The 72,089-nt window shown below is 52.2% G+C and overlaps 1 pseudogene; it reads right to left on the minus strand.

Moving 5' to 3' along the window:
- Positions 1–24,566: 24,566 nt before the first annotated feature.
- On the minus strand, positions 24,567–28,302 carry LOC149357137 (uncharacterized; annotated as a pseudogene).
- Between the last annotated feature and the right edge of the window lie 43,787 nt (positions 28,303–72,089).

Consider the following 72,089-nt stretch of genomic DNA (forward strand, 5'->3'; position numbering starts at 1 on the left):
ACGGGGAAGTGTCACGCGCTACGCATGGACCCTCAGGAACAAAGGAGTGCGCGCGCAGAAAAAGAGGAAGTCCAGATCCTGCCGCTGGCGCACAAGGCTCGGGTTTACCTGCCTTATAAAAAGCATTTCTGAATAGAACCTGTAACAATATTAATGGCGACTTCAACTCCCGCTGTCTTGATATCATCGAGTGGGTCCTTAATAATAAATACGCAGTTAGTTGGCTGTTTACTGTGGAGTAAAGGGATTCAGTTTGCTTAACCATTTCTAGCACCTTGAGCGCCTAGCGTGCCCTTGAGAATTTGTGTATAAATATTGAGTTATTGTCAAAAATAAGCTGCCTTAGCTAAAACACTCGATGGAGCACAATAATCATGGCGGCGGTGGAGAGCGCCTTAGGACGGATTCATATGCCTTAGGAATTGCTATTAGATATATCTTTGTTAGGAGTTTCGTTCTAAGTAGGAACTTGGAGCTAGCAGTGGAGTTTATTTATTATTTATTTATTTAATACTACTGAGTCGCTTGACTCCAAGCGGGCATATGCAGATGAGGCATGAGCGCAACAGCGCTAAACATTTTGGCTGTTCGAACGCATGGATGAGAACTCGTAGCTAAACTGAAGCCCATCACACATATAAATATGGACGACCAATTCCTTTTGTTTCGTATCTGAAAAAAGGGACCAATACGAGCCCCAAAACTCATTCGGTTTGAACTCATTTTTCTTCCTTTTGGCGAGTTTTAGTCTTACAGCCAAGTTCCTTCGTCGCAAGGCGACTTTTCGTTGAACTTAGGGCTACCAAATATTTTCACGGCAGAGCTCTTAGTGGATACCGAGTACTGTGTTGGAATGCATTGCCGGTACTGTATTCTACGCAGCATGTTCCGAGTAGGTGAATCATTGTACTCACCCTGTCTAAGGTGAAAATTCTTGTCCCTGCTCTTCCGCTGTGCATAGTGTTTCAAGCCCAGAAACAGCAAACGACGTAATGTTCAGACTAACACTATGACTACACGCGTCCGCAATTCTCAAATAATAAGCAGTCCACTGGTCTTCAAAAAAACCTCGCTTAGCACGAAAGGGACTACTCTTGAAAAGAAATTGAATCCACCGTTTAATTTTTTACAGTAAGTTATGAAAACTCCTTTAAGAATGATTGCTTCGTATGCGACCTTATGAGCGGCTATGAGCGCTCCACGACCCTTCATCGCCTATTTTAGGCGTTCGCAAAGCAAAATTTCCGGCTCTGAGGGCCCGACAGACGTTGTTTTTCAACTAATACTTCATTATAGAACCGGCTATAACTGGCCAAGACTTCTTGATTATAATAGTGCTAATATTAAAACTACTCATTTTCTACAAACACAGATAACTTGTGCGAATTTTCGAATGTCAAATGCGGCGTTGTAGGGCTACAACAGGAAGCAGCAGCAGTTTGTGCACAACTAAATATAATAGAAAGACGCCACAATGCGCAGAAAGTCTATCGCACAATAGGACGTATCAAAATATTGACCCATAATCAATAGATCTCTAAAGACCTTACAGCAGCACGCAGCTCTATACGATTACGAGAGGCGCATAAGAGAGAGAGTTCAAAGATGACAACTAGGTACCTTAGCGAGATGGCATATAATTCATATTACGAAGTTCGTCATCGCAGCCGCGGTGAGTGTGGACAAGCGATTGCTCTAGATTATAAACCTACAAATCACTCAGTCATTGAAATTGGATTCCGAGTGGCCAAGGAGACTCAAGCCCACGTAGACATTTGTTACAGAAAAACAGCCTAGGATCTGCGTGACGTTAATTTACCAGAAACCCATTAACAGCTGCTCAAAGCTTTAACAAAACAGGATTAAAGTCGACACTAGTATGCCCACTTGCGCGGAAAATTATTTATAGAATAGGGTGCAGTAAGCTGATTTAAAGACTGAGCTCACCTCCCCGAAGAAAGCAAATCAAGCTGACGAACTCTGCCAAGGCAGGTGGAACGGAGGAGGAAACCTTCAGAAACTGAGATCGGGCTGTTCAAACCTGAAACTTTCACCAGAACTACGGAGACCGGTTCTGACTTTTCACCGAGTCGGACGTGTTTTTTGACGCTCCTTCGACTTCGGCCTGGCCTAGCTACGCCCTTCAGCACTCGGGTTGGGCCCGCATCGCGTGCACGTACGACCAGCAGGCAACGGACCTGGACCTGGGATAAGCACCTCCCGTGGCCCCCGGCCATGGAGCCCCACCAGGAGGCCCGCGGCCGCGGAATGCGCAAGCCTAGGACTGTGCCAGACGGACCTCGTTCGCAGAGCGCACGCCGCGACCGGTCTCTCGAATCATCTCCGCTGCTAGAGAGGTGGATAGAGTGCGTGCAACGCACAACACAGCGTGCTGCCCTGACTCCGGAGACGGCGAAGGCAACGCTACGCACCTTGGCCCTTCCGCCACGTGCTGCTGTGATGGCGGCGCGCGCGGACGAACACGTGGAAGCCGCCATTGCCAGCCCGGTCCAGCAGCCACCACACGGCGGCGGCCAAATTCCGGCAGCGGTGGGAGCAGCCATAGAAGAGCCAGAGGGGGACAACGCCATGGATCAAAGCACCCATCGCAAGCGGCGCCGTTCCACCCACTCTGAGGAGGGGAACAAAGGCAGCGGAGGCGAGGAATCTGCTGCCAAGCGCGAAGCGCTGCAGCTCACTGCACCTGTCTCACCTCCCCCTCCGCGTCCAGAGGGAGCGATCACAGGACAAAGAGCCAGGGAGGTGACAGCGGACAACAGCGTGTCTGCCAGTACTGGCTGCTTTCCCCCTGCTCTCGCCGGAACGCAAGCCCCCACCCTGAGGGACCAGCGGCTGGTGACGACATCGGCTGACGCGGCGCAGCAGAAGCCAGCAAACCCGGCACGTGATCAAGAGGCCGCAGCAGCGGCTCTCAGACGGAGCGCGGCGCACGCTGCCAGCGTGCCTGACAGCAACGAGTGCCACGCCCCCCCCCCCCCCCCCCCCCGGCATCCTCATGCTCCCTGGAGGCCGCCGGCCTGATCCCCTGGCGCCAGGCTTCAACCCGAGCACAGCGAAGGCGTAAGGCTGCCCTGCAGAGAGCTGCTGCTGCTGTGGCGGTCCATGAGGAGCTCCACTGGACAGTCCTGTTCCGGCCAGCGGAACGCGGCGTGGCCATAAGCAGGGAACAGGGCTGGGAGATTGCTGAGGAGCTGGGCCCGCGCCCAGGCGTGCTGGCGGTTCGCGTTAATATGCGGAGGAATGTGGTGGCGGTGGACACCAGCTGCGCAGCTACCTTCGGCTCGCTTCTGGCCACGACTGTCATCCATGGCCTGGCTGTGTGCGCCAGGGAGCCAGTTCCTCGCAACCAGTCCAGTGGGCTCGTGTTCGGCGTGGACGCGCGCCGCTCAGCGGACCAGCTGCTTGCCGCAGTGGAGTCGGCGGTGGCAGTGACGTCGGCGTCGCTGTCGGGAAGCACGCTGCTTCTCCGATTTGCGGCGCCGATCCCGCCGCCGCATGTGTTCATTTACAGGCGGCGCCTCGCTGTCCGGCCCTGCCGCCCGCGCCCACTGCAGTGTTCCCGCTGTTCCAGCCTGGGCCATGCCACCGAGGCCTGCAGAGCTGCTGCCCGCTGTGCCCGCTGCGGTGGACCACACGACACTGGAGCGTGCACCAGCGGAAAATCGCGCTGCTCAAACTGCGGCGGCCGACACCCTGCCACGGACCCTTCATGCCCCCACTGGCAACGAGAGAGGCATGTCGCCACGATTTTGGCTTCGTCAGAGGTGCCTCTCTCACGACGGGCCGTGCGCGCGGTTGTACGTGAAGAAACGGCGCCGCAGGCTGAGCAGCAGCAACCCAGCAAGCACAGCTATGCGCAGGTTGTGGGCCACAGCAAGCAGCAGCAGCAGCCTTCTCAGCAGCTCCGGCCTCAGAAGCAGCGGGGGCAGCATCCCAAGCAGCAGGCCGGTTCCCGCACCGCACCAGTGAGGCCCGCACCCACTACCTCCGGTGGTTCCCCTCTGGACGCACGCGATGCCTTAATCGAGCGCCTGCAGGCCGCGCTGCGAGCACTAAGCGTGCTCCTGCCAGAGGGCTCCGAGGGTCGCCGCATCTGTGAGGAAGCGACAGGCCCTCCTGCACTAAACAGCCAACGACATGGCTAGTCGCCGGGCAGAACCCCGCATTCCCACAGTCCTGCAATGGAACGTCCGCTCCCTTGCAGCGCGATACGCTGAGCTCCGCTCACGCATAACATCCGAACAACTAGAGGTGATCGCGCTGCAGGAAACTTACGTCCGGCTGCGGGATGGGGAGCCCCAAAGGCGGCTGCCCGGCTACATCGGCTACCATTCACCAACGAAGTGTGAGGAGGAGTCATGTGCATCAATCCCTTGCGGCGACCTAGCCCATCGACCCAGAAAATCGCGGGCCTCCATCTATGTGGGGCGCGACATCCAGCACGCGCTCGTCGGCATGGCGGCGGCGACGAGTGACGTTCAGGAGTGCGTGGCAGTGACAGTGCGCGTCGGGGGTGTTGACACATCAGTGGCCAGTGTTTATGTGCGCCCAGCTGTGGCGTGGAACGCGCAGTGTTTTCGTGCTGTGTCGTCGTGTTGTGCCCCGCGCCAGCTCATAGTTGGTCACTTCAATGCCCATCATTGTGCGTGGGGCAGTGCGCGCAACGACCGGCGCGGCGACGACCTGCATGACACAGCAACGCGGCTGGGACTCACTCCCCTCAACACTGGCCAGTCCACCTTCCGACGGCGTGGATCGCCAGTCTCCTGCATCGACTTTGCGTTCGCGTCCAGCGGCATCGAGGCGACCTGGCGTCGTGCACCATCCCTCTGGGGCTCTGATCACTTCTCCATCACCATAGAGCCCACTGCTATAGAGGCGCGCCCCATGCGTACGTACGCTATCGTGAATTGGGGCCGCTTCCGACAAGAGGTGGACGCCGCCGCTGCGTCCGGCGCCGATTACTTCACCAGTCTTGTCCGGAGCGCCCTCGCAGCCACGCGTCGCGCAGAGGTGCGGGCAGGTCAGCCAACACCCGACAATAAGCTGCTCGATCTGCGCGACAACAGGGACAAGGCGGAGCGCAGGGCGCGACGGACGGACAAGCCAGAAGACTGGACGGTCTACAATCGGATAGACGCAGCGGCAAGACGTCACTCCAACAAGCTCTATCGACGGCAGTGGGCTTCTCTCTGCAACACGATGGAGAAGGATCGCAGCTCGCGGCGGCTCTTCACCACCCTGCGGCGCATGACACCTCAGGCGAACCCTCAGCCCCTGGCCGCTCTCGCCATCTCGAGCGGCCAAACAAACCAACAGCTGGCTGAGCAGTTCGCTTACCGATTCGCGCCACAGTGCCCCGCGAGCAGTGCAGTGACGACATCGGGCCCCAGTTTCGACGCCCGTGCCTCTTCCCCCGCCCCGGATGACGGCCCGTGCAACGCGCTCTTCACTGCGGCGGAACTGAACGACGCGCTGCGCCACTGCACCCGCCGCTCAGCGCCCGGGCCAGACGGGGTTACCTACCAGATGCTACGCAACCTGGACGCGGAGCAACGTCAAGTCCTCCTGCGGCAGCTCAACCTGGTGTGGGAACTCGGGGTGCTACCTGAGGAGTGGCGCACAGCGGTCTTCTGCCCGATGCCGAAGCCAGGCCGCCCACCCACGGAGCTCAGCGGATACCGTCCAGTGGCGCTAACGTCGGCGGTGTGCAAGCTGATGGAGCATATGGCGCTCCAACGCCTGCATGCGCGGGCCGCGGAGGCGGACTTGTTCGACGAGCGTTACACAGGGTTTCGCGGTATGCGCTGCGCGGCAGATTCAATCGCGGACGTTGTCTCCGCACTCGAGCACGCCGTGGCGGCGCGGCAGGTAGCACTGCTCTTGCTGCTCGACGTCTCGAGTGCGTTTGACAACGTCCACAGTGCGGTAATTCTCGCGAGGCTGGAAGAGGCGGGCGTGGCCGGTCGTGTGTTGCGTTATGTGCAGGGGTTCCTCAACGCGCGCACTATTCGCGTGCGCGTGGGAGTGGCTCTCTGTCAGCCCCGCCCGGTGGATCTAGGCGTGCCGCAGGGGTCGGTGTTGTCCCCGTTCCTGTTCAATGTGGCGATGTCGGCGGTGCCGGGCTGTCTGCCCACAGGCAACCGGCACCGCGTGTACATCTCCATATACGCGGACGACATCGCTCTGTGGTGCATGGGACCTCCGGGCGAGGCTTCCCGCGTGAGAGACTGCCTCCAGGGTTCCCTTGACGCTATCGGCGACCGGTTGCGGGGCCTCGGTCTGGCGCTTTGCGCGCGGAAGTCTGCAGCCATGGCCTGCGGAGCTCGCAGATCCGCCCGCCTGGCGCCGCTGACGTTGGCTAGGACGCCGCTGCCGTGGAAGAGCTCCGTGGGTATACCTCGGTCTGGAAATCGACCCGCGCATCTCCTTCCGCCCCGCGGCGACCAGGGCCTGCCAGCAGATGAAGAGGACTACAGCCGCCGTGCACAAGCTCACCGCCCGGGGCCAGGGAATTTCTCAGCAGGCTGCGCTGCGCCTCTACAACGCCGCAGCCTTAGGGGCGATACTCTACGAGCTGCCCCTCGTCACGGTGCGCAAACCATCATGGAAGGCACTGGAGGTGCAGCATCGCAAAGCGCTGCGGACCTGCCTCGGCCTACCCGGCAACTCGCAATGCGAGGCCACACTGGCCGAGGCGGGCGCGTGGCCGCTGCAGCTACAGGCCACGCAGCGCTCGCTGCACCACATCGACCGCCTTCACCGCGCACCAGACGGCGAGAACTTCTACAGCACCTTCGTCAATACCCGCGCTCAAGAATGGGCGCGGCACTGCAGGAATATGACCAGCTGACGCGCGCCACGCCCCCCTACGGCCTCTGCTCCCTCTGGCCCCTCACGACGGAGGTACAGCGAGAGATCGTCGGCATCGCGGGAAAACGCAGCACACCACTATGGTGGCATAACACCACTATGTGCGGTGCTGCAGCTAGCCGGAGCCGTCATCTACGAGCAACTGCGCGACCATCTTCTTGTGTTCACTGACGGCTCCGTGGTGAGCGGAAACAGCTCGCTCGCTGCAGCGGCCACCATCCCCGCCCTGCAGCTGCACCGCCAGCAAAGAGGGGCTTACCTGGGCTCTTCGACCACGGCGGAGCTACTGGGTCTTCGGGTGGGCTTGGACCTGGTGCTCACCCTCACTCCGCCGCCACCCAGGTGTGCTCTGCTGTGTGATTCCCGTGCCGCCCTCAGCCGCCTGCAGACTCCCAGCCGTGGCACCCCGTTGCTGTGCGCGTTACGCGAGCGCATTGAGCGCCTCGCGGAGCGCAGATGCAGTATTCACGTGCAGTGGGTGCCCGGTCACTGCGGCATCCGCGGCAACAAGCAAGCCGACGAGCTCGCCACCGCCGCACATCAGCTTCCTCCCAGCGACGAACCGCTCGCCCTGGAAGACGTGCGTGCGGTGATCTACGACCAACTCCGTCAGCAACACCCGGACCCTCGCATCGCGCGAGGAGAGCGCATTTCTCTCGTCGGCGCGCGCTCACTGTCGCGCCTCCAGCGGGCGATGATCATCCGAGTGCGCGTCGGCTGCGTGTGGCCCGGGGTAAGACGGGTGCGCCATGGACTTTCGTCGAGCGACGCATGCGCTGACTGCGGCGCAGTGGAGACATTGGAGCACATGCTCCTTCGCTGTACCGCTTCTGCAGTGCCGCGTCGAGAGATGCTCGCGGCCTACAGGGCGCTGGGAATCATCCCGGACAGTCTCGAAGCGCTCGTGTGGCCGCGCGGCAGTGCGCGCACCCGCGACAGAACAATGGTGAGCCTCTGTGTGTTCATCGAGCAGGCAGGCTTGACTTCCCGCTTTCTCTTCGCCAGGTAGTGCACGCGTGACACGAACGCTCCGTTGGTGCTACCTCGGACGGTATACGCGGCCGGGCGCCCCACCCCGGCCGCTAGTGCAGTGTGTCGCGCGCGCGGCTATGTACATAGAGTTTACATCTTTTGTGATTGTGCGCAGTGGCAGCTCGCGCGCACTTATTTTCGGACAATGCTTGGACATTAGCGCGCGAGCGGCGCGAACTTGATAACTTTTGTATTTTGTAAATAGTGTACAAAGCTCTCCCCTGTCCTTTCTTGCTGTCGCTCCCGTCTATACTTCTCCTCACTATCCTCTCCCTTTCCCTTTCATTTCCGCCGGCTGCAGCTCGTGTGCTTAAGATATTAGATAGCAATTGCCGCGGCCGGCAACACTCCTTTGCTTCACTTTTTTATTTTTAAATAAACCACTACCACCACCAGAACTACGAAAGAATTAGCAACTTGTTCCACAAGCCTTGTAAACCACTACTGCGTAACGTGTGCAAGGCAAATGACAAGTAATGGCTCCAATTTCTCCTCAGAGTGCTCTGATAGCATTGGTCCCTACTTAACTGACGCTGCATGAGGTGATCAAAAATTAGTTACGGACTTTTACCATGAGCGCACCGTCTTCACATATCTTTTTTTTTATCAGACTACGACCTGGATAAGAGTGCCGCATAGGAGCACTTTAATAATTTCTCTGAAGCCCTAAATGGTTTATTGCTCATGGTTTATGGAGCTTTCGCGTCCCAAATTGACTCAGGCTACGAGGGACGCCATAGTGAAGGGCTCTGGAAATTTCGACCACCTGGAGTTTTTTTACGTGCACTGACATCGCACAGTACACGGGCCTCTATCATTTCGCCTCCATCGAAACTGGACCGCCACAGCCGGGATCGAACCCGCGTCTTTCGGGCCAGCAGCCGAGCGCCATAACTGAGCCACTGCAGCGGCGAAAAACTAAATGAATCAAGTAGACTAAAGCAATTCATTGTTTTACGGAGTCCTTTAAAAACAAAATAAAATGAAATGGGTGTTGCGGATCAGGTAGCATGGTCGAGCCGGAGAGGGAATGAGGGAGGTCCGAGACGAGGATGCGGGAACGACGAGAAAAACTTTATACAATCAAATCACATTTTGTACAAAACAAAGAGTTTCGACAAGGAGCTTGAAGACGAGAGGCTCGATGGTGAGACGCCCGATGGTGAGACGCTACTCGGCCGTACTCGCTTCCGAGTTTTTAGAGCATTTCCGTTCCCTAGGTTCCCTAGATGGGGCCGGGCCTTCCGAGGAAGGAGTATTCAGGAAAGTTCACTGTGGCACCAATCACACACTCTCTCCTTAGGGAACACACCCCCGTCGCGTGTTGGGGGAGAGGGAGAAAGATTCCATCTATGCCGCGCAGACGCTGGAATCTCCTCGAGCTGCGTTACCGCGCATTTCATGCGTTCGCACGTGCAGGGCGTAGGCTACGTGCAAGTCCACGCGGTGTAGGGGAGACGCTCGCTGAAAACTTCTTCCAGGGAGACGGACGCTGCTGTCAGACTGGACTCAGCTGACCCTCGGGCGCACTGCAGAGCTGTGCTGGCCAGGTGCGGGGTGGATAACTGACGCCGCTTCCGTGCCTAATCCAGGCGTTGACCCCGCGTGCCTTTCGTGACTATACTTCGTCTCACAAGATGTTTGCAGCACTACGGAAGGTAGAGCTCTCTCGTCCAATCAGGACTGCAGGAGCACAAAAAATAGTCCCTCGAATATTTGAGGAGTGTATCACTATTAATCAAAACAATAAGCATTGCAACTAAAAACATGGTTTGGACTGGTATATTTAAATGGTAGCGAGTGTTTCAATCACTGGTGATATTACCAGAAAAGCCCGTACGGACACAGCTCTGCGAAGGCCTGCTGCGAGGTAGTGATGGGTCGCCTCTTTCCAGCATGGCGTCGGTCGAGTCTGTTGTGTCTCCTGTGTGCTCTACACCGACAGTGCGCTGTTTCCCCAAGCAGGCGAAGCAGGTGTCTTCGCGACAACAGAGGAACTGATCATAACAGGTTGCGACAAAAAAAAAAAGTGGGGCTAGTCCCTTTCGAACGGGCGTCCGCCTGTCCAAAAACAAACCAAAAAAAGAATAAAAAGCCATCAAGCGCCACCTGCTAGAGGTAGAAAGAAGCCACCTGGGCATCAGGTGGATCGAGCCACAGGCGCGTAGGAACAAACTAATGTAGTGCGCGCCATCCTGATTGGACGAGAGAGCTCTACCTTTCGTAGTGCTGCAAACATCTTGTCAGACGGCGTTCAGCTAGCATGCTTAACACGATCGCTCGAGCGCGTGGCTGAGCGTGTTCACGGCCAGCGGAGATGTGCGGACAAGCGCAGATGCCACTGCGCATGCGCACGTCGCTGGGCCGGCCAGCATTTTTACTAAGCGAAGGTTACGCCCGCTGGGAAGCCCTCTCCACCGGAGCGATAGGCAGCGTGCGAGCGTGCGTAAGAGCGCGCGGGCGTGTATGGGTAATAAAGATGGCAGCCTCTTTTGTACATCTAAAACTCAACACTTACCAAATGATGGTTTGGTTTATGGGGTTTAACGTCCCAAAGCGACTAAGACTATGAGAGACAACGTAGTGGAGGGCTCCGGACTTTCGAACACCTGGGGTTATTTAACGTGCACTAACATCGCACAGTACACGGGCCTCTAGAATTTCTCCTCCAAAGAAATTCAACCGCCGCGGCCGGGATCGAACCCCCGTCTTTCGGGTCAGCAGCCGAGCACCATAACCACTCAGCCACCGCGGCGGCTACTTACAAAATGAATAAAACAAAATCTACCGTTGCTAAATAGTGCCAGCGCATTATTAACAGGCTTAATTGATATTCTTTTCACTCTAACTCGAATTGTGACCGATAGGAGGAGCAGCAGAGCAAGCGACTCTACTACGCTAGAGAACACGCGAACCGCCCGGATAAAACTGTTCTCGCGCGCCTCCCCGCTGGTGCATCCGCTCGCCCGCTCCGCCCCGCTGGCCGTAAAAACGCTCAGATCAAGCCGTCTATTAACCTCATCGCCTCCTAGCGCTGGACGCTTGCCCCGACACCACGTTGCGCATAGTGTGCTTGCGGCGGCTGACGGTAGTGGATGCACCTGGTGCCTCCCATTGTCGTCGGCTATCGGCGAGAGTTCTTCACGAAACGCGAGTCAACGCGGTCCCGTGTTCCCTCTAATACTGTTTTTGCCTGTACAGGCAAGTACGCAGTAAACAATAGCTGTACCTCTCCATCCCCCCCCCCCTCGAGCCGGCTAGTACCTCATGGACTGTTGTCTAACAGAGACTCTTGCAGAGCTCTCGACTATGACGTTTATTACATTGCAATCACTCAGATTTATCGCATGAGTATCATTCATTTGTTGCAGAACAGTGCGTATTATCACAAATGTCATGACGGCAGTCCTCCAGCCAAGGAGGCACTACGAGGGCTTCCAAAAGTAGCAGTTTATTGGGATCACTGTCGCTCACAAAGAAGTAAATGATGCGGTTTCGGTGTTAGCGGGAAGCGTGCTCAGTGGTGGTTTACAAGAATGCCTGCCACTCTCAATTTAATACAGGCAAGCAATCGTGGACATGAGGCGGCAAAGGAAGTACAATAATGTGGGAGCAGTCAACTGGCTGCGATCATTGAAGATGAGTCTGGCCACATCTCGTTTCATAAACAAAAATAAAAGCCGAGTGCCGGTGGCTTCGAGCGAGAACAAACAAGGAGTACAAAGTTTTGAGGCAGTGTATAAGCGAAAAGCCGTGTCAGTAGCCACGCCTATCTGTGTACAACGGAGGCCAAATAGGAAAAGCCTACGCTCCGAGATTTCGGGTCAGCGTAAAGACGGAGTTGCCGTTAACTTTGCAATGTCACAACCCTCCCCCCTATGGCGCATGTCACAACCCAGATAAAAATCGTAAACGTAAAAGACCCCCCCCCCTTCCACCCGTCAAAATAAAAATTGACATGCGTATTAATATCTGAACAGCACATACATCGCATATGTCCAAAATGAATAAAAACTTCGCACTAAATACAGCGCCGGTCCTTTGGTTAAAGAATGACATGCAAGGCAAGCACAGTTGTCTGACCAGTCCGTCAGCCACGGTAACACGATTATTACAAAAGGTTTGTTCTCGTAAGACGTTGCTTTTTTTGTACACAGGGCGATTAGAGAGCTAAGACGATACAATAGATTACAACCTAAGGCCTAATGGCGGCTCATCGCTCCTTAGGAAAGCGGGAACTGACAGCTCTTATCGCCAGTGGATGCACTGGGCATTTAGGGCAGAGAAGTGCGCCAGTTAAAGCACTGTCTTTAGTCGTCATCTGAATCCGCTGTCAAGTCTACGACCTCTGGAGCATTCACCGCATTTTCACCGACAACGACGCTTTGATCGTCCTCCGACGTCACTGGCCGCCAGTTCCCATCGCCTTGTAGCACCACGGCGACACACCGACTGTCCGCCTTGGTGAGGATGTCCAGTGTAAAGAGGTCGACTCGGATGTCTTGGACGAGGACCAGATCCCTGCAGACGGGACAGCGCCAGCGAGGACGTAGAGTGCACTCGTTGACACTTAGGTAGGCGTAGGCGTCGAAGCACTGCACGTGACGGCAGCACACTCCTCGACTAGGCACCTTCATCTTGCTTTTCATGAACGGGCAGAGTAAAGACACCTGCATCCGGCAAAAGAAAGACAACTATTCAACCGCTTGAATGCATAACGAGCAGCAAGCACATAGTGTAGAAGTAGCCTAGAATTAGCCTAGAAGTAGCCTTTAATTAGCATTTAATTAGCCTTTAATTAGTCTCTAATTAATGCAAATAAAGTAACGGGGAGTTACAAGGTGTCATGCGGCTTGTAACAACGCTAAAGGCCGTGAGAACCAGAGGCTTTTTTTATGAGTTATCGAAGCACAAGTCCCGCATGTCGATCCAGGTTTGCAATCACCATGATGATACCAGTACAAAAAGCGAAACTATTCACACTTCCGCGTCACTTTATTCGGCGTTCAAACCAGTTGCGTGCGCGGCTACCGTTGTAGCTTCGCGTATGGTTATCGCACCTCGCTCAAGTCGTTTTAACTTTCAGAAACTGCAGCCTTAGGGGTGACATCATGCGGACTACTTTGAAAAATTCAGCAACGCTACCCCTAAGTGCTCTGTTTAGTTTAAAGAGAAAAGGTTTTCCCGTCCGCATACCTTCCCCGACCTTACCTTCAGTGTCCGCCCAGAGCACCTATGCACTGGAAGAGCAGATATTAGGCATCTTCAAGGCACTAAACGTCGCAACTAGTGGCCACAGATATTGCAAGGCGCTGCTCTATTTTTAAGTAATAGGACCACGGTAACTGCAGAAGGTATGAATACATCGGGTTCACACATCGCGCAAATAATTCCTGGTGCTTAAAACGTAAAGATATAGGCATACAGTTTGGTGCAGAAGTTTATGTGAGGCGGCAGTCCTGAATTCAAAGATATATTTGCAGCATTGGAGCGAGAAACTGTAGTTAAGTGGTCGACGCCTCTGCTCGCAGAACTAATGCACTCCCTCGTTATGCTGTTTTCCTCATGCATGCCTTGAAAATTGGTTTGGTTTGCTTGGGGTTTAACGTCCCAAAAGCGACTAAAGCTATGAAGAACGCCGTAGAGAAGGGCTGCGGAAATTTCGACCTCATGTTGTTCATTAACGTGCACTGACATCGCACAGTACACGGACCTCTAGGATTTCGCCTCCATCGAAATTGGGCCGCCGCGGCCGAGATCGAACCCGCGTCTTTCGGGTCAGCAGCCGAGCGCCATGACCACTGAGCCACCGCGGCGGTCACCTGCCTTGAAAAGGATTCCGCTTAAATACTACGTTCCTGCGGGCCAAAATGTACGCACTCTACGCATTGTACGGACGTAAGCATACCTGCAAGTCCTTCGCGATGAAGTCTCCAGCCTGGGCCCCGTTGAATATGAGAAGGGCCTCCGTGTACGCCTGGGTATGCGCGTATGTGGAGTTTTCGTCGGTCGAAACTAGCAACTCGTCTTCCGAGACCTTCTCAACTTCGTCGACGTGGACCGTTACCTGCGTCGGGATGACCTCACTCCAGAAGCCGAAGCTGTTCCCGCCTGGTCGCGTCAGCAGAGGCGTGATGTTCACTATGGTGAAAGGAACGTGTTGGAAAGCGTCGCCGTTGATGCTCATGGCAGCCCTGAAGCTGTCGAGAGAAGTCCGTGGCGTATTAAGCTTGAAGTGGACGAGCACTAGAGTCGGATGATCGCCGTCCCTCGCAGCGGGAGCCACTCCGGCGTAGCATACCATGTTTGGGTGTCGAGTCGAAGAGACTTCATCAATCGAGAGCTGGTTGACGGAGCGGTAGAAGGGCTGCACAGGAAGCATTGTACCGGAGCAGTGCCTCGAATGTAATGCTTCGTGGCCGTACGAAAACGCTGTATTCAAGACAGGCTTGTAACTGTCTCTGGAAATAGGTGCTGACACTCGTTCCTTCTTTTGGTTTCAATTCTGTTGTCATTTGCACGAATTCTTATCATTTTCTATTTTTCCACTTTGTGCGAGTGACGGGACGAACGCCTCCACGTGCGGCGAGCGTACTTCCGAATGATCAAAACCACACACAGGCGATAACAGGAGGCTTGCCGTTGCTGCACATGGCTGATCTTATGTTCTGTGCGTGATATTTGAAAATGATGACCATGACGTCATCAGGCTTAATGGCACATAACCACAGCGGGGGTTGGCCAAGGTGCATACTGCGCAGCGATATCCTCTATGCCCTCTTTTGTCATGACTTCTGGCTGTGCGCGGTGTTACTTTGACAGCCGACTTGTTTCTCAGGTAAAAAATTTCCAGATTCCGTACCCCGATTGGGTGAATCAATTCACTATCCTTAACAAACGATGACAAGAGGCCTGCGCGGCAACAGAAGCAGACAGCTCTGTAATTCTCTCGTGACTCGAGACCGCACATACGATGGCGAAAGTTGGCACTCCTGTACTCTAGCATGTGATAGCCAAATGAGGCGATCGTTGGCAAACATAGCACTATTGTTCTAGATAGCTTTTCTCGTCTCCTGGCATAGTGGTGTGTGCGATGTGGCAACATTCCAGTTTTAGAGCGCAGCTCTTTGGCGTCCGTTCCTGGGTTTCGCGTCGTCGTCGGCGTTGTCGTCGGCCTCGTAACCAGCTCCGCCCCCCTTTCATCCCCCCAGCGCTAGCAGCGACCGACTGATACCGCTGGATGCCGCTGACGCCGCTAGAGAGTCAAGATAACGTGACTGCATAGAACACCGTCGCCGCCATGCAGAAAGAGGAGGAAAGGGTCCCCCCCCCCCCCCTGTTCTTGTGTGGCGGATAGGGTGCTCTTCAGTTGCCGACGCGCCGGGTATTTCACGTAGGCCCCGGAACGTCGACGAATACGTGACCACCTTCCCACGGCTAGACCTGGTTCTTAGCGCTGCGGAAGCGAGGGTATCATATTGTTTGTGTCGGCATCGGCGGCGTTGTCCCTGAAACCAACTCCGCAGCTGGGGTTGACTCACTATCGAAAAGGTGAAACAGCTTATTTGCTGCGCTCAAATTTCGCATTAGGAAGTAACGTAATCGTCGGTAATTTTTTTTAGTAGTAACGCTCGAGAATCCAGTTCCACGTCTCGCTAACGTGCAAATCTTTAAAGCTAACAATATTTGCCGCATGCGCTCGAAGCACAGGCAAGCAAAGAGCCGTAGGCTGCTGCGATCTTAGAGGTGCGCGCAGCCCCCTTTCTTTCCTTCTTTCATTTTTATTTGCTTCATTTCGTACTTAATTTCTTCCTTTGTTTTTCACTTTCCTTTTTTGTTTTTTTTAGTGAGAGCTACATTACCCGTAGTCTCGCCGTTTCGCTGTGGGCCTTCGGCGCCACTTGTGGGCATGCGCGAAGAACCAAGTGACGTCAAAGCCGCGCAGCTGGTGCGCCGACGCCTCTCGCCTCCGACCGAGAGAGAGACTGCGCATGCGTGACGCGCAGCTGGTGCTCTACTGCCCATGCGCGGCAAGGGGAGGAGGAGGGTCGCGGTGCATACCTGATGGTGATGTGGCAGTGGAAAAACACGCTGTCATTGCGGCCAATGAGAGCGAGGCCGGCGCTGTGCGACGTATTTTCTTTAATATCTAACAGGTAGCCATGATGATAAGCAAAACAACTAGACGTAGCCACGGATGTACCGTACCTTTCGCTACCTGTTCTCTTGCTAGACTGTTGAATATTACTTTGGTTTAACCAGAGCTAAACCACTGCCAATTTTTTCAGAGCGACGGACCTAAACAAAGTGCAGTCATGTCGCAATGAAGAAGGTAGTTCGTATTTGCTTTATATAGGGTTTAATGTCTATGAGCGACACTGTAGTGGCGGCCTCCGATAAAATCGACCACCTGGGGTTCTTTAACGTGCACTGACATCGCACAGCACACGGGGCTCCCACATTTCGCCTCCATCAAAATCTGACCGCCACAATCGGAACCGAACCCGCGTCTTTCAAGTCAGCAGCCGAGTGTTATAACCACTGAGTCACCGCGCCGGCTTAGTTCGCGTTTGGGTGAGTAGTCACTGCAACACGTCATCAGCAGCCGTCGCTGTCGCATCTAGTCGCATCGAGCTTACAGCGCGCCTGACGTGCTGTTTCGATTATGTTCAGAAAAAAAGCGTCGGATTTCCTCGCTCGGCGGTGGTTTTTCTTCGTTTCAGGAACTTATACGGCAACGGCTAGTCTATGGCCCCGAACTCGTCACCATCAGTAAACACCAGACTCTTGGAATTGCAAAGTCATTTGGTGCGTTTTGGTTACTCAGATAATTAGCATGTTTTTGTAATAATTGTCGACCGCGGTGATTTAAAGTTATTGCTGAAACGATTTCCTTTCAACTGCAGGTTGCCTATATTAAGGCATTTTTAAAAGTTTTCGCTGAAACGCTTGGGATGTTCCTACATTGGCATCCGGTGTGGAACATGCGTTTTCAAACCCCATTAAGCGTCCGCTCGGCTAAACCATAACGAAAAATTGCATGAATACGAATGCAGGACAGCAGCTTTCAGCACTTCACACTGTCATCAAAGTAGTTGCTTGTCATGTTGGTATCATATCGTGCTTCTTCATTTTTTTTCTCGCTTGCCTTGGTTTATTACTTTTGAAGGCGGTGTAGCTTAGGCTAGCTGTGTGTCAGTTCGTGTATCGCCTTCGCTGCACCCCTTTGTGCTGCTCTGTGACCTGAATTTCAGGACGACAGTAGCAGTTTTTACAGCTTTTAGCCCTCCTACCCGCAGCATTCTTCTGTTGTGCACAGCCGCCGGCACAAGCTCACCGCCCGGGGCCAGGGAATTTCTCAGCAGGCTGCGCTGCGCCTCTACAACGCCGCAGCCTTAGGGGCGATACTCTAAGAGCTGCCCCTCGTCACGGTGCGCAAACCATCATGGAAGGCACTGGAGGTGCAGCATCGCAAAGCGCTGCGGACCTGCCTCGGCCTACCCGGCAACTCGCAATGCGAGGCCACACTGGCCGAGGCGGGCGCGTGGCCGCTGCAGCTACAGGGCACGCTGCGCTCGCTGCACCACATCGACCGCCTTCACCGCGCACCAGACGGCGGGGAACTCCTGCAGCGCCTTCGTCAATACCCGCGCTCAACAATGGGCGCGGCTCTGCAGGCATATGACCAGCTGACGCGCGCCACGCCCCCCTACGGCCTCTGCTCCCCCTGGCCCCTCACGACGGAGGTACAGCGAGAGATCGTCGGCATCGCGGGAAAACGCAGCACACCACTATGTGCGGTGCAGCAGCTAGCCGGAGCCGTCATCTACGAGCAACTGCGCGACCATCTGCTTGTGTTCACTGACGGCTCCGTGGTGAGCGAAAACTGCTCGCTCGCCGCAGCGGCCACCATCCCCGCCCTGCAGCTGCACCGCCAGCAAAGAGTGGCTTACCTGGGAGACGGACGCTGCTGTCAGACTGGACTCAGCTGACCCTCGGGCGCACTGCAGAGCTGTGCTGGCCAGGTGCGGGGTGGATAACTGACGCCGCTTCCGTGGCTAATCCAGGCGTTGACCCCGCATGCCTTTCGTGAATATACTTCGTCTCACAAGATGTTTGCAGCACTACGGAAGGTAGAGCTCTCTCGTCCAATCAGGACTGCAGGAGCACAAAAAATAGTCCCTCGAATATTTGAGGAGTGTATGACTATTAATCAAAACAATAAGCATTGCAACTAAAACATGGTTTGGACTGGTATATTTAAATGGTAGCGAGTGTTTCAATCACTGGTGATATTACCAGAAAAGCCCGTACGGACACACCTCTGCGGAGGCCTGCTGCGAGGTAGTGATGGGTCGCCTCTTTCCAACATGGCGTCGGTCGAGTCTGTTGTGTCTCCTGTGCGCTCTACACCGACAGTGCGCTGTTTCCCCAAGCAGGCGAAGCAGGTGGCTTCGCGACAACAGAGGAACTGATCAGAACAGGTTGCGACAAAAAAAAAGTGGGGCTAGTCCCTTTCGAACGGGCGCCCGCCTGTCCAAAAACAAACCAAAAAAAGAATAAAAAGACATCAAGCGCCACCTGCTAGAGGTAGAAAGAAGCCACCTGGACATCAGGTGGATCGAGTCACAGGCGCGTAGGAACACACTAATGTAGTGCGCGCCATCCTGATTGGACGAGAGAGCTCTACCTTTCGTAGTGCTGCAAACATCTTGTGAGACGGCGTTCAGCTAGCATGCTTAACACGATCGCTCGAGCGCGTGGCTGAGCGTGTTTACGGCCAGCGGAGATGTGCGGACAAGCGCAGATGCCACTGCGCATGCGCACGTCGAATGCAGAAATCTAACTTCACTCGAACTTGACTTCCATCGGTCTCAAGGCAGCTCCATCCTGTTTCATAAACGAAACTTGACTTGAAAGGCGACTTGCGATCGACTTGGCTCGATCTCATTCGGCCCAACTTTCAAGTCGGCTTAAGGGCTAGCTTGACGCTGACTTCGTCGTTCTTTCCAATATGGCCGCGTACCGAACGGACGTCGCGCGGAGAGTAGCTGCGTTCGAGTTCGCGTGCCACGCCATGGACGTTGCGTTTTCAGAGGCCCATCGGTTGCCGAAGATCCCCCGGCCAGCGTTAGGCGATCGGGGGAACCCCATGGAGCTGTATAACGACGAGCAGTTCCTCGCCCGCTATCGCTTCTCGAAGAGCGCCGTGCGGGAGCTGCTCACCTTGCTGCCTCTGCGCGAGAGTCCCGACAACAGGGGACAGCCCGTGCCTCCGATGCTGCAGCTGCTCCTGGCGCTAAGATTTTACGGGGCCGGCACGTTTCAGACTGTGACGGGGGATCTGGTGCGGATCTCGCAGTCTACAGTGTGCCGCGCAGTTGGCAAGGTCACTTTGCTGATTGCCCAGCACTTGCGCCCGATGTTTGTGCACTTTCCAGCCGTCTCGCAGTTGGGAAATCTGATGCGGGACTTTTACGACATCGCCGAATTCCCTGGTGTAACCGGCTGCATTGATTGCACCCATGTCCGCATCAACAGCCCTGGAGGCGCAGATGCGGAAGTGTACTGAAACCGCAAGGGCTATTTCTCCATCAATGTGCTGGTGAGCAATGAAAATTGAAGTTCTCTGAACAGTTACGACTGTTCAGCTCACGCGTATTCATTCGTGCAGTGCACGTGCTGTCATTTTTCTTCTATCCCCGCTGTGCTAGGAACGTACTACAATCACAAGCATGATTGCCCGAAAGACGCGGGTTCAATCCCGCTACGGCGTCACTACGGCGTCTCTCCTAGGCTGAATCGCTTTGGGACGTTAAAAAAACTTCGAAAACAAAAGTATGCTCGCGTCGAGCGCTGGCAGATAGCGAAATATGTCTCTTTGGAATATGCGATCGAGGTCGAGCATTTTCTTTTGAAGAAAATACTGCGTTATAATGTAGCATCGTTCTCCATGAACAGAAACACTGTACGTCGTTATTCCTTTCTTTTTTTTTACATGGTTGCGCATGAAAGCGGGTTTCGCGAGTGTTCAGAACTGCGCGTTCTTAGCGATAGGCTGTAGTATCAACAGTTGCATTACGAGTTGAAGAAATAGAAGGAGCCATGTGTCTGCTTGCTTTTGCTGATTGGTCTTATTGCTGGTTTTGTACAGGCTGTCAGCGGACCCCAGCTGCAGTTCTTTGACGTTGTTGCCGACTGGCCAGGCTCCGTCCATGACAGTCGGATATTCGACAATTCCCGCCTGCGGGTACTGTACGAGGAAAGTCGGGTGCCTGGAGTCCTGCTGGGGGATGCTGGCTACGCATGCCACCCTTTCCTAACGACACCGCTGTCGGACCCTGGCCCAGCAAATTCGCCGCAAGGAAGGTTAGTTAATATGTTGCCAATGTCATTGCATGACAAAGTTCAATCATCCCGCAGAGGCACCTTGAGTCTCAAGGTGATGGTGTTTGGTGCCACCACACATCTCAGTTGTCCACACATTAATCATGTGCCCGAGATTGGAAACAGAAAGACGACAGCACTTCCCAGAACTATACACATTCCAAATACAAATGCACCCCTCTTTATTCTTAGGTGATGCTTGCATGTTTTCTTTGGATATGGTTCTTAAATTTTTAGCTCATGTAGGCTTTTCACAAGATATCTCTTATTCCAAGTAACCTCAGCCCCTCCTCATTGCTGAGCAGAAGGCTGAGCTTAGCCTTAACTGTCAGATGCCTTGCCCTTCTTGCTGGATAGAGGACTGTGGCTGAGGCTACCTGGCTTCATATTTTACATACCGCAATTCTTGCCACAATTTTTAGGCGCTATACATCACTTAAGGCCATTCCACCTGACTTTACACCCTCTGGACGCACTATAATCATGCGCATACTCACTACTCTTTTAGGCCCTATACACCCTGTTTTGCTTTTAACACGTGTACATATTTTAACCTCAGCCAGACAAAGACATTGTTTTTGGCGCTCTTTGGCCGTAGATGCCCTTGCCCCAAAAAAAACTGATCATCATCACAAAGATCGACCACACTTTCTAGCTGTGGCATTAAACCAACTCAATATTCCTTTATCCATGCAGGTACCAGAAAGCCCACATCAAAACTCGTAATGTGGTCGAGCGAGCCTTCGGTGTCTGGAAGCGGCGCTTCCCTTGTTTGGATATGGGGCTCCAGCACAAGGCGAAACAAGCTGCAGTAATAATCACTGCCTGTGCAGCACTGCATAACTTTGCGTGCTCGAGGAAGGAGCCGCAGCCTCCTATTCGGACTGCTCCCGCCCAGAGTGCTCCACTCGACCGCACCAGCACGACAGCAGCAAGGCGGCCACAGCACCTGCCACCTGCTGATGCCGTCACCGACAGCTTATCAGGAATGCAGGCACGACGGGTGCTCATCCAGAAGAGCTTCACTTAGGTAAATATAACAGAGAAAGGCCGGCTAGTTGGCGGCTATTACTAGAATGTATCTTGGGACCGTGCAAAAAGACATAGCGTGGCACTTCAACTTAGTTTATTACACAGGTGCGTCACATTTATACATTCATCGCAATCACAAACTAACCTAACAAGCGACCATCACATGACACTGTTGTGCTGCCGTGTGCGGTACAGCATATTATCTAGACATGCAAACTATTGACCACACAAGTGCATGGAGGTTTTGCTGACACAAGAGCTGGATTCCTTCTTAATACAGTAGGCTTCGTACGCTTCTCTACTTACTTTAAATGCAAACTTTTTTAAGACGAGGCGGGCAACCACGGCAGTGGTGACATAGTTCGCCACATGCCCACCCGCCGCCAATGCGCCTACTCCTGCGTGGTGCTCCTGAAGTCTGACGTTTACACAATTTCCAGTTTGCCCATTGTAGCTTTTGCGAGGAAGATTGTGGTATTAAGCACGCAGACAGATTCGCCCCGTGCATGAGCGGGGTCGTTTATCGAATGAATACCCCTGTCCTGTGGCAAAAGCTACATTGGACAAACTGGAGACTTCAGGAGCACCACGTAGGAGTAGACGCATTGGCGGGGGGATGGGCATGTGGCCGACCATTGTTGTCACTGCCGTGGTTGCATGCCACGGTTCCACGAAAGGACAGTCTTAAAAAAATTTGCATCTAAACTGAGTCGAGAATTGTATGAAGCTTACTGTATTAAGAAAGAATCTGGTCTTGTGTCAGCAAAACCTCGGTTGGCTTGATAAACAGTTTGCATATCTGGATAACATGCTGTCCCGCACAAGGCAACGCACCAGTGTCATGTGATGGTGGTTTGTTAAGTTTTGAGATGGATGTATAAATGTGACGCACCTGTGTAATAAACTCAGTTGAAGTTCCACGCTCTGTCTTGCTGGTCTCTTCCTCATCTGTTGTCTTTTTGCACGGCCCCAAGATACATCCTTATCACATAGGTAAGAAATACACGATTCGCTACATTCTCTCATGCATATTCAATCAAGCATGTTTATAATGTACAGCTGGTCATGCTACCCATATCCCTACTTTTGTGCAGGAACTAAGAAATGCTACAATTTTTTCTCAGCTTGGGAATCTTTTCAGTTGCGAGCTTGTTGCACTAACAGGGTGCTACTCTTCAAGTTCAGGGTCCTGAATTTGTTGCTATGGCGTTCTGTTTCAAATGCTATTTTTCAAGAACGCTGTATTGATCTTGCAGGAGGTGAATACCACTGCGTCCGTCCACTCTTGTCACTACATAGACGTGGAGGCTGCCTAGAAAAGCTCTTGTCTGTGACCCTGCTGCTGAGGATATTAGTGGAGCTCAGTTCATTGTTTTAAGAACTGCTGCCTCGGTGTCTTTGCTTACACACATTTGGTTTGGTTTGTGGTGGTTTTAATGTCCCAAGGCGACTCAGGCTATGAGGGACGCCGTAGTGGAGGGCTCCGGAAATTTCGACCACCTGGGGTTCTTTAACGTGCACTGACATCGCACAGTACACGGGCCTCTAGAATTTCGCTGGGATCCAACCCACGTGTTTTGGGTGAGCAGCCGAGCGCCATAACCACTCAGCCACCGCAGTGGGGCAGATCAGTTTGTGTTATCACTTCAAAGTTGTGTTTTGGGTGAGCAGCCGAGCGCCATAACCACTCAGCCACCGCAGTGGGGCAGATCAGTTTGTGTTATCACTTCAAAGTTGTGTATTTTGCCTTTTCAAGGAATGTTTGTTACGAATCAGCTATTAAATGGCGCACTTTTTTTTTGGCTAGTGTAGAGTTCAAAAGAAGCGATGAGTGTATTGTTTTTATTTGGTTTGGATTGAAGATGGTGTAGAACAGCCAATCCTTCAGCTGTTAAACTGGAGCCTTCTTTTCAGGGAACTAATGCGCGAGCGGTTGGTAGTGTATTGTCGCTGTCTCTTGTCTGTGTCCAAAGTGGGAGTTGGTTGGCAGTTGTCATGGTATGGCGCAAAAGGTTGATTCTTTTGGTCTGAAATGTGCTTCCCGACATGATTCATACACCTCTTCTAGCTCAGTCTCTTGCGACAAAGGTGCATAACGGACAGCAACTAGCATTGAGAAAGAAGTAAAGTCTACTGCAGCATATGTGCCAAGAGAAGTGCAGGCATTGCTATGTCATGGTGAAACGCACCAAAATACAGTTTGCGACCTGTGAGCATTTTGAATTTCCGAGTGTAAAGGTAATGGTAGTACACTGAACTCCTGTAGCTCTTGCAGAAGCTACACAATCTGTCTGCAAGTAGTTGCACTCAACAGTCTGTTCTTGAGCCGAATGCACCTGATGTTTGTTAGCTGCCTTGACCTATGTCACAGTCGTGGTGGAACACTGAAAAAAAAAAATTTATGACCCCTGTAGTCTTTGCGACATTTTGTTTTGTGGTTCAATGAACAGTTGGTGATATGACTATGCAGTTAGTTCTAGCTTAGAAGTGTTTTAGTGAAATTATTCACATGCAAACACGTAGCCTAGTGTTTTTTTATTTGTACCTGCAGGTACTCGTTCGCTGCAGTTGCGCCCACCTTCTTGGAATAGTACCGATTCCACTCAAGGAGAACTCGCATCTCTTGAAATTGTTACAGGCTTTGGGGGTTCAAAATAGCAGAACATGAGTGCCATCAGCAAGTGCTTGGTGACGTATGCTTCTTTTAAGTCTTTTCCGTGCCTTGTGCAGGTTGTCGCAGGAATGTGGTGCCCATGTTTTCAAGGATTAAATTACTTCAGCATAGTGGCATTGCGTTGACTCGAGCTCTGGGCCAACCTAGTAGAGAGCATGGGAGGAACCGCGTTCTTTAAGGGTTTAGGTTTTTGTGTAGGAGGCCTTAGGTTAGGCGACACAGCATAGATAATAGAACTAGGAGAGAGCAGTGTTGGCCTTTGTGCACTTATGGTGTTGACTCTTCCATGAGCAGAGATTGTTGCGACTTTTCATACATGGAACCTTTGCCAGTGTGGCCTAAATTTTCCCTACCAATTGGTTTTGCAAGCCGTGCCAGGGGAGGATTTTCGTTCCAAGAGCAGCCAGATTTGAAGCATACAGCAGTGCATACTTCCGCGAATTACTGTTTGAATACAAAGACCCACAAGCACCATGTAGCCATAGCAGCAGGAGGAGGAGTACCATGCCTCCCACTGAGTCATGTACTTAAAACCATACGGGTGCCAATGAAGTGACGTTATGAGGATTTGCCACATACTATTCGTGCAAGCATTCAGACAGCATTCCAGTTTCTTTCACTTGTAGGCACTATTTTATTGTGGTGCCTCTCGCAGCCTGCGAAGCTGTTCTAGTTTTATTTCTTTTTCGATTTGGAGAATTTCGATTTTTAGTTTTTTTTTCCTGAATGTCCAAAACTTTCTTCTCCCTACGTTCTTCGAGAAGACTTTGGTGGTCCTCCCGCATCAGCTGGAGGCGCACCGCATGCTCTTCTCGCAGTAGAGAGGCTCTGACATCATTCTCGTCTGCCAGAGACCTCTCCAAGAGGGCCATCCGCCCTCTCGGAGCCCTGCCACCATCGCCAGTGGCCACTGCTTCAGCAGCAGTGCAAGCGGCAGCTCCAGAAGCAACTGCAGCTGTGCTGGGAGCATCGGCAGGTTCTACAGGTGTACAAAAGGCACCGCTCTCCTGCTGAGTTGCTTCTGGAGCTGCCGCACTTGGGCCAACAGGAGCCGTTGATGGCTGCTCCTCGTCAACAGGAGGAGCTTCCCAGTCTTCCTCTGTAATAAACAAAAAGTAAAAATTAGTGGGAAAATAAATGTAAGCTAACAATGCATTATCTTCCTACCTCAATAGAGCAAACTGTTGGGTCAGTTAGTAAACAGACATTATAACGAAACCTTTATAATGTTCCTTAGAAGTGAGGCATCAGTTGCCTTTCTCAGCACCAAATAACTGCCATTGCATCTTGGGACCATGGTTTAGGTGTTCTGTTTTGGTCTGTTATATTCGCAATTCGCTCTGAGGCTCATGGCCTCACTTTTGTGTTTTTTCTGCTAATATGCTAATATATAATTTGCTAATATAGTCGTGCTGGCCCAGAGTTTTTACTTATGTGGTTATTCTTTAATTCTGTGCTTGCACCTTTTTGTTCTTTCAGTGGGTTTCGTTATTTTTAAATTTTTGTTTTTGTACATTTCCAACTTAGCATTTGTGTGTTTCTCCCTTTCGTCCTGTGTTTTTTGCAAAGGTTTCCTTATAATTACTTTCAACCTCCTTAGCCACATATATGCGATACCAATGATAAGGTGGGGCATACAAGAAAAGTGAAGAATACTGCAGCCTGTGGAACAGCCTATAATGGGTGTATTTAAGCTACTGTACAAAGCTGCTATTTCTCGTGTCTCATTATAGGAGTCCTGAATCAGTCACTGCAAACTGTTGCACTGTGGTTGTATTACATTGGCAGTGCCATTCCTATAGCGAGTATTACAATTCCCTTTCTGTTTAATATAGTGCATTGTACAAATAAAGTATGTACAAGTGACAATTGAATGCTGTGTTGTGCAACAAATTTTTATTGTTGATGCTACCGCCATAAATATTACTGCACAGTTTGTGTACACACTGCTGCCACTAGTGCTACTTTTCAGTCTGCACTAATAAGCACATCTGTAGGCAACCAAATTCAGGGCTACAGAAAACACTCCTCAAGTAAAACCTCTGCAATGCAAAACACAATTTGCTTTCAAACTAGCAGCCAAATTCCAAAGGTATTTCGAGCATTGCACAGAGGCAAGCTGCAATATTATTCAGAACGACAATGTTGTTAGCTTATCCCTCAAGCACTACCATGTACAAGTGCACACAAATATGAAAATATGTGGAGTGCATGCATAATGAAACTGCATGAAAGTTGACATTCGTTTAAAGAGATGCAGGTATGCCCAGCCGGGCTCAAAAACACGAAATAAGCAGGTGAAAATGTCATAATGAATGCAGTTCAGGTTGCAGCACGGAACAAGGTTGCCACATCAGTGCCCGACGGTTGACTCCCCTCCTTTCACTACAGAAAAACAGCACACCACTTACATGCGTGAGTACCACCAAGACAGAATGCCTTCGGAGTGCTGTCCAACAACATGCAGCTTGGAGCAGGTCATCCTTTTGCATTGTCAACCAATGCAGCCTTGATCTGCACAAACATTCAGCCAACCCCGTGTACAGCAGCTTGCAACAGTGTTGCTGTAGCTGAACCCTATAATCCTCACAGTAGATTAAAGGCAATAAAAAAAATTAAAGCAGCGTCACTTGCAACAGTGCACACTGCCATGCAAAGTGCCCTACCTGCATAGTGGTATTCCATATCGCCTGGTCCATCGACCATTGGCTGCAGGAGCCTAACAACAGGCAAACTTGCCACCGGCAAGAGGCCAATGCCCCTGTCTGAGTCTGTTTCATTGCCAGCACGCGTGGAAATGTGGCTGGCAACAGCCAGCGCTTGTTCAGTTTGCGGGCTTATAGCGCACTCTGCTGGCCCTCCCCCTGAAAAGAAAACAAAACATATAGCACACAGGGAACCTACTTTTAATAGATATAAAATGTGCCATTACAATACTGTTTTTTTCATGAAGTCCCATACAAAAGCAACCGAAGGCACATCAATGCGTCCGGTGTTGTTTTCGCTCCATTTTTGTGCCACTAGTCCCAATAGTGTCATGAACGAGTAAAGGTAGGTTGCTTTATGCACAGCCTTCCGGATTTTCAATAGTACCAATCAACTCTCAATCGCGCAGGTTGTTTCCTCATGAACATGAAGTTCGCCAGTGTTGACGCCGTCTGTTTCATTGCCAGCACGCGTGGAAATGTGGCTGGCAACAGCCAGCGCTTGTTCAGTTTGCGGGCTTATAGCGCACTCTGCTGGCCCTCCCCCTGAAAAGAAAACAAAACATATAGCACACAGGGAACCTACTTTTAATAGATATAAAATGTGCCATTACAATACTGTTTTTTTCATGAAGTCCCATAAAAAAGCAACCGAAGGCACATCAATGCGTCCGGTGTTGTTTTCGCTCCATTTTTGTGCCACTAGTCCCAATAGTGTCATGAACGAGTAAAGGTAGGTTGCTTTATGCACAGCCTTCCGGATTTTCAATAGTACCAATCAACTCTCAATCGCGCAGCTAGTTTCCTCATGAACATGAAGTTCGCCAGTGTTGACGCCGTCTGAACTAGGTCAGCGGTACGAATCGTCCGTTGTCTGTTCGCTGCCGGCCTGACGCGAACGCTCCATCGCATGGTACTGCCCGCTCATCGTCTTCTATGTAGCAGAAATCTGTGCTTTCGCACTGACTCGAGTGTAGTAAACATTCTCCGTAGTTTTTATAAAACAAGGAGGCTGTAGAGGATACTGCTTACGCATTATTTACACGATTAAAGCATGCTGCATTTATCTGCATTCGTAAATGCAGCAGGGTACACTTCGCGGAAAGCGTGATTACGCGCCAATTTGCGCGTTATAATACCGTTCCTAAAACTGCATTCCAGCACACGCTGCTTACGCAGACCAAGTAGAATAATCGCGCCCTTATCCATGGCACACGAAACATGCAGGAACAAGCGTTTGTAAACGACCTGAAAGCTGCGCTCACCTGTCTTATGGCAATCCCTCCGTTTCCTCGCATCCTCCTCCTTCGACTTCTGCTTCATATTATTCCAGCATTTTTTAAGCTGGTGAGGGTCGCGTCGGGTCACCCCGTGGTTGCTGTTAAAAATTCTTGAAACTTCTATCCAAGTCTCGTTTTTCTTCGCCAGAGAAGACACATCCGTCTTCTTGCACTCGAGGATGTGCTGATGCGCCTTCACCAGCGCCGTTAGGAGCTCTTTTTCCTCAAATGTGAAGCGAGGCGCTGGTCTCCGCTGAGAGCCCGAGTCTTCGCAGTGTTGCGACATTTCGCGATTTCTGCTCACGTGGATAAGGTAGATAAACAAGCCTTGCTGGTAGGCCAACGTGAACAGAAAAGAAACAACGTAGAAAAAACTGGCTACGGCTCAACTAGAACTGGCTCAATGTGGGACACGTTGCCAACCAAGCGAAAGCGGCCGGTAGCACTGAAATGTGGTTTAACATTTTTCTGCAGAAGTCACTCACACCTAGTGCCTGTTTATGATTGCCGAACGAAACGCGTGGTTTTATACGAGTAAAACGTGCGTTATTACAATAGAATGTTGAATACTCTCTTCCCCAGACGAGCAATGCGCCCCTCGCGTTCAAGCACGCACTTCACTTGACGAAGCAAGTCAGGTTGAGCGTCTATGAAACACGAAACCAAACTTGGGGGTCCTGAAGTCGACTTGATGCTTCAAGTCGGCTTACTGTAGTCAGGTTCAAGCGCGATACAAGTTCGAGTGAAGTTAGATTTCTGCATTCGGGGGTAAGGCTATGAGAGACAACGTAGTGGAGGGCTCCGGACTTTCGAACACCTGGGGTTATTTAACGTGCAACTAACATCGCACAGTACACGGGCCTCTAGAATTTCTCCTCCAAAGAAATTCAACCGCCGCGGCCGGGATCGAACCCGCGTCTTTCGGGTCAGCAGCCGAGCACCATAACCACTGAGCCACCGCGGCGGCTACTTACAAAATGAATAAAACAAAATCTACCGTTGCTAAATAGTGCCAGCGCATTATTAACAGGCTTAATTGATATTCTTTTCACTCTAACTCGAATTGTGACCGACAGGAGGAGCAGCAGAGCAAGCGACTCTACTACGCTAGAGAACACGCGAACCGCCCGGATAAAACTGTTCTCGCGCGCCTCCCCGCTGGTGCATCCGCTCGCCCGCTCCGCCCCGCTGGCCGTAAAAACGCTCAGATCAAGCCGTCTATTAACCTCATCGCCTCCTAGCGCTGGACGCTTGCCCCGACACCACGTTGCGCATAGTCTGCTTGCGGCGGCTGACGGTAGTGGATGCACCTGGTGCCTCCCATTGTCGTCGGCTATCGGCGTGAGTTAATCACGAAACGCGAGTCAACGCGGTCCCGTGTTCCCTCTAATACTGTTTTTGCCTGTACACGAAAGTACGCAGTAAACAATAGCTGTACCTCTCCATCCCCCCCCCCTCGAGCCGGCTAGTACCTCATGGACTGTTGTCTAACAGAGACTCTTGCAGAGCTCTCGACTATGACGTTTATTACATTGCAATCACTCAGATTTATCGCATGAGTGTATCATTCATTTGTTGCAGAACAGTGCGTATTATCACAAATGTCATGACGGCAGTCCTCCAGCCAAGGAGGCACTACGAGGGCTTCCAAAAGTAGCAGTTTATTGGGATCACTGTCGCTCACAAAGAAGTAAATGATGCGGTTTCGGTGTTAGCGAGAAGCGTGCTCAGTGGTGGTTTACAAGAATGCCTGCCACTCTCAATTTAATACAGGCAAGCAATCGTGGACATGAGGCGGCAAAGGAAGTACAATAATGTGGGAGCAGTCGCGACTGGCTGCGATCATTGAAGATGAGTCTGGCCACATCTCGTTTCATAATCAAAAATAAAAGCCGAGTGCCGGTGGCTTCGAGCGAGAACAAACAAGGAGTACAAAGTATTGAGGCAGTGTATAAGCGAAAAGCCGTGTCAGTAGCCACGCCTATCTGTGTACAACGGAGGCCAAATAGGAAAAGCCTACGCTCCGAGATTTCGGGTCAGCGTAAAGACGGAGTTGCCGTTAACTTTGCAATGTCACACCCTCCCCCCTATGGCGCATGTCACAACCCAGATAAAAATCGTAAACGTAAGAGACCCCCCCCCCCTTCCACCCGTCAAAATTAAAATTGACATGCGTATTAATATCTAAACAGCACATACATTGGATATGTCCAAAATGAATAAAAACTTCGCACTAAATACAGCGCCGGTCCTTTGGTTAAAGAATGACATGCAAGGCAAGCACAGTTGTCTGACCCGTCCGTCAGCCACGGTAACACGATTATTACAAAAGGTTTGTTCTCGTAAGGCGTTGCTTTTTTTGTACACAGGGCGATTAGAGAGCTAAGACGATTCAATAGATTACAACCTATAAGGCCTAATGGCGGCTCATCGCTCCTTAGGAAAGCGGGAACTGACAGCTCTTATCGCCAGTGGATGCACTGGGCATTTAGGGCAGAGAAGTGCGCCAGTTAAAGCACTGTCTTTAGTCGTCATCTGAATCGGCTGTCAAGTCTACGACCTCTGGAGCATTCACCGCATTTTCACCGACAACGACGCTTTGATCGTCCTCCGACGTCACTGGCCGCCAGTTCCCATCGCCTTGTAGCACCACGGCGACACACCGACTGTCCGCCTTGGTGAGGATGTCCAGTGTAAAGAGGTCGACTCGGATGTCTTGGACGAGGACCAGATCCCTGCAGACGGGACAGCGCCAGCGAGGACGTAGAGTGCACTCGTTGACACTTAGGTAGGCGTAGGCGTCGAAGCACTGCACGTGACGGCAGCACACTCCTCGGCTAGGCACCTTCATCTTGCTTTTCATGAACGGGCAGAGTAAAGACACCTGCATCCGGCAAAAGAAAGACAACTATTCAACCGCTTGAATGCATAACGAGCAGCAAGCACATAGTGTAGAAGTAGTCTAGAAGTAGCCTAGAAGTAGTCTTTAATTAGTATTTAATTAGTCTTTAATTAGTATTTAATTAGTCTCTAATTAGCCTCTAATTAGTCTTTAGTTAGTCTCTAATTAGTCTTTAGTTAGTCTCTAAGTAACGGGGAGTTACGAGGTGTCATGTGGCTTGTAACAACGCTAAAGGCCGTGAGAACCAGAGGCTTTTTTTATGAGTTATCGAAGCACAAGTCCCGCATGTCGATCCAAGTTTGCAATCACCATGATGATACCAGTACAAAAAGCGAAACTATTCACACTTCCGCGTCACTTTATTCGGCGTTCAAACCAGTTGCGTGCGCGGCTACCGTTGTAGCTTCGCGTATGGTTATCGCACCTCGCTCAAGTCGTTTTAACTTTTTCAGAAACTGCAGCCTTAGGGGTGACATCATGCGGACTACTTTGAAAAATTCAGCAACGCTACCCCTAAGTGCTCTGTTTAGTTTAAAGAGAAAAGGTTTTCCCGTCCGCATACCTTCCCCGACCTTACCTTCAGTGTCCGCCCAGAGCACCTATGCACTGGAAGAGCAGATATTAGGCATCTTCAAGGCACTAAACGTCGCAACTAGTGGCCACAGATATTGCAAGGCGCTGCTCTATTTTTAAGTAATAGGACCACGGTAACTGGAGAAGGTATGAATACATCGGGTTCACACATGGCGCAAATAATTCCTGGTGCTTAAAACGTATAGATATAGGCATACAGTTTGGTGCAGAAGTTTATGTGAGGCGGCAGTCCTGAATTCAAAGTGCTGTGTCCCCTTATTGCTTTTGTGTGTGTGCGCCCCCGCATCCTCCTCCTAACGACCACTTGCCCCTCGTCGCACGCTGTCGCCAGATGCCCCCCCATGGTGCGCCCCCGCACCCTCCTCCTGTTTTGGGAAGCCACTCCCTCCCGTGGACGCTTCTCCGCTCCCTCCTTTCTTCGGGCGGCCAGTTCGGCTCCTGCCTCGGTCGACGCTGGTCGCACCCTCATCGGCTTTAAATAAACGAAGTCTTAAAGTACCGTGTGCGTCTTTCGCTGCATTCAACACAGCGACCGGACACGACAGTGACGACGAGAAAGTGGATTCGACCCGCGCTACGCAACGCTATTGACAAGCCATGGCTACGCGAGGGTTTCCCAATCAGATACCAGAGTTCAACGGCTCATCGTGGTCATCGTGGGTTGGACGCCTTCAGTTCTACTTTGAAGCTAACAACATCACAGACCCAGCCTTGAAGAGGGCCAACCTGCTGACGCTGTGCGGGGAGCAGACCTACGATACTGTCTGCGCCCTTATTCAGCCAAGCACACCAGCGGCAGTGTCTTACGACGACATCGTAAAAGCGCTGCAAAAGCACTACGACCCAAGGCCATCCGAGGTCTACAGCCGGGCTCGCTTCCAACGACGAGATCAACTGGAAGGAGAAACTGTGAGCGCCTACGTAGCCGCGCTCAAGAAGCTCGCTGCCGACTGCAATTTTGGAACGCTGTCGACAACAGCTACCGGGCAGGAGGGAGACGCAGCTTCTTCTGCTAACACCACCATGCTTCCCTTGGACGTGATGTTACGCGACAGATTTGTGTGCGGACTGAGTGACGAGTCACTGCAGCAGCGCCTGTTCGCTGAGAAGGACCTCACATTCAGCAAAGCTTACGACATCGCCGTTCGAGCGGAGAGCGCCGGTCACCAGCAGAGAGGGATTCGCCGGAACACCGAGCCGGTACACCAGACAAGCAACCAGGTGCGCAAGCCTTCTGTTGTTGTAAAATCGGTCAAAAAGGCACAACGCTGCTGGCGGTGTGACGACCAACACAACCCACAGGGATGTCGATTCCAGTCAGCCACGTGTAATTTTTGCCACAAGCGAGGGCATATCGAAAGAGCATGCATTACGAAACGGAGACTTGCCAAGATAAAGTCACCTTCCCAGCCTAATCACAGCGTCAACGCCTCAGAGAATACGCCGCTATCCGATCTCCATGGAGCAACATCAGCAACACCATCTGTGTTGTACGACCTGAACACCATGAATCTCGGCACGCGACCGAAGATTTTTACAGAAGTAAGCGTACATCACCAGCTGATTAAGTTCGAGGTGGACTCCGGCGCAGCCTGTACTCTGATCAGTGAGGACACGTTCCGAACTTCATGGCCATCTGACGCACCCGCCCTGCAACAAGACGACACGCACCTGCGAACGTGGTCAGGACAGAATCTGCCACTATTGGGCTCTGCCAACGTGCAGGTTAACTACAACGGCCAGACCCATACGCTACCTCTGCTTGTTGTGAAGGGCACAGGACCAAGCCTTCTAGGGAGAAACTGGTTTTCTCCACTAGGCGTGATGATATGCGGCATACACCAGACGCCGAGCCAGAACATGGTTGAGCAACTGCAAGAGAAATACGAAAGAGTATTCTCGGAAGAGATTCCAGGAAACGAAGGGCCCCCGGTCACACTGGAGTTGTTGGACAACGCGCAACCCAAATTTCTGAAGGCCAGGCCGGTGCCGTTTGCTCTCCGAGATTCAGTTGAAAAAGAGTTGGACAAACTGGAGCAGCAAGGTGTCATCGAGCCGACGCAGCATTCAGAATGGGCCACACCACTTGTCGTAGTTCGCAAGAAGAACGGAACCATACGCCTCTGCGGAGACTACCGGAGCACCGTCAATCTTGCGACTAAAGCGTCCTCTTACCCGCTACCGACACCTGAAGAAGTATTCAGTGTACTACGTGGCGCAAGAGTCTTCAGCACATTGGACCTCACCCAGGCGTATCAGCAGCTGAAGGTGAGCGAGTCAACTGCTGAATTATTGGCAATTAACACACTGAAAGGCTTGTACAAAGTCAAGCGACTGCCTTTTGGCGTAGCTGCAGCCCCGGCCATATTTCAAAAATTCATGGAGACAGTGCTTCAGGGCATCCCAGGAGTTTGTGTCTACCTTGACGATGTCATCATCAGTGGCACTTCCACTGAAGAGCATGCAGTGCGCCTAGAGCTCGTTCTCGAAAGGCTAGCAAACGCTAATTTGTGCATAAGCAAATCGAAGTGCTGTTTTGCGGTGCCAGAGGTGCAATTTCTGGGACACCGAATTGATGCGGAAGGCATTCACCCTACCGAGGACAAAGTGCGAGCGATCACAGAAGCACGAGCTCCAACAAACAAGCAGGAGCTACAGGCTTTTCTCGGACTCTTGACGTTCTACGACCGGTTCTTGGAACAAAGAGCTACCGTGGCCAACGACTTATACCAACTCCTTCGGAAAGATGTGACATGGACATGGTCGCCACGCCATCAGCAGTCATTCGATGCCCTGAAAGACCTGATTCGAAGATGTACAGTCCTCCGCCACTACGACGAAAGGAAGCCTCTGCTTTTGGCTTGCGACGCATCACCGTACGGAGTCGGCGCGGTTCTATCGCAAACTGACGAGCAAGGAAGGGAAGCTCCCATCGCCTTCGCCTCACGTACGTTGTCGCAAGCAGAACGCAACTACGCGCAACTTGACAAAGAAGGGCTAGTGTCACCCAGCCTTCGCTCACTTTTACGTGGGAAGCTCCCAGACACCCTTAGAGCGTGTGGGGGTAGCGGTCTCGGACTCGAAGGAGATGCCCTCGACTCAGCGTGGCAAACTCAGCGGAGACCAGCTACCAAGTGACAAGAGGTTTTTGGGCGTTCGGTGCCCAGCTTTCGCTGGTCGCAAGCCAGAGAATGGGTCGGAGCCAAAGGTTCACAAAACAAAACAAGGTTTATATAGCAAAGAGACGATACAGAGGATTCCACAATCACTCGTACAAACACATACCAAGTGATTAACAAACGATGCAACTCGGGCAAAGTTAAATTACAGAGAGAATACAATACAGAGGCAATATTGCACCTAAAGTGCACTAACGCAAGAGATAGAGGTAAACAAACAAAACACAATTTGTTCACCGGGCACTGCGGCAGTCCGACGACCAGAGTTCCACGACGATGCCGTCCTGCTGACTGGCGAACGTTGCCTCGTTGGTCCGATGCTGGCCGAGTGGTGTTTCCCCGGGAGTCGAACGGGCGCGCTTCGATGAAGCTTAAACGGCGGTCCGGACTGACTGATAGCGGTCAACGTCCTTCTTTATAGGCTCGCTCTCCCGTCTGTTTGTTGTTCGCGCCCGAGTAGGCGCGCACATACACGCAGCATTGGCAGTGCTGTCTCCCTTTCCTCTTCTCACCGGCCGCGCGTCCCCATTGGTCAGAGGTCGGGGGTCGCATCTCGAAGTTTCGAGCGTGTTCTTGAGCGGCGCCGACGCCGACGGGCGAGGGGGGACGTGTCTTAGTGCACGCAAGGCTACGCTCTTCCCCCCCGTCCGCTGTAGAACCGACTCGTCTGTTCCAGAGAATTCGGCGTGGATGACTCATTCCTTCGGCGCACGCCATGGCGGTGGAGAGAGAGGCACGCGCTCGGCGGGGCTTTCTCTCTCTCCCGTTGGGCTCGCGCCGGCTAGACGCCGTGCGCGCGGCGGTTTTTCTTTGTTTGTTTCTAAAATGCGCCGAATTTTGTGACAGCTAGCCATCGTCTACGCGGCGACACATTTTCACCAGTACATTGCCGGCCGGAAGGTGACCTTTATAACCGATCACCGACCGCTATTGGGCATTCTGGGACCACAAAGGCCTATGCCACCAACTTTGTCTCCGCGAATGACACGTTGGTGCATCAAACTCTCAGCGTACGACTACGCTCTGGTCTACCGCAATGGGAGTAAACATCAAAACGCCGATGCGCTAAGCCGTCTGCCACTAGACGCAACTGTTGACGAACCATTTCCACCAGGAGACGTTCTGATGTTCGAAGCACTGCCAGAACCTCCGCTTACAGCAGGCACAGTTGCAGCATCTACGCAGAAGTGCGCAGCTCTCCGGCTAGTTTACACAGCTGTTCAACAAGGCAACGTGCATAAACTCAAAGGGGACAACTTCGACGCTTACCGCAGGCGAGCTACAGAGTTGAGCACCCATCGCGGCTGCATCATATTTGGGTCCCGAGTTGTGATGCCGAGAGAACTACGCGCACAAGCTATGTCTCTCATCCACGCCGGACATCGGGGCATCGTTGCAATGAAAAAGTGTGCCAGAAGCTACATGTGGTGGCCTGGCATTGACAACGACATCGAAACAGTGGTGCGAGAATGCAAGCCTTGCCAGAGCAGCCGGAGCGCCCCGCCGAAAGCTCCTGTCCCAGAATGGGAAAAGCCAGACACACCTTGGCACACACTGCACATTGATTTTGCAGGACCAACTGAGGGCTGCACTTTCCTTGTGGTCGTAGATGCCTACACAAAGTGGCTTGAGATAAGGCAAATGGGACAGACGACTTCGGCAGCAGTCATTGACAACCTCCGATCACTATTTGCAACGTTCGGCCTGCCGCGCAAGGTAGTGTCGGACAACGGAACACCGTTTGTGTCTGCGGAGATCCTCAAGTTTTATCGCGACAACGGGATCTCATCAGTTACATCGGCCCCCTACCACCCAGCGACAAACGGACAAGCCGAGCGCTACGTAGCCGAGCTAAAACGCGCCCTTGAAAGAGATCAGACAGGCTCGCTGCAGCGCCGCCTTGCGCGCTTTCTCTTCAAGCAGCACACGACGGTTCAGAGCACAACAGGCGAGACCCCCTCGAAAATGATGTTCGAGCGTGAAATGCGAACCCAGCTCACAGCCATCCTCCCCGAGCCAAAGGCAGAGACGTTCCGGGAAGAAAAAGCAATTCCGCGCTGCGGCACGCTTAATGAGGGGCAGCGCGTCCTCGCCCGACAGTTTCTGAAAAAGCCACGCTGGGAGGAAGCTACAATTGTCAGACGCATAGGCCTGCGCTCTTGGCTCGTCAACATACATGGCACAGTAGCACGCCGACATCTCAACCAGCTGCGTAGATTTACGACGCCGTCTGAGAGCTGTCCGCCAGCGGAGAGAACACGTGCACCATCTTCCCACATAGCCTGGCACCTCTTCCCGGAAGAAGAGACTTCGCCCAGGACAGACCTAGGAGACACAGCGAACAACAGCCAGCCTACAAGTGTTTCTCCCCCGAGCGCACAAAGCCAGCGCGCCTCCACGCGTGAGCGCCGACCCCCTGCACGATACCAGGCAACTTTCTAAGGGGGAAGGAAGTGTTGTGTCCCCTTATTGCTTTTGTGTGTGTGCGCCCCCGCATCCTCCTCCTAACGACCACTCGCATCCTCCTCCTAACGACCACTTGCCCCTCGTCGCACGCTGTCGCCAGATGCCCCCCCATGGTGCGCCCCCGCACCCTCCTCCTGTTTTGGGAAGCCACTCCCTCCCGTGGACGCTTCTCCGCTCCCTCCTTTCTTCGGGCGGCCAGTTCGGCTCCTGCCTCGGTCGACGCTGGTCGCACCCTCATCGGCTTTAAATAAACGAAGTCTTGAAGTACCGTGTGCGTCTTTCGCTGCATTCAACACAGCGACCGGACACGACACAAAGATATATTTGCAGCATTGGAGCGAGAAACTAGTTAAGTGGTCGACGCCTCTGCTCGCAGAACTAATGCACTCCCTCCTTATGCTGTTTTCCTCATGCATGCCTTGAAAATTGGTTTGGTTTTCTTGGGGTTTAACGTCCCAAAAGCGACTAAAGCTATGAGGAACGCCGTAGAGAAGGGCTGCGGAAATTTCGACCGCATGTTGTTCTTTAACGTGCACTTACATCGCACATTACACGGACCTCTAGGATTTCGCCTCCATCGAAATTGGGCCGCCGCGGCCGAGATCGAACCCGCGTCTTTCGGGTCAGCAGCCGAGCGCCATGACCACTGAGCCACCGCGGCGGTCACCTGCCTTGAAAAAGATTCCGCTTAAATACCACGTTCCTGCGGGCCAAAATGTACGCACTCTACGCATTGTACGGACGTAAGCATACCTGCAAGTCCTTCGCGATGAAGTCTCCAGCCTGGGCCCCGTTGCATATGAGAAGGGCCTCCGTGTACGCCTGGGTATGCGCGTATGTGGAGTTTTCGTCGGTCGAAACTAGCAACTCGTCTTCCGAGATCTTCTCAACTTCGTCGACGTGGACCGTGACCTGCGTAGGGATGACCTCGCTCCAGAAGGCGAAGCTGTTCCCGCCTGGCCGAGTCAGCAGAGGCGTGATGTTCACTGCGGTGAAAGGAAGGCCAAGGAAAGTGTCGTCGTTGATGCTCATGGCAGTCCTGAAGCTGTCGAGAGAAGACCGAGGCGCATTAAGCTTGAAGTGAACGAGCACTAGAGTCGGATGATCGCCGTCCCTCGCAGCGGGAGCCACTCCGGTGTAGCATACGATGTTTGGGTGTCCAGTCGAAGGGGCTGCATTAATCGAGAGCTGGTTGACGGAGCGGTAGAAGGGCTGCACAGGAAGCATTGTACCGGAGCAGTGCCTCGAATGTAATGCTTCGTGGCCGTACGAAAACGCTGTATTCAAGACAGGCTTGTAACTGTCTCCGGAAATAGGTGCTGACACTCGTTCCTTCTTTTGGTTTCAATTCTGTTGTCATTTGCACAGAATCTTATCATTTTCTATTTTTCCACTTTGTGCGAGTGACGGGACGAACGCCTCCACGTGCAGCGAGCGTACTTCCGAATGATCAAAACCACACACGGGCGATAACAGGAGGCTTGCCGTTGCTGCACATGGCTGATCTGATGTTCTGTGCGTGATATTTGAAAATGATGACCATGACGTCATCAGGCTTAATAGCACATAACCACAGCGGGGGTTGGCCAAGGTGCATACCGCGCAGCGATATCCTCTATGCCCTCTTTTGTCATGACTTCTGCCTGTGCGGGGTGTTACTTTGACAGCCGACTTGTTTCTCAGGTAAAAAATTTCCAGATTCCGTACCCCGATTGGGTGAATCAATTCACTATCCTGAACAAACGATGACAAGAGTCCTGCGCGGCAACAGAAGCAGACAGCTCTGTAATTTTCCCGTGACTCGAGACCGCACATACGATGGCGAAAGTTGGCCTCCTGTACTCTAGCATGTGATAGCCAAATGAGGCGATCGTTGGCAAACATAGCACTATGGTTCTAGATAGCTTTTCTCGTCTCCTGGCATAGTGGTGTCTGCGATGTGGCAACATTCCAGTTTTTTTGGTAGTAACGCTCGAGCATCCAGTTCCACGTCTCGCTAACGTGCAAATCTTTAAAGCTAACAATATTTGCCGCATGCGCTCGAAGCACAGGCAAGCAAAGAGCCGTAGGCTGCTGCGGTCTTAGAGGTGCGCGCAGCCCCCTTTCTTTCCTTCTTTCATTTTTATTTGCTTCTTCATTTCGTACTTAATTTCTTCCTTTGTTTTTCACTTTCCTTTTTTGTTTTTTTAGTGAGAGCTACATTACCCGTAGTCTCGCCGTTTCGCTCTGGGCCTTCGGCGCCACTTGTGGGCATGCGCGAAGAACCAAGTGACGTCAAAGCCGCGCAGCTGGTGCGCCGACGCCTCTCGCCTCCGACCGAGAGAGAGACTGCGCATGCGTGACGCGCAGCTGGTGCGCCGTGCTCTACTGCGCATGCGCGGCAAGGGGAGGAGGAGGGTCGCGGTGCATACCTGATGGTGATGTGGCAGTGGAAAAACACGCTGTCATGGCGGCCAATGAGAGCGAGGCCGGCGCTGTGCGACGTATTTTCTTTAATATCTAACAGGTAGCCATGATGATAAGCAAAACAACTAGACGTAGCCACGGATGTACCGTACCTTTCGCTACCTGTTCTCTTGCTAGACTGTTGAATATTACTTTGGTTTAACCAGAGCTAAACCACTGCCAATTTTTTCAGAGCGACGGACCTAAAGAAAGTGCAGTCATGTCGCAATGAAGGTAGTTCGTATTTGCTTTATATAGGGTTTAATGTCTATGAGCGACACTGTAGTGGCGGCCTCCGATAAAATCGACCACCTGGGGTTCTTTAACGTGCACTGACATCGCACAGCACACGGGGCTCCCACATTTCGCCTCCATCAAAATCTGACCGCCACAATCGGAACCGAACCCGCGTCTTTCAAGTCAGCAGCCGAGTGTCATAACCACTGAGTCACCGCGCCGGCTTAGTTCGCGTTTGGGTGAGTAGTCACTGCAACACGTCATCAGCAGCCGTCGCTGTCGCATCTAGTCGCATCGAGCTTACAGCGCGCCTGACGTGCTGTTTCGATTATGTTCAGAAAAAAAGCGTCGGATTTCCTCGCTCGGCGCTGGTTTTTCTTCGTTTCAGGAACTTATACGGCAACGGCTAGTCTATGGCCCCGAACTCGTCACCATCAGTAAACACCAGACTCTTGGAATTGCAAAGTCATTTGGTGCGTTTTGGTTACTCAGATAATTAGCATGTTTCTGTAATAATTGTCGACCGCGGTGATTTAAAGTTATTGCTGAAACGATTTCCTTTCAAATGCAGGTTGCCTATATTAAGGCATTTTTAAAAGTTTTCGCTGAAACGCTTGGGATGTTCCTACATTGGCATCCGGTGTGAAACATGCGTTTTCAAACCCCATTAAGCGTCCGCTCGGCTAAACCATAACGAAAAATTGCATGAATACGAATGCAGGACAGCAGCTTTCAGCACTTCACACTGTCATCAAAGTAGTTGCTTGTCATGTTGGTATCATATCGTGCTTCTTCATTTTTTTTCTCGCTTGCCTTGGTTTATTACTTTTGAAGGCGGTGTAGCTTAGGCTAGCTGTGTGTCAGTTCGTGTATCGCCTTCGCTGCACCCCTTTGTGCTGCTCTGTGACCTCAATTTCAGGACGACTGTAGCAGTTTTTACAGCTTTTAGCCCTCCTACCCGCAGCATTCTTCTGTTGTGGAATAACCTTCAATTTCAAATTTCAACTTTATTAGTGCAGAAACAAGAAAGTAATGATCAAGGGTCACTGCATCTGCTAATGCAACTTTCTGGCATCAGGCTTCAAGAACGTCGTGAAAAAATTTTCAGCACCACCACGCACCATCCATCTCACATATCCACTTCGTCGCATTGTCAGCGGCACAGTCATGTCACATAAGTCTGCCCGAATTGGAAAATTTTATTCCACTTTCGGACGCCGACATCAAGCCCGAAAGAGCAGTCCACTTGAGATCTTCCTCTTAGGTTTGCTCGCATTTGCACGCATCCATTTACGTGTGTAAAAAAAAAAAAAGAGGAGCTGGCGGTATGGTGGCTTGCGTGCAATCCTCGCCGCCACTTCAGTGCTCACAATGTCTGTGGCGTGCGCCTAATCCCCGCTCGTCGTTTAATCATTTTTTTATCTCTCCCCCCCCCCCCCCCCCCCCCAGAAGCCTTTGCATATTTTTGCGGACGTGCGTTTTTGGGCTCTCGTAGGGCGAGTTGTAATTTTTGACGTAGAACTGGAAAGCTTTTTCCTCCGTGATGCGTCAAGTAGTCTCCTATTTTGTACGTTCACCTTGTTAGCGGCTGTCTTATTTCCCACAATTCCGCGTTCTACACGTTGGTACTTATACGAGCACAATTCGTAGTGATTGTCGAGGAATGGTGGTCCTGCCGTGCCCCCTCCGTTCTTTTGCCATACCGCCGGCGAGGCGACGACGGCGGTGCCATTCACCTGCGATTGCGGTGGCCAGCAACCTCGTCGGGGCGGCAAAGAGCCACCCATTTATGCCTTTATCCCACCATGGGACAGAGCGACGCCGGAGGGGATCATTCCTTTTTGGCCTGACACGGAGCGCCGACCAGCCGCCTTGTCGGAGGGGCCTGAGGGCGGAACAAAGCCACTTCCCAGAACTGAGTAACGAAGGCCGCTAATCCCACTGGGGAAATGTCCGGGCAGGTGCTTTGACCTTCCTGGACATGCCATGGCGGGATATCTCAGCCGTAGGCTTGTTTACCTGGTGTCGACAATGAATATTGCTCGCGTAAACGTTAACAAACATTGAGCAATGGTATAACGTCTATAGCGTTCGCCATTTATTTTTCAACAACAAAGCGCACAAATTTTTTTGTGTAAATAAAATAAATAAAAAATCGTTTCTTTTTTTCTTTTTTGATATATGGAAATCTGCCCCCCCCCCCCCCCTAAAACCACGCTCTGGGACCGCCACGGGCTCAGACCCGTCTGTATAGGCACCCTGCACCCGCCAGGCACCGCCACCGTCGAGGCTGCGTTCAGCTCCCCCGCGCGGCCAGTTCCTCGTCCCTGTCAGGAAGGCTCGCCCCGCGACTGCGAAGGGATGGCGTCTGCTAGTGGCTGCCGCTGTTCGTGGAGGCGGGATTTCGACCTATTCATTCATGAGGCTGAAAAATTCTTTCGAGGAGCGAACGTCAGGAAAGGAACGAAGCTTTTTGAAGCAGGCCATGTACACAATGTGAAAGAGGTGGAGTCGTGCGACGGGAGCGAAGTAGCAGCTCGGTGCATTGCGCAGACAAGCATCACTGCGCCATCGAAAACGATCAAATTAACGCTAAGAAATATTTCTATATAATGCCTGTCAGCGCTGCACTCTCACTGAGTTTTATTTTTATGTAGCTATCTTCCAGTAGATAGCTTGTTGCCGCGAGCTGCAGTTGCAAGGCAGGCAAATGTAAACCCGCTGCTGCCGTTGCTGTGTTTTTGGAGCGATGTGAAACGCTCTCCAAAACGAGCCGCCCGCAAGCCTGGGGTGTTCCTGCATTAGAAAGGCTTACCCTGAACTTTCAAAGACGGCCAGGCGGCACAACATTGAAGGTAATTAGAAAACTCCAGTTTCTGAGCGAACGGCGCAAACCTGACTTCATAACATTCTCGTTTGCCGTACCTTCGGTGTTCGATGTGGAATACCCTGTTCAAACTACGCCTTGAAATGATATGTGCCCATTGCGTAATCTGCCACTCATATTTTCTCTTTTTCAGCAACTGCCAGGCCATTATCGCTACAACTTGTGCGTCATTATTTTGGTGATATTGATGTCAAATGAACGAGCTTTTGCAAGCAGAAGAGAATGCAAGCTGCAGCGAAGCGCCTGTGCGCACTGAAACTGCCGCAGGAAATATAAAACTTTTTGACTGGCATTCTGCAAAAAAGAAGTATCCCGGCTATTTCATGAAGGATTCTTGCACAAATTGGAGCGTGTGCTCAAAAAGCGAAATTTCATTGCAAGGTTTGTTTAATTTCTACGCATTTAGTAAAAGTGTCCTTACTCTTCGACATTAGGATATGTGATTATTGTATTAAATCATCACCCAGTCGTTCAGACGTGGAGGCCAAGAATTATCAGGAACATGTTGCCGTTGCCGCTGAAAACGTGCCTTTACTGTCGAAAAAGACGCTGGACAACAAGGCGCAGTGGTAGCGAGCAAGGATTCTGCGCGTAGCTGGAACTAAGGTAAACGATTCTTTGCAGCGCAAAAGTTGGGCTTCTTCGTAAGGTGTGACTGCGGGGAGTTTCGGCGTGGCTTTTTAAGCCCACATATTGTTGACAGCCAAGTCAATGACCGGAAATCGTGGATGCAAGAAGCGGGAAGGATTCCCAGTAGCATTCCTCCGAGTCTGCTGAATTTGCCATGGGTCAAAAAACTGTCTAGGAGGTAATGCATGAGTCAAGTAAGCGTCTTCCGCACGGGTTTGACCATTGTTTGACCAGAAACCGCGCGCGTGTGTTGCCCGTCGCGAAGGGTGGGCCGTCTCTCAATGTCGCGTTGGAAATCCATAAAACCTTGTCCGAGGCGAATTTATATATGTATTATTGCATCCTACAACACAGCAATGTGTCCTGCTGTTGTTAAGTGTCATTTTGTGTTCGGGAAGGAGGCGCACAACTGCTTCGCGACAGCGCGCGCAACACAGCGGGAGCTGTCGGGCTGCCCCGCCTTCCTGACAGGGACGCGCGCGCCGCCGCCAGTGGCGCGCGCGTCGCGCTGGAGTTAGATGCGCAGGGTGCCTATAGCACGGGTGCACTTCCATTTTTATTTTCTTCTAATCTCTTGCCTCTTCCTTGATCTACGCAGAACGGAGCGACGAGTATGAATGCAGACGACACAATGCAAGTGTTGCATCAAGCAGAAAAGACCAATCTAAAATTTCGTGCCAAAGTAAGGGGGTCTTGAGTTACCTTCCTGGGAGTCAATGACCACATCTGCTAGGTTTCCACGACAACATGCAAACTTATCTCGCCCCCTTTAAAGAATCCTATAGAGCTGAGCTTCTCGAGGCTAATCCAAAACAAGCAGTCCCACTGCGGACTTTCAGTCATATCCATCAATACCACATTACCCTTTTCATCATTGATTCGCACACATGGGATCTTCGGCTTCTTGTAGAGGCTGTCGAGAGTGCAAGAATAACGAAAGCAGACTTCAAACCTCCTTGGATATCCCTCAACTCTGATTGCCATAGTGAAATATACATCCCTGCAGTGCCACCGAGTCACCTGGGGAATTTTTCTGCAGGTGAAATCAAGGTTTGGAATTGCGCCGAAATTCGTCACGTAAAATATGTAGAGTACGGTGAGTCTGCTCTGCCGTCCGGGGGCGAAGAAGTCATGTGGTTCAGCTCCATCTGTGTCCACTCCCCCGTAGAATTCAAGACTGTTCAACCAAATGATCGGAGCCTCCACGTGTGGAGCAGCTGCTTTACGAGGGGCTCCAAGGCCAGCGAGTGTCTGTTCAGCAAAATGCTCCAGTTTTCGGAGGATATGTTTCTTCTCCAGTCGCCACTGGATGGGTGTCTCGCGATCCCAACTTTCTGCTTCAGCTGAGCTCTGGTTCAGATTAGATATGAGCTCTTCGATGCGCGCGAGCACTGCACGTGACGGCAGCACACTCCTCGGCTAGGCACCTTCATCTTGCTTTTCATGAACGGGCAGAGTAAAGAAACCTGCATCCGGCAAAAGAAAGACAACTATTCAACCGCTTCAATGCATAACGAGCAGCAAGCACATAGTCTAAGAAGTAGCCTAGAAGTAGTCTTTAATTAGTATTCAATTAGTCATTAATTAGTCTTTAATTAATACAAATAAAGTAACGGGGAGTTACGAGGTGGCATGCGGCTTGTAACAACGCTAAAGGCCGTGAGAACCAGAGTCTTTTTTTATGAGTTATCGAAGCACAAGTCCCGCATGTCGATCCAAGTTTGCAATCACCATGATGATACCAGTACAAAAAGCGAAACTATTCACACTTCCGCGTCACTTTATTCGGCGTTCAAACCAGTTGCGTGCGCGGCTACCGTTGTAGCTTCGCGTATGGTTATCCCACCTCGCTCAAGTCGTTTTAACTTTTTCAGAAACTGCAGCCTTAGGGGTGACATCATGCGGACTACTTTGAAAAATTCAGCAACGCTACCCCTAAGTGCTCTGTTTAGTTTAAAGAGAAAAGGTTTTCCCGTCCGCATACCTTCCCCGACCTTACCTTCAGTGTCCGCCCAGAGCACCTATGCACTGGAAGAGCAGATATTAGGCATCTTCAAGGCACTAAACGTCGCAACTAGTGGCCACAGATATTGCAAGGCGCTGCTCTATTTTTAAGTAATAGGACCACGGTAACTGGAGAAGGTATGAATACATCGGGTTCACACATTGCGCAAATAATTCCTGGTGCTTAAAACGTAAAGATATAGGCATACAGTTTGGTGCAGAAGTTTATGTGAGGCGGCAGTAATGAATTCAAAGATATCTTTGCAGCATTGGAGCGAGAAACTGTAGTTAAGTGGTCGACGCCTCTGCTCGCAGAACTAATGCACTCCCTCCTTATGCTGTTTTCCTCATGCATGCCTTGAAAATTGGTTTGGTTTGCTTGGGGTTTAACGTCCCAAAAGCGACTAAAGCTATGAGGAACGCCGTAGAGAAGGGCTGCGGAAATTTCGACCTCATGTTGTTCATTAACGTGCACTGACATCGCACAGTACACGGACCTCTAGGATTTCGCCTCCATCGAAATTGGGCCGCCGCGGCCGAGATCGAACCCGCGTCTTTCGGGTCAGCAGCCGAGCGCCATGACCACTGAGCCACCGCGGCGGTCACCTGCCTTGAAAAAGATTCCGCTTAAATACCACGTTCCTGCGGGCCAAAATGTACGCACTCTACGCATTGTACGGACGTAAGCATACCTGCAAGTCCTTCGCGATGAAGTCTCCAGCCTGGGCCCCGTTGCATATAAGAAGGGCCTCCGTGTACGCCTGGGTATGCGCGTATGTGGAGTTTTCGTCGGTCGAAACTAGCAACTCGTCTTCCGAGATCTTCTCAACTTCGTCGACGTGGACCGTGACCTGCGTAAGGATGACCTCGCTCCAGAAGGCGAGGCTGTTCCCGCCTGGCCGAGTCAGCAGAGGCGTGATGTTCACTGCGGTGAAAGGAAGGCCAAGGAAAGTGTCGTCGTTGATGCTCATGGCAGTCCTGAAGCTGTCGAGAGAAGACCGAGGCGCATTAAGCTTGAAGTGAACGAGCACTAGAGTCGGATGATCGCCGTCCCTCGCAGCGGGAGCCACTCCGGTGTAGCATACGATGTTTGGGTGTCCAGTCGAAGGGGCTGCATTAATCGAGAGCTGGTTGACGGAGCGGTAGAAGGGCTGCACAGGAAGCATTGTACCGGACCAGTGCCTCGAATGTAATGCTTCGTGGCCGTATGGAAACGCTGTATTCAAGATAGGCTCGTAACTGTATCCGGAAATAGGTAGTGATATGTTTTGCCGGGCTAGTAGCGTGTCCCACCAGGCATCGGGTCCAGGAGCACCGCCGCAGTGCCGAAGGAGGAAGGAACGTGGGCCGGAGACCGGGAGTAGGGGAAGTGAAGGAAAAACTGTATTTACATAATTACATGATTATATACAAAAAGAGACAAACAAGGTAAAAACTGAGAAGTCTCAGGGAAACGTTGAGGGAAACGCTCAGGGAGTCGCTCCGGGAATGGCTTCTCGATGAACGTGTCCAGCGCTTTAAATAGACTCTCCCGAGATCTTCCCGCCTTTTTCATCCAATCGTAGGGACTTCGTCCGGGTGCTCCAAGGTCGTTCACCGCTTCGTCGTCTTCCTCGGCTGAGGCCCCTGGGTACTCGGAAGTGGCCCGTCAGGCCAGGTGGATTCCATATCTTGTTTCGAGGAAACGTCAAGGGCGAACACCTACAGCGTCGTCACCTCGCTTCATCCGCTGAGGCCCTTGGATACTCGGAAATGTCCAGAAGCGCGTGTTGACGGGCTAGTCGTTGCCGGCCAGGTGTATTCCATATCTTGTTCCAAGGAAATGCCCCAAAGGCGAACACCTGCCGCGGCGTCACCCCGCGGTTGACAAAAGAGCGAGGACCGGTTGAATGGCAGGCGCTTGGCTGACGCTCGTCTCCACAGGTGGCAGCTGGCGTTGAGACATGTCACCCTCACAGATGCACACACAATGTCGCAAGGTCAATACTTGGGTGCCGTTTAAGGGGAACTCCGGAAAACACGTCGTGGCAGTTAGGCAGAAGTGGTGGTACTTAGAATCCAGGAGTCGAATGCGTCCCTCGTGTTCGGTTCCACCTGTCAAGAGGTTGAATGGGAGCGCGTGCATGAAGACCACTTTCGCGGAACGACGCACTGCATCTGGGCATGGCCTAAGTGGAGACAGGTGTGACGGGAACACACAAAGAGAGTTAGGGGGGGGGGGGGGGTAGAAACACAACAGCAGTGACACTCTTTCGTTCTTTTGGTTTCAATTCTGTTGTCATTTGTACGGAATCTTATCATTTTCTGTTTTTCCACTTTGTGCGAGTGACGGGAAGAACGCCTCCCGGTGCGGCAAGCGTACTTCCGAATGATCAAAACCACACACGGGCGATAACAAGAAGCTTGCCCGTGCTGCGCGTGTCTGATCTGAAGTTCTGTGAGCGATATATTTAAAGATGATGATGAGGACGTCATCAGACTTAATGGCACATACCCACAGCGGGTGTTGGCCACGGTGCATAGCGCGCAGAGATATGCTCTATGCCTTCTTTTATCATCACAGCCACCTGTGTGCGCGTCACTTCGACGACCGACTTGTTTCTCAGGTAAAACATTTCCGGATTGCGTACCCCGATTTGGTGAATCAGTTTACTACCCCGAACAAACCTCGACAAGAGGCCTGCGCGGCAACAGAAGCAGACAGCTCTGTAATTTTCCCGTGACTCGAGGCCGCCCTTAAGACAGTGAAGGTTGGCCTCCTGTACCCTCGCATGTGATAGCCAAATGAGGCGATCGCTGGCAAACAGGGCATTTTGGTTCTAGATAGCTTTTCTCGTGTCCTGGTGTAGTGGTGTCTGCGATGTGGCAACATTCCAGTTTTTTTAGTTCTAACGCTCGAGCATCCAGTTACGCGTCCTACTAACGTGCTAATCTTTAAAGCTAACAATATTTGCCGCATGAGCACGAAGCGCTGGTACGGAAGGAGCCGTAGGCTGCTGAGATCTTAGAGCTGCGCGCAGCCCCCCTTCTTTACTTTCTTTTTTTATTTCTAGCTTGATTTCGTACTTAATTTCTTCCTTTGTTTTCTCTTTCCTGCTTTCTTTTTGTAGTGAGAGCTACATTACCCGTATTCTCGCCGTTTCGCTGTGGCCTTCGGTGGTGGTGGTAGTGGTTTATTTAAAAAAAATAAAAAGTGAAGCAAAAGAGTGTTGCCGGCCGCGGCAATTGCTATCTAATATCTTAAGCACCCGAGCTGCAGCCGGCCGAAATGAAAGGGAAAGGGAGAGGATAGTGAGGAGAAGTATAGACGGGAGCGACAGCAAGAAAGGACAGGGGAGAGCTTTGTACACTATTTACAAAATACACACGCAATCAAGTTCGCGCCGCTCGCGCGCTAATGTCCAAGCATTGTCCGAAAATAAGTGCGCGCGAGCGGCCACTGCGCACGATCACAAAAGATGTAAACTCTATGTACATAGCCGCGCGCACGTAGCGTCCTCTCTCGGACTAATCGCGCGCGCGACACACTGCACTAGCGGCCGGGGTGGGGCGCCCGGCCGCGTATACCATCCGAGGTAGCACCAACGGAGCGTTCGTGTCACGCGTGCACTACCTGGCGAAGAGCAAGCGGGAAGTCAAGCCTGCCTGCTCGATGAACACAGAGAGGCTCACCATTGTCCTGTCGCGGGTGCGCGCACTGCCGCGCGGCCACAGGAGCGCTTCGAGACTGTCCGGAATGATTCCCAGCGCCCTGTAGGCCGCGAGCATCTCGCACGCGGCACTGCGTGCGCTGACTGCGCCGCAGTCAGCGCACGCGCCGCTCGACGAAAGACCGTGGCGCATCCGTCTTAAGGCCGTTGTACGATCGTTTTTGGGCGGATCCGCCAGCGAGCGAACAGCTCGCTTTCGGCCTTCGCTCGGGCGTGGGGCGGAATGGGTGTTGTACGATCATTTTGGAGCTGGCGGACGAGGCGGATGGTTTAAAGCGTTCCGATTGGCGCGCCCGGGATTGCCGTCTGTCCAATAGCATGCTCCTGTTGGCAACCTAGACGGTGCGAAAACGTGGTCTTTTTTTGCTCCTCGGCGACCGGCACCTAGGCTGAACTTCGGCATAGCCATGGCGTGCCGAAGTTCAGCCGGCAACAGGACGAAGAACTTTGCACACGCAAAGGTGACGCCACGCGGCGAACCACGGAGATGCGAACCGGTTTCAAAGTGAATCGTCTCGTGGGTTGATGCCTTGATTCCCCGCTGTGCCCGCGCATTGAGCCGCTGCGAAAGAGCTTCCGTACTACTGGGGCACGTGATGGAGGGCGAAGAAACGGGCGCATGTACAGTATGGTAGCACTCGAAATTAAGGCAGGCTGTGACCTGTACATTTCCGCGTGAGCGAATTCGGAAGCACATATTTGCGGAATCTGTAACGCGTACCAATCCCACGGATGCCGGGATGGATGCGCGCAATGTCAAGACCGCATACTAGGGGTATTTAAAATGAAGGATGTCAAATTTTCAGAAAGGAATGCTGCGACGGTCATACAATGACAAAGTATAACAAATTAACTGACAAAAGAGATTATGAAGTCTGCATTTATTGGGAGAAGCCCAAAAAACAACTAAGACAGGTGGAAAATGACATTATGGAGGAACATGTACCAGTGAACAGCCTCAAGAGGGAACAGTTATTGATGGATGAACTGAGGGGGCTAATTAGAAGCACTGTCCCCATAATGGGACAGAGGTGTGAAAAGGCCCAGGGAAAGTACCTGAAGGCATTCCTGAGGTTATAATTGAAAAGCAGGATTAATGATAGCCATCATGGGTGAACTGCTAACACCTACTGGGAATTCTTGTATGCAGTGCTGTACAGTTGGATACTAATTACCGCACATGCATTTGAGCATTGATCTTGCATAGTGATGGAAATGGGGCAATAGCTGCTGGGTGGTAACTGGCAAAGGCCAGCATTCTGAAGTAAGAAACAGTACGTGCAGCATGCACTCCATACATGCATATACACAGTGGTTCCTGCACTCTGTCGTTTGTTGCCACAAAATTGTTGCATAGGGTTCTCTGTGCTGCTGAATGATAGCAGTGATGTCGGGTGAATATGACTGTTATTATTTTCAACTGGTAACCGTCTGTGCAATCAAACACATGCTTTTAGTGAGTTTCCATTGTTTGCAGAAGCAAACCGACATCCTGAGTGGAGTACTTTAACACAGATGTTGGCTGCCTACCTACAACATAACTGCAAGTAAAAAAATAATGGTGCATTTCATGACAATGGTTTGCTGGATTTGAGGATGGTGACCTTGTGGAGCACACATCAAACATCTGAGCAAGATGAAATTGCTGTGACTGAAATTTTATGATTCTGGTTCACATACCGCGTACCTCATGTATAGTAGGATAAAACTTAAAAGAAACAGCAGTTGTTAGCACTCGGTCATGGCCCGAGGCATCCTGTATTACTCCACTAACCAATAACAGTAAACAAAATAAGTTGTTCGATGTTTGACTTTATTAATCTATCCAGGTATCAGAATTCTAGACCTTATCATTTTTTCTTGTAATAAGCTTCTTATGGTAGTATACAATAAAAGTTTTAACAGCGGACTACTTTTTTTAGCGCGGAAGAATTCTGTGCGGCAGTCCAGATGGCAGAGCTTCACTGTAGACTTAAATTGAATCTGACTATAGTGTTCGGTGATAACATGTTCTGACAGCCAAAAACCAAAACTGAACATTGGCTGTTGGCTGAGATGCCAATTCAATGCAAACAAAAATATTTGTTGTAGGAATAGATACGCATAGTTAACATGAAACAAAAAGAGACAACCCGCAACAAACACCTCACTGATACTGCCAACTGTCCAAAGCGATATCACGAACAGTGTATGCTGGACTGTCCTACACAAGAGGTGACGTAGAGCAGATGCCTCTGTGTGCTCTTAGATAAAAGGGAATAGTACCGAGGCTTAGTCCATGCTACAGCTTCTGACGTCAAGGTGACCTTGACAAGATTGGTTGTTGCATCTGTAGAGAGGGCATCTGCTGCTGCTGATTTGGACTGCTTGTTCACAGCCTTTAACAATGCTCTGTCATAGCACGTTAAGGAACCCCAGGTGGTCGAAATTTCCGGAGCCCTCCACTACGGCGTCTCTCATAGCCTTAGTCGCTTTGGGACGTTAAACCCCATAAACCAAACCAAACCAGATCATTTTTGCCCAGCTTGGTTCTTCAGCTGTGGGAAATCCAGCATCACCTGTATATCATTCTTCTTGTGTCCCTGTTCACTCCCGCCGCACTTCAACTCTATCCACATCATAGTATGTGTGGTCAAATGACATCAAACACGCCACTGTCTCTCATTAAAGAAAAGGTGTATGTGTATGTGTGTATTACGCATGCCTGAAAAAATCACCATATTTTAGCATGTTACCATCAGATATGAATGCATCTATACATGAGGAAATTACTATGTTCCCAACCTTTACTAATATGGAAGATCAGTGTTAACTGCAGGTGTTTACAATATCACAGAAAAATGACGACGCAATAATACTGATTTCTTTTCTGATTTTTTTCGTCATGTTTTTCACACCATTACGAAAATCGAAATACAAATACCACTCAGTGGCTTCAAAGCGGATATGGTGCGCATCACTGTACTAAAGTGCACGCTTGTGTTCTGCAGTGACAGTGGGCAGGCCGCTTCCTTTTACCAGTGCTTCCAGAGGTGACATTGCAGTGAACATTGTGCAAACCAGTATGCAGCATAGTAAACAAGTGTGGAAAGTTCTGTTGAGAGCCAATCAATGTTGACATGCACAGAAACAAGGTGGCGTATTGTGCGTACAACCACAAAGCATACTTAACTGTCCCATGAATTTAAAACAAAGTGGTTGCTCCGTATTTCAGAAAAGTATACATGTGCCATCCTCATTAATCCATACATAATTAGATAAGGGAGTAAGTACACCGGCCTAGAGGTTAAGGAAATGCAAGAACCGATTTGGAAAGTTTACATAGCAAATATTGGCGGAGACTAGGATAGAATGCTTTGTATAGTCAAGGGAACGGGAACTGCTTCATATTTTGCAGTTACCTCAAACAAACAATCATATCAAGCAGAATGCGAAAAAGTTAATTTTCAGAAATAAGAGCTGTGATGTCTCAGGACAGAATGAATTGAAAAATAAGCCATTGAAGTATGTGTGGGCCATAGATGCTTAAGTTCTCCAGTAAAGCTCTACAGCAATCTTGAAGGTACGTCCTTTGTGATCAGTAAAAAATAATATGAGAAATTTTAACGGCAACTCTGATTCCCAAAGCAGCAAGCAAAAGAGAGAATCTGTATTTGTTAATCGATATCCGCACCACTTGTTATATATAGAATAATGTCGTACTAGTTACTAATTACCAATTTCTTAGCAAAATATCCTTATTCCACTGCCAGTCTGGGTTGCAAGGAAACGAATTAACTGAGCCATGAGTAGTCATAAGGAAGTTGGAAAAAAACCAAGTTGAAGTCAGGCCGAAGGATGACGAAGAAAAACAGAAAGGCAGTGATGACTTTTGTCTTTTATTGCTATCTCTTTGCTGCAATCTGATGATGAGAGCTTTTAAGCTCAACCAGTTACCCAGTTAATAATATCCTTAGTACATGCGACTATATACAAGTTACATGCATAAGCATACAGATGTAGAATTCTCACTGAGCCACATCATGAAGTCAGTGTGTTGCTCAGCTGAGCAGAACAGACAAGCACAAAGAGAAGCCTGGTCAACAACAGGTGGGTGCACTAATGCATGTTTAGCTTTGCAGTCGGCGAATGGAGGTAGCTAGAGCTAGCTTGTGCAAAGTTAGCCCAAATGCTACTATTGTGTAAATCTGCCCCGATATAGCTTGAAATAAATTATGAACAAAGTTCTCAATGAACACGTTATGCATAAGAGAGCATTGTACTGGTTTGCCGAGGTGACCGAGTGACTGAGCACTATATCAGATCTATTTGTTTTCATATTTATCACACCTCAGTGGTCCTAAATGACGTTACTTTAGTAGCGAGCTTTAAAATGGTGTGCCAGGTAGGAGCTCAGTGAGTTCGTAATTTATAGCATGATTTCTGTAGTAACCATTTCGAAGGACAGTAAGATACACAGCCTTATGGGATGCAAGACCGTTACAGCCTTCTGTGGCACGAACAAAAACGAATCTTGAAATTCAGTGGCATATGAGCTAAACGAGGCACAAGAGTGTTAGTGCACCTAGTGCACGAGAGACTACAAGTTGGGACTGATTAGTTGGGGACGTGTTGGTAAGGAGCAAAAAAAACCTGCATAAGATGAAGACATCCAAATATGCACTTTTGGTGCTGTCACACTGGACCTTCAAAAATGGCCTGAGAAAATAAAAGAAGCGGCTCAGGACTGAACTAATTCAAGGATTCTAGTTAAGTTAGATTTGTGCCATGTGCCATTAGAATACCCAAGTTGATGACACACAGGGGAATTGAATGCAAGTCACTTGGAAGATGGTGATACTAACAACACGTCATGGTGTAAATATCCTAGGTTGTGGGTGGGTGTATGAGGATTATTAGGTATTTGAACCAGTATACAGTGAATATACCTTTATCGGAAGGCCTTATAAGTTGGCAAAATGTAATGCTGACAATAAAAAACAATATTACTGCATTCTTAGTAACATTAGCAAACAGGACAATCCAGGGCATGCTAATTGTTGTTTTGAACAACTGAAATGCTAGTATTGATTGCAATATGGCACACACCATATGGCTGTCAGTGAAGGCATATGACAAAACACTGAAGGGACGGTAATAATGCAAGTAATGAAAAGCTGAGGCCCAAAGGAGTGCCTTGGCGGAAGTCCGAGATTGCAGGAAAAGGCAAGATACATAAGAATTGGCAATGGAAATCTGCCGAAGGCTGGCTGGCTTGGATCCAGTTTAGAGCTATTGGATGCAAGTTAAAGCACGAGAAAACCAGCCTCACAAATAGGGGAAATGCATGCGTTTTCAAAGCAAAGAACAAAAGCATCATAGGGGGATGTTGCAGTCAAGGTGCATGTCGTGAAGAACAAGAAAAAGTTGGCTATTGCAGAAATGTCTTCTAAAAGCTTGCCGATTTGAATCAAACAACTTAATGGGCCAAAACAATCTAGCAGGGTCAAGAGTATGAAATGTGTTTGGTGATTTGCAGCACATGCCAATAACACAAATAGGGCCATAGGTGCTGGGTGATGAAGGATTAGAAACAGAGGGGCCAGGCTATAATAAGGCAGGAAGCTATCTGTACAGCATGCACTAGATATGCCTATACAACCTACCTCCTCTCCCGTTGTTGCTTTCTGTAAATTTCACAGAACTTGATCATAGCGTACTGTGGGGTGCACCGGTGGCAAGTTGGCATGTCGAAACTGTGCTAAGGGACGACAACAGAGCAAGAATTGCTACCCTGTGCAGTGATGTTGTTACCATCGTCTTTGTTCCTAGCGTAGCTTTACCAGCTCCACAGGGCTTATTTTGCAGTCTGCAAGTAGTCATGTCTGTAGCAAGCAGTCACAGGCAAATGAAGGTGGTAGCAGACAGACATATGCAAGTGCATCGACGAGATCTTCTCAAAGCTTCGAGAATGGCTTGTTGTCGTGTCCGGTCGCTGTGGCCAAGAGCGCAGGCCTATGCGTCTGACAATTGTAGCTTCCTCCCAGCGTGGCTTTTTCAGAAACTGTCGGGCGAGGACGCGCTGCCCCTCATTAAGCGTGCCGCAGCGCGGAATTGCTTTTTCTTCCCGGAACGTCTCTGCCTTTGGCTCGGGGAGGATGGCTGTGAGCTGGGTTCGCATTTCACGCTCGAACATCATTTTCGAGGGGGTCTCGCCTGTTGTGCTCTGAACCGTCGTGTGCTGCTTGAAGAGAAAGCGCGCAAGGCGGCGCTGCAGCGAGCCTGTCTGATCTCTTTCAAGGGCGCGTTTTAGCTCGGCTACGTAGCGCTCGGCTTGTCCGTTTGTCGCTGGGTGGTAGGGGGCCGATGTAACTGATGAGATCCCGTTGTCGCGATAAAACTTGAGGATCTCCGCAGACACAAACGGTGTTCCGTTGTCCGACACTACCTTGCGCGGCAGGCCGAACGTTGCAAATAGTGATCGGAGGTTGTCAATGACTGCTGCCGAAGTCGTCTGTCCCATTTGCCTTATCTCAAGCCACTTTGTGTAGGCATCTACGACCACAAGGACAGTGCAGCCCTCAATTGGTCCTGCAAAATCAATGTGCAGTGTGTGCCATGGTGTGTCTGGCTTTTCCCATTCTGGGACAGGAGCTTTCGGCGGGGCGCTCCGGCTGCTCTGGCAAGGCTTGCATTCTCGCACCACTGTTTCGATGTCGTTGTCAATGCCAGGCCACCACATGTAGCTTCTGGCACACTTTTTCATTGCAACGATGCCCCGATGTCCGGCGTGGATGAGAGACATAGCTTGTGCGCGTAGTTCTCTCGGAATCACAACTCGGGACCCAAATATGATGCAGCCGCGATGGGTGCTCAACTCTGTAGCTCGCCTGCGGTAAGCGTCGAAGTTGTCCCCTTTGAGTTTATGCACGTTGCCTTGTTGAACAGCTGTGTAAACTAGCCGGAGAGCTGCGCACTTCGGCGTAGATGCTGCAACTGTGCCTGCTGTAAGCGGAGGTTCTGGCAGTGCTTCGAACATCAGAACGTCTCCTGGTGGAAATGGTTCGTCAACAGTTGCGTCTAGTGGCAGACGGCTTAGCGCATCGGCGTTTTGATGTTTACTCCCATTGCGGTAGACCAGAGCGTAGTCGTACGCTGAGAGTTTGATGCACCAACGTGTCATTCGCGGAGACAAAGTTGGTGGCATAGGCCTTTGTGGTCCCAGAATGCCCAATAGCGGTCGGTGATCGGTTATAAAGGTCACCTTCCGGCCGGCAATGTACTGGTGAAAATGTGTCGCCGCGTAGACGATGGCTAGCCCTTCTTTGTCAAGTTGCGCGTAGTTGCGTTCTGCTTGCGACAACGTACGTGAGGCGAAGGCGATGGGAGCTTCCCTTCCTTGCTCGTCAGTTTGCGATAGAACCGCGCCGACTCCGTACGGTGATGCGTCGCAAGCCAAAAGCAGAGGCTTCCTTTCGTCGTAGTGGCGGAGGACTGTACATCTTCGAATCAGGTCTTTCAGGGCATCGAATGACTGCTGATGGCGTGGCGACCATGTCCATGTCACATCTTTCCGAAGGAGTTGGTATAAGTCGTTGGCCACGGTAGCTCTTTGTTCCAAGAACCGGTCGTAGAACGTCAAGAGTCCGAGAAAAGCCTGTAGCTCCTGCTTGTTTGTTGGAGCTCGTGCTTCTGTGATCGCTCGCACTTTGTCCTCGGTAGGGTGAATGCCTTCCGCATCAATTCGGTGTCCCAGAAATTGCACCTCTGGCACCGCAAAACAGCACTTCGATTTGCTTATGCACAAATTAGCGTTTGCTAGCCTTTCGAGAACGAGCTCTAGGCGCACTGCATGCTCTTCAGTGGAAGTGCCACTGATGATGACATCGTCAAGGTAGACACAAACTCCTGGGATGCCCTGAAGCACTGTCTCCATGAATTTTTGAAATATGGCCGGGGCTGCAGCTACGCCAAAAGGCAGTCGCTTGACTTTGTACAAGCCTTTCAGTGTGTTAATTGCCAATAATTCAGCAGTTGACTCGCTCACCTTCAGCTGCTGATACGCCTGGGTGAGGTCCAATGTGCTGAAGACTCTTGCGCCACGTAGTACACTGAATACTTCTTCAGGTGTCGGTAGCGGGTAAGAGGACGCTTTAGTCGCAAGATTGACGGTGCTCCGGTAGTCTCCGCAGAGGCGTATGGTTCCGTTCTTCTTGCGAACTACGACAAGTGGTGTGGCCCATTCTGAATGCTGCGTCGGCTCGATGACACCTTGCTGCTCCAGTTTGTCCAACTCTTTTTCAACTGAATCTCGGAGAGCAAACGGCACCGGCCTGGCCTTCAGAAATTTGGGTTGCGCGTTGTCCAACAACTCCAGTGTGACCGGGGGCCCTTCGTTTCCTGGAATCTCTTCCGAGAATACTCTTTCGTATTTCTCTTGCAGTTGCTCAACCATGTTCTGGCTCGGCGTCTGGTGTATGCCGCATATCATCACGCCTAGTGGAGAAAACCAGTTTCTCCCTAGAAGGCTTGGTCCTGTGCCCTTCACAACAAGCAGAGGTAGCGTATGGGTCTGGCCGTTGTAGTTAACCTGCACGTTGGCAGAGCCCAATAGTGGCAGATTCTGTCCTGACCACGTTCGCAGGTGCGTGTCGTCTTGTTGCAGGGCGGGTGCGTCAGATGGCCATGAAGTTCGGAACGTGTCCTCACTGATCAGAGTACAGGCTGCGCCGGAGTCCACCTCGAACTTAATCAGCTGGTGATGTACGCTTACTTCTGTAAAAATCTTCGGTCGCGTGCCGAGATTCATGGTGTTCAGGTCGTACAACACAGATGGTGTTGCTGATGTTGTTCCATGGAGATCAGATAGCGGCGTATTCTCTGAGGCGTTGACGCTGTGATTAGGCTGGGGAGGTGACTTTATCTTGGCAAGTCTCCGTTTCGTAATGCATGCTCTTTCGATATGCCCTCGCTTGTGGCAAAAATTACACGTGGCTGACTGGAATCGACATCCCTGGGGGTTGTGTTGGTCGTCACACCGCCAGCAGCGTTGTGCCTTTTTGACCGATTTTACAACAACAGAAGGCTTGCGCACCTGGTTGCTTGTCTGGTGTACCGGCTCGGTGTTCCGGCGAATCCCTCTCTGCTGGTGACCGGCGCTCTCCGCTCGAACGGCGATGTCGTAAGCTTTGCTGAATGTGAGGTCCTTCTCAGCGAACAGGCGCTGCTGCAGTGACTCGTCACTCAGTCCGCACACAAATCTGTCGCGTAACATCACGTCCAAGGGAAGCATGGTGGTGTTAGCAGAAGAAGCTGCGTCTCCCTCCTGCCCGGTAGCTGTTGTCGACAGCGTTCCAAAATTGCAGTCGGCAGCGAGCTTCTTGAGCGCGGCTACGTAGGCGCTCACAGTTTCTCCTTCCAGTTGATCTCGTCGTTGGAAGCGAGCCCGGCTGTAGACCTCGGATGGCCTTGGGTCGTAGTGCTTTTGCAGCGCTTTTACGATGTCGTCGTAAGACACTGCCGCTGGTGTGCTTGGCTGAATAAGGGCGCAGACAGTATCGTAGGTCTGCTCCCCGCACAGCGTCAGCAGGTTGGCCCTCTTCAAGGCTGGGTCTGTGATGTTGTTAGCTTCAAAGTAGAACTGAAGGCGTCCAACCCACGATGACCACGATGAGCCGTTGAATTCTGGTATCTGATTGGGAAACCCTCGCGTAGCCATGGCTTGTCAATAGCGTTGCGTAGCGCGGGTCGAATCCACTTTCTCGTCGCCACTGTCGTGTCCGGTCGCTGTGTTGAATGCAGCGAAAGACGCACACGGTACTTTAAGACTTCGTTTATTTAAAGCCGATGAGGGTGCGACCAGCGTCGACCGAGGCAGGAGCCGAACTGGCCGCCCGAAGAAAGGAGGGAGCGGAGAAGCGTCCACGGGAGGGAGTGGCTTCCCAAAACAGGAGGAGGATGCGGGGGCGCACCATGGGGGGGCATCTGGCGACAGCGTGCGACGAGGGGCAAGTGGTCGTTAGGAGGAGGATGCGAGTGGTCGTTAGGAGGAGGATGCGGGGGCGCACACACACAAAAGCAATAAGGGGACACAACACTTGTTAAACAAAGTGCTGCGGCTGACCCAGGAAGCACCGCTGAACAACCACTTAACACCAATAAGGCCGATTTCGCAAGCAGCTCTGCAACAATAGCATTGCGAACACATTCAGTTTCGTACCACTGATCCCCGGATCGAAAAGGACCATGAGCAAAATCAACAACAGACACTGTCATTGCCTATGAGGTGCTTCAAGACCACTGCATTTTTCTGATTGCAGTGGAAACCAACATCCCACTTAAACTGAATACTGCCAAGCATTTGTCAATATTGACTTAACACTGCTAAGCAAAAAGAGAAAAAAAGCAATGGCAAAGGTTTTCTCAATATATTTTTCTTCTTTTTCATCGACTCGTTATGCTCAACTTGCTCTGTGGTCAGTTTTGATTGCATAAGGTGCTGCCACACTTTTTTTTTCTGCGCTACATCAATTGAAATCCTCATGAAAAACAGACTTATGAGTTGGCACATATTAGAGATTTGTACACTGTCAATCAGTCGTGATTCAAAAGCGGCAATGATTCTTGTTTCCATGTTGTTACAACCTAAACCGAAATGGCTAGCGGAAGTGTTTAGTCACCCATTCATCACGCCGATATGTTTATTGCAGGCAAATGTGCGCAGAGCCGGCTGGAAATAAAAAGAAATGACGCTCCCGAAGATACATTTGCACTGCACCGATGTTTTAAAACAGGTTACACAGTTTCTCCGGCGAGTCGTAACCCGAGCACCCATCATCACAAAACGTACTGAATGGAGCACCAAAGCGCAGAAGGATGGCGACATCGCTGTTGTCGCCGCAAAACAGTCCTGCGGCCCTGAAGCCAAGCTCGCGTCGCGTCACGTCGCACACACGGCAATTCTCAAGCACAGTGCCAACACGAATCGCGAACAAAATGGTAACGAATGCGTAGCCAGCAACAACGTCGTGTGCACGCTTCGGTCGCGATCACTGCAACCATCGCAACGAATGCGACTAGCTGCACAACGCCACGTTCATTTCAGCATTCGGAAAGCACGGCGTGCGTAGTGAGCTCTCGAAGGTGCACATTTCACTGCCTTGACGTAAAAGCACTCGCTTCGATCGCAATCACTTTCACTACGCGGACATTAGTCACTGTGCTAGGCACCTCATGCACGCACAGAAGTTCACCGTGAGCAGCTTTTGCTCGCCGCTGTGTGTGATGATCCTCGCAGGAATTAGGAACGCTTGCAGCAACCACAAACAGCTCCATATAAACACTTCGTGACACCGCCAACGCGTAGGTCTTGCGTCTGTTTGAAGATGCGCTCTGTCAACTACATCAGCGTCGATTTCAACTCGGGAAACTGTCGCTGCTCGCCGCTGCTGCACGCGGAGAAGTTCGCAGTCGCTCTGAACACTCGTAATATCAACATGTGGTCAATATAGTATGCCTCGCGGCATAGGTGCCATCTCTACAGCCACGACCTATGCCTCGCTCCCCAGTTCAGTCGACGGACGGCCATCCTGCCCCGGCAGGAGCGGATGCCTACGTCACGTAAAAAGCAGCCAATCGCTGCAATTCGGTCGCCGGGCGGTTCGCTCGTCCGCCCCAAAGTTGAAGTTCACCAATTTTCCTTTCGCCTGCCGAACGGGGCGAATGCCTATTGTCTGGTCGTTCGGTCCGCCAGTCCGCCTGCCTGGCGGATCCGCTCAAAACCGATCGTACAACGGCCTTTACCCCGGGCCACACGCAGCCAACGCGCACTCGGATGATCATCGCCCGCTGGAGGCGCGACAGTGAGCGCGCGCCGACGAGAGAAATGCGCTCTCCTCGCGCGATGCGAGGGTCCGGGTGTTGCTGACGGAGGTGGTCGTGAATCACCGCACGCACGTCTTCCAGGGCGAGCGGTTCGTCGCTGGGAGGAAGCTGATGTGCGGCGGTGGAGAGCTCGTCGGCTTGCTCGTTGCCGCGGATGCCGCAGTGACCAGGCACCCACTGCACGCGAATACTGCATCTGCGCTCCGCGAGGCGCTCAATGCGCTCGCGTAACGCGCACAGCAACGGGGTGCGTGGCCTTCGGCGCCACTTGTGCGCATGCGCGAGGAGCAAAGTGACATTACAGCCGCTCTGGTGGTGCGGCGCGCGCCGCGCCCCTCGCTTCCAATGTAAAAGAGCCACCGAGTGACGTCATACCTGCCGGTGCCAAGCGCCCACCCCGCTCGCCTCCAACCGAAAAACTGCGCATGCGCGACACGCAGCTGGCGCGCCGTCCTCTACTGCGCATGTGTGGCAAGAAGAGGAGGAGGGTCGCGGTCCATAAATGATGGTGATGCGGCGGTGGAAAAAACACACTGTCATGGCGGCCAAGGAGAGCAACGCCGACGCTGTGCGGCCTCTCGTGTTTAATGTCTAACACGTAGCCATGACGATAAGCGGAACGACTAGACGTAACCAGGAATATACCGTACCTCTCGCTACGTATATCCTGGCATAGCTGAGCTAAGCCACTGCAATTTTTTTCTTTCCCTCTTTTCTTAATCGCGATGGTTAACATAGGTGCTGGCAACCACCTGGAGACAGCAACCAAAACCTGGTGAGCAGGTTCAATGATCAACGAACAAATCTTCGAATGTTTGGTCTCTAAACGTGTGCAAATATTTCACGTTTTCAATAGTGAATAAAATAGAGCATATTGAAAGTTGTCCGAAAAGAATCGAATACGATTTACTTAGACACAACAGGCACAACACCGGCGGCGCGCAGCCTTCTGACACGAGTTCGGTTCTGGTCTTGCCGGCTGGGGCAGAGTCCGGTTGCAGGTACCTGAACTATGTCACCTGAACTATGTGGTCTCTCCCCAATCTACGCCTGGACGCCGCTCAAGGAAAACCCAAGTCGTGCATGTCGCACAACTAAAGCCCTTCCACTCTCGGGACCCAGATTGACTGACTGGCCCAGAGGGCTACGTCTGCGAACGGGGAAGTGTCACGCGCTACGCATGGACCCTCAGGAACAAAGGAGTGCGCGCGCAGAAAAAGAGGAAGTCCAGATCCTGCCGCTGGCGCACCAGGCTCGGGTCGACCTGCCTTATAAAAAGCATTTCTGAATAGAACCTGTAACAATATTAATGGCGACTTCAACTCCCGCTGTCTTGATATCATCGAGTGGGTCCTTAATAATAAATACGCAGTTAGTTGGCTGTTTGCTGAGGAGTAGAGGGATTCAGTTTGCTTAACCATTTCGAGCACCTTGAGCGCCTAGCGTGCCCTTGAGAATTTGTGTATAAATATTGAGTTATTGTCAAAAATAAGCTGCCTTAGCTAAAACACTCGATGGGGCACAATAATCATGGCGGCGGTGGAGAGCGCCTTAGGACGGATTGCATATGCCTTAGGAAGTGCTATTTGATATATCTTTGTTAGGAGTTTCGTTCTAAGTAGGAACTTGGAGCTAGTAGTGGAGTTTATTCATTATTTATTTATTTAATACTACTGAGTCGCTTGACTCCAAGCGGGCATATGCAGATGAGGCATGAGCGCAACAGCGCTAAACATTTTGGCTGTTCGAACGCATGGAGGAGTCCTCGTAGCTAAACTGAAGCCCATCACACGTATAAATACGGTCGACCAATTCCTTTTGTTTCGTATCTGAAAAAGGGACCAATACGAGCCCCAAAACTCATTCGGTTTGAACTCATTTTTCTTCCTTTTGGCGAGTTTTAGTCTTACAGCCAAGTTCCTTCGTCGCAAGGCGACTTTTCGTTGAACTTAGGGCTACCAAATATTTTCACGGCAGAGCTCTTAGTGGATACCGAGTACTGTATTGGAATGCATTGCCGGTACTGTATTCTACGCAGCATGTTCCGAGTAGGTGAATCATTGTACTCACCCTGTCTAAGGTGAAAATTCTTGTCCCTGCTCTTCCGCTGTGCATAGTGTTTCAAGCCCAGAAACAGCAAACGACGTAATGTTCAGACTAACACTAAGACTACACGCGTCCGCAATTCTCAAATAATAAGCAGTCCACTGGTCTTCAAAAAAACCTCGCTTAGCACGAAAGGGACTACTCTTGAAAAGAAATTGAATCCACCGTTTAATTTTTTACAGTAAGTTATGAAAACTCCTTTAAGAATGATTGCTTCGTATGCGACCTTATGAGCGGCTATGAACGCTCCACGACCCTTCATCGCCTATTTTAGGCGTTCGCAAAGCAAAATTTCCGGCTCTGAGGGGCCGACAGACGTTGTTTTTCAACTAATACTTCATTATAGAACCGGCTATAACTGGCCAAGACTTCTTGATTATAATAGTGCTAATATTAAAACTACTCATTTTCCACAAACACAGATAACTTGTGCGAATTTTCGAATGTCAAATGCGGCGTTGTAGGGCTACAACAGGAAGCAGCAGCAGTTTGTGCACAACTAAATATAATAGAAAGACGCCACAATGCACAGAAAGTCTATCGCACAATAGGACGTATCAAAATATTGACCCATAATCAATAGATCTCTAAAGACCTTACAGCAGCACGCAGCTCTCAACGATTACGAGAGGCGCATAAGAGAGAGAGTTCAAAGATGACAACTAGGTACCTTAGCGAGATGGCATATAATTCATGTTACGAAGTTCGTCATCGCAGCCGCGGTGAGTGTGGACAAGCGATTGTTCTAGATTATAAACCTACAAATCACTCAATCATTGCAATTGGATTCCGAGTGGCCAAGGAGACTCAAGCCCACGTAGACATTTGTTACAGAAAAACAGCCTAGGATCTGCGTGACGTTAATTTACCAGAAACCCATTAACAGCTGCTCAAAGCTTTAACAAAACAGGATTAAAGTCAACACTAGTATGCCCACTTGCGCGGAAAATTATTTATAGAATAGGGTGCAGTAAGCTGATTTAAAGACTGAGCTCACCTCCCCGAAGAAAGCAAATCAAGCTGACGAACTCTGCCAAGGCAGGTGGAACGGAGGAGGAAACCTTCAGAAACTGAGATCGGGCTGTTCAAACCTGAAACTTTCACCAGAACTACGGAGACCGGTTCTGACTTTTCACCGAGTCGGACGTGTTTTTTGACGCTCCTTCGACTTCGGCCTGGCCTAGCTACGCCCTTCAGCACTCGGGTTGGGCCCGCATCGCGTGCACGTACGACCCGCAGGCAATGGACCTGGACCTGGGATAAGCACCTCCCGTGGCCCCCGGCCATGGAGCACCACCAGGAGGCCCGCGGCCTCGGAATGCCCAAGCCTAGGACTGTGCCAGACGGACCTCGTTCGCAGAGCGCACGCCGCGACCGGTCTCTCGAATCATCTCCGCTGCTAGAGAGGTGGATAGAGTGCGTGCAACGCGCAACACAGCGTGCTGCCCTGACTCCGGAGACGGCGAAGGCAACGCTACGCACCTTGGCCCTTCCGCCACGTGCTGCTGCGATGGCGGCGCGCGCGGACCAACACGTGGGAGCCGCCATTGCCAGCCCGGTCCAGCAGCCACCACACGGCGGCGGCCAAATTCCGGCAGCGGTGGGAGCAGCCGTAGAAGAGCCAGAGGGGGACGACGCCATGGATCAAAGCACCCATCGCAAGCGGCGCCGTTCCACCCACTCTGAGGAGGGGAACAAAGGCAGCGGAGGCGAGGAATCTGCTGCCAAGCGCGAAGCGCTGCAGCTCACTGCACCTGTCTCACCTCCCCCTCCGCGTCCAGAGGGAGCGATCACAGGACAAAGAGCCAGGGAGGTGACAGCGGACAACAGCGTGTCTGCCAGTACTGGCTGCTTTCCCCCTGCTCTCGCCGGAACGCAAGCCCCCACCCTGAGGGACCAGCGGCTGGTGACGACATCGGCTGACGCGGCGCAGCAGAAGCCAGCAAACCCGGCACGTGATCAAGAGGCCGCAGCAGCGGCTCTCAGACGGAGCGCGGCGCACGCTGCCAGCGTGCCTGACAGCAACGAGTGCCACGCCCCCCCCCCCCCCCCCCCCGGCATCCTCATGCTCCCTGGAGGCCGCCGGCCTGATCCCCTGGCGCCAGGCTTCAACCCGAGCACAGCGAAGGCGTAAGGCTGCCCTGCAGAGAGCTGCTGCTGCTGTGGCGGTCCATGAGGAGCTCCACTGGACAGTCCTGTTCCGGCCAGCGGAACGCGGCGTGGCCATAAGCAGGGAACAGGGCTGGGAGATTGCTGAGGAGCTGGGCCCGCGCCCAGGCGTGCTGGCGGTTCGCGTTAATATGCGGAGGAATGTGGTGGCGGTGGACACCAGCTGCGCAGCTACCTTCGGCTCGCTTCTGGCCACGACTGTCATCCATGGCCTGGCTGTGTGCGCCAGGGAGCCAGTTCCTCGCAACCAGTCCAGTGGGCTCGTGTTCGGCGTGGACGCGCGCCGCTCAGCGGACCAGCTGCTTGCCGCAGTGGAGTCGGCGGTGGCAGTGACGTCGGCGTCGCTGTCGGGAAGCACGCTGCTTCTCCGATTTGCGGCGCCGATCCCGCCGCCGCATGTGTTCATTTACAGGCGGCGCCTCGCTGTCCGGCCCTGCCGCCCGCGCCCACTGCAGTGTTCCCGCTGTTCCAGCCTGGGCCATGCCACCGAGGCCTGCAGAGCTGCTGCCCGCTGTGCCCGCTGCGGTGGACCACACGACACTGGAGCGTGCACCAGCGGAAAATCGCGCTGCTCAAACTGCGGCGGCCGACACCCTGCCACGGACCCTTCATGCCCCCACTGGCAACGAGAGAGGCATGTCGCCACGATTTTGGCTTCGTCAGAGGTGCCTCTCTCACGACGGGCCGTGCGCGCGGTTGTACGTGAAGAAACGGCGCCGCAGGCTGAGCAGCAGCAACCCAGCAAGCACAGCTATGCGCAGGTTGTGGGCCACAGCAAGCAGCAGCAGCAGCCTTCTCAGCAGCTCCGGCCTCAGAAGCAGCGGGGGCAGCATCCCAAGCAGCAGGCCGGTTCCCGCACCGCACCAGTGAGGCCCGCACCCACTACCTCCGGTGGTTCCCCCCTGGACGCACGCGATGCCTTAATCGAGCGCCTGCAGGCCGCGCTGCGAGCACTAAGCGTGCTCCTGCCAGAGGGCTCCGAGGGTCGCCGCATCTGTGAGGAAGCGACAGGCCCTCCTGCACTAAACAGCCAACGACATGGCTAGTCGCCGGGCAGAACCCCACATTCCCACAGTCCTGCAATGGAACGTCCGCTCCCTTGCAGCGCGATACGCTGAGCTCCGCTCACGCATAACATACGAACAACCAGCGGTGATCGCGCTGCAGGAAACTTACGTCCGGCTGCGGGATGGGGAGCCCCAAAGGCGGCTGCCCGGCTACATCGGCTACCATTCACCAACGAAGTGTGAGGAGGAGTCATGTGCATCAATCCCTTGCGGCGGCCTAGCCCATCGACCCAGAAAATCGCGGGCCTCCATCTATGTGCGGCGCGACGTCCAGCACGCGCTCGTCGGAACGGCGGCGGCGACGAGTGACGTTCAGGAGTGCGTGGCAGTGACAGTGCGCGTCGGGGGTGTTGACACATCAGTGGCCAGTGTTTATGTGCGCCCAGCTGTGGCGTGGAACGCGCTGTGTTTTCGTGCTGTGTCGTCGTGTTGTGCCCCGCGCCAGCTCATAGTTGGTGACTACAATGCCCATCATTGTGCGTGGGGCAGTGCGCGCAACGACCGGCGCGGCGACGACCTGCATGACACAGCAACGCAGCTGGGACTCACTCCCCTCAACACTGGCCAGTCCACCTTCCGACGGCGTGGATCGCCAGGCTCCTGCATTGACGTTGCGTTCGCGTCCAGCGGCATCAAGGCGACCTGACGTTGTGCACCATCCCTCTGGGGCTCGGATCACTTCTCCATCACCATAGAGCCCACTGCTATAGAGGCGCGCCCCATGCGTACGTACGCTATCGTGAATTGGGGCCGCTTCCGCCAAGAGGTGGACGCCGCCGCTGCGTCCGGCGCCGATTACTTCACCAGTCTTGTCCGGAGCGCCCTCGCAGCCACGCGTCGCGCAGAGGTGCGGGCCGGTCAGCCAACACCCGACAATAAGCTGCTCGATCTGCGCGACAAAAGGGACAAGGCGGAGCGCAGGGCGCGACGGACGGACAAGCCAGAAGACTGGACGGTCTACAATCGGCTAGACGCAGCGGCAAGACGTCACTCCAACAAGCTCTATCGACGGCAGTGGGCTTCTCTCTGCAACACGATGGAGAAGGATCGCAGCTCGCGGCGGCTCTTCACCACCCTGCGGCGCATGACTACACCTCAGGCGAACCCTCAGCCCCTGGCCGCTCTCGCCATCTCGAGCGGCCAAACAAACCAACAGCTGGCTGAGCAGTTCGCTGATCGATTCGCGCCACAGTGCCCCGCGAGCAGTGCAGTGACGACATCGGGCCCCAGTTTCGACGCCAGTGCCTCTTCCCCCGCCCCGGATGACGGCCAGTGCAACGCGCTCTTCACTGCGGAGGAACTGAACGACGCGCTGCGCCACTGCACCCGCCGCTCAGCGCCCGGGCCAGACGGGGTTACCTGCCAGATTCTGCGCAACCTGGACGCGGAGCAACGTCAAGTCCTCCTGCGGCAGCTCAACCTGGTGTGGGAACGGGGGGTGCTACCTTAGGAGTGGCGCACAGCGGTCGTCTGCCCGATGCCGAAGCCAGGCCGCCCACCCACGGAGCTCAGCGGATACCGTCCAGTGGCGCTAACGTCGGCGGCGTGCAAGCTGATGGAGCATATGGTGCTCCAACGCCTGCATGCGCGGGCCGCGGAGGCGGACTTGTTCGACGAGCGTCAGACAGGGTTTCGCGGGATGCGCTGCGCACCAGATTCAATCGCGGACGTTGTCTCCGCACTCAAGCACGCCGGGGCGGCGCGGCAGGTAGCACTGCTCTTGCTGCTCGACGTCTCGAGTGCGTTTGACAACGTCCACCGTGCGGTAATTCTCGCGAGGCTGGAAGAGGCGGGCGTGGCCGGTCGTCTGTTGCGTTATGTGCAGGGGTTCCTCAACGCGCGCACTATTCGCGTGCGCGTGGGAGCGGCTCTCTGTCAGCCCCGCCCGGTGGATCTAGGCGTGCCGCAGGGGTCGGTGTTGTCCCCGTTCCTGTTCAATGTGGCGATGTCGGCGGTGCCGGGCTGTCTGCCCACAGGCAACCGGCACCGCGTGTACATCTCCATATACGCGGACGACATCGCTCTGTGGTGCTTGGGACCTCCGGGCGAGGCTTCCCGCGTGAGAGACTGCCTCCAGGGTTCCCTTGACGCTATCGGCGACCGGTTGCGGGGCCTCGGTCTGGCGCTTTGCGAGCGGAAGTCTGCAGCCATGGCCTGCGGAGCTCGCAGATGCGCCCGCCTGGCGCCGCTGACGTTGGCTGGGACGCCGCTGCCGTGGAAGAGCTCCGTGGGTACCTCGGTCTGGAAATCGACCAGCGCCTCTCCTTCCGCCCCGCGGCGACCAGGGCCTGCCAGCAGATGAAGAGGACTACAGCCGCCGTGCACAAGCTCACCGCCCGGGGCCAGGGAATTTCTCAGCAGGCTGCGCTGCGCCTCTACAACGCCGCAGCCTTAGGGGCGATACTCTAAGAGCTGCCCCTCGTCACGGTGCGCAAACCATCATGGAAGGCACTGGAGGTGCAGCATCGCAAAGCGCTGCGGACCTGCCTCGGCCTACCCGGCAACTCGCAATGCGAGGCCACACTGGCCGAGGCGGGCGCGTGGCCGCTGCAGCTACAGGGCACGCTGCGCTCGCTGCACCACATCGACCGCCTTCACCGCGCACCAGACGGCGGGGAACTCCTGCAGCGCCTTCGTCAATACCCGCGCTCAAGAATGGGCGCGGCACTGCAGGAATATGACCAGCTGACGCGCGCCACGCCCCCCTACGGCCTCTGCTCCCCCTGGCCCCTCACGACGGAGGTACAGCGAGAGATCGTCGGCATCGCGGGAAAACGCAGCACACCACTATGTGCGGTGCAGCAGCTAGCCGGAGCCGTCATCTACGAGCAACTGCGCGACCATCTGCTTGTGTTCACTGACGGCTCCGTGGTGAGCGAAAACTGCTGGCTCGCCGCAGCGGCCACCATCCCCGCCCTGCAGCTGCACCGCCAGCAAAGAGTGGCTTACCTGGGAGACGGACGCTGCTGTCAGACTGGACTCAGCTGACCCTCGGGCGCACTGCAGAGCTGTGCTGGCCAGGTGCGGGGTGGATAACTGACGCCGCTTCCGTGGCTAATCCAGGCGTTGACCCCGCGTGCCTTTCGTGACTATACTTCGTCTCACAAGATGTTTGCAGCACTACGGAAGGTAGAGCTCTCTCGTCCAATCAGGACTGCAGGAGCACAAAAAATAGTCCCTCGAATATTTGAGGAGTGTATGACTATTAATCCAAACAATAAGCATTGCAACTAAAACATGGTTTGGACTGGTATATTTAAATGGTAGCGAGTGTTTCAATCACTGGTGATATTACCAGAAAAGCCCGTACGGACACAGCTCTGCGGAGGCCTGCTGCGAGGTAGTGATGGGTCGCCTCTTTCCAACATGGCGTCGGTCGAGTCTGTTGTGTCTCCTGTGTGCTCTACACCGACAGTGCGCTGTTTCCCCAAGCAGGCGAAGCAGGTGGCTTCGCGACAACAGAGGAACTGATCAGAACAGGTTGCGACAAAAAAAAGTGGGGCTAGTCCCTTTCGAACGGGCGTCCGCCTGTCCAAAAACAAACCAAAAAAAGAATAAAAAGACATCAAGCGCCACCTGCTAGAGGTAGAAAGAAGCCACCTGGACATCAGGTGGATCGAGTCACAGGCGCGTAGGAACACACTAATGTAGTGCGCGCCATCCTGATTGGACGAGAGAGCTCTACCTTTCGTAGTGCTGCAAACGTCTTGTGAGACGGCGTTCAGCTAGCATGCTTAACACGATCGCTCGAGCGCGTGGCTGAGCGTGTTTACGGCCAGCGGAGATGTGCGGACAAGCGCAGATGCCACTGCGCATGCGCACCTCGCTGGGCCGGCCAGCGTTTTTACTGAGCGAAGGTTACGCCCGCTGGGAAGCCCTCTCCACAGGAGCGATAGGCAGCGTGCGAGCGTGCGTAAGAGCGCGCGGGCGTGTATGGGTAATAAAGATGGCAGCCTCTTTTGTACATCTAAAACGCAACACTTACCAAATTATGGTTTGGTTTATGGGGTTCAAGCATAGAGTTTCTTACTACTACCTAGAGGGAAAGCTGGCGGCGCTGCACTTCAGCCACCATGGACGCTCAAAGCATCATGGGGCGGTGAGCTACTTGTTGCGGCACAGTCGTAGTTTTTCGGGAACACGGAGTGGCAGTACTAAGGCGTTTCATTCCGAAAACGTAGTTCGTGTGTGCGCAGACGACTTTCGCGCGAACGCAGTGTGCAAAAGCCATAGTAGTGAAAACGCGACGATACACGACGCCAATAAAAGGTTTTACTCTTCCGAAATGCCATTAAAAAACCTCTTAAAGTATCTAAACAACAACATTTTTTTTTGAAAACATATTTAATTTTAAAAGTGCGCCTGTTAATTACGAAATATTAGTTTTTTTAGTGTTCATCACTTGGCCAATAGGAAAGCTAGTCATCTCTTATTTTAGGCAAACTTTGCACTTAAATGCTTTTCTGCTCGGTTGTTGTAATCATTAGACAAGATATTGAATGTTAGGACGTTTGTAGTTATCAAACAGCTTTATTTTTTTATTATTTTTTGGCCAAAAGTTGCAGTTCCGCAGCAAGTAGCTCACCGCCCCATGATGCTTTGAGCGCCCATGGTGGCTGAGGTGGTCACGTGGGGTCTCCATGCAAACTCCCATAGACGGCTTGCCGGCTTTCCCTCTAGGTAATAGTAAGAAACTCTATGGGTTCAACGTCCCAAAGCGACTAAGGCTATGAGAGACAACGTAGTGGAGGGCTACGGACTTTGGAACACCTGGGGTTATTTAACGTGCACTAACATCGCACAGTACACGGGCCTCTAGAATTTCTCCTCCAAAGAAATTCAACCGCCGCGGCCGGGATCGAACCCGCGTCTTTCGGGTCAGCAGCCGAGCACCATAACCACTGAGCCACCGCGGCGGCTACTTACAAAATGAATAAAACAAAATCTACCGTTGCTAAATAGTGCCAGCGCATTATTAACAGGCTGAATTGATATTCTTTTCACTCTAACTCGAATTGTGACCGATAGGAGGAGCAGCAGAGCAAGCGACTCTACTACGCTAGAGAACACGCGAACCGCCAGGATAAAACTGTTCTCGCGCGCCTCCCCGCTGGTGCATCCGCTCGCCCGCTCCGCCCCGCTGGCCGTAAAAACGCTCAGATCAAGCCGTCTATTAACCTTATCGCCTCCTAGCGCTGGACGCTTGCCCCGACACCACGTTGCGCATAGTCTGCTTGCGGCGGCTGACGGTAGTGGATGCACCTGGTGCCTCCCATTGTCGTCAGCCATCGGCGAGATTTCTTCACGAAACGCGAGTCAACGCGGTCCCGTGTTCCCTCTAATACTGTTTTTGCCTGTACACGAAAGTACGCAGTAAACAATAGCTGTACCTCTCCATCCCCCCCCCCCCCCCCCTCGAGCCGGCTAGTCCCTCATGGACTGTTGTCTAACAGAGACTCTTGCAGAGCTCTCGACTATGACGTTTATTACGTTGCAATCACTCAGATTTATCGCATGTTGTATCATTCATTTGTTACAGGACAGTGCGTATTATCACAAATGTCATGACGGCAGTCCTCCAGCCAAGGAGGCACTACGAGGGCTTCCAAAAGTAGCAGTTTATTGGGATCACTGTCGCTCACAAAGAAGTAAATGATGCGGTTTCGGTGTTAGCGGGAAGCGTGCTCAGTGGTGGTTTACAAGAATGCCTGCCACTCTCAATTTAAAACAGGCAAGCAATCGTGGACATGAGGCGGCAAAGGAAGTACAATAATGTGGGAGCAGTCGTGACTGGCTGCGATCATTGAAGATGAGTCTGGCCACATCT

Source organism: Amblyomma mixtum, chromosome 3 (assembly GCF_055824585.1).
Source record: "Amblyomma mixtum isolate Tamu chromosome 3, ASM5582458v1, whole genome shotgun sequence".
In the NCBI taxonomy this organism is placed as follows: Eukaryota; Metazoa; Arthropoda; class Arachnida; order Ixodida; family Ixodidae; genus Amblyomma; species Amblyomma mixtum.